This window comes from Anguilla rostrata, chromosome 9, assembly GCF_018555375.3.
Source record: "Anguilla rostrata isolate EN2019 chromosome 9, ASM1855537v3, whole genome shotgun sequence".
NCBI classification, from domain to species: Eukaryota; Metazoa; Chordata; class Actinopteri; order Anguilliformes; family Anguillidae; genus Anguilla; species Anguilla rostrata.
In genome coordinates this window covers 27,432,215-27,483,229 of record NC_057941.1, presented here as the reverse complement: position 1 = coordinate 27,483,229, position 51,015 = coordinate 27,432,215, and the positions used below count along the sequence as shown (strand labels likewise).

The 51,015-nt window shown below is 46.0% G+C and overlaps 2 protein-coding genes and 1 long non-coding RNA gene across 3 annotated transcripts; 2 read left to right on the top strand and 1 right to left on the bottom strand.

The window, feature by feature from the left end:
• The first annotated feature begins 240 nt into the window (after positions 1 to 240).
• Positions 241 to 15,439, top strand: LOC135263452 (ubiquitin carboxyl-terminal hydrolase 2-like). Its single transcript, XM_064351478.1, has 12 exons — positions 241 to 881; positions 8,325 to 8,375; positions 8,735 to 8,858; positions 9,914 to 10,025; positions 10,433 to 10,543; positions 11,022 to 11,086; positions 11,209 to 11,312; positions 11,496 to 11,576; positions 11,903 to 11,981; positions 12,138 to 12,245; positions 12,797 to 12,917; positions 14,320 to 15,439. The coding sequence occupies exons 1-12, from the start codon at positions 723 to 725 to the stop codon at positions 14,402 to 14,404; spliced, it is 1,200 nt and encodes a 399-aa protein (XP_064207548.1). The 5' UTR covers positions 241 to 722; the 3' UTR covers positions 14,405 to 15,439.
• Positions 15,440 to 22,334: 6,895 nt separating this feature from the next.
• On the bottom strand, positions 22,335 to 26,471 carry LOC135263451 (uncharacterized). The gene is made up of 4 exons (XR_010332465.1): positions 25,618 to 26,471; positions 25,018 to 25,077; positions 24,387 to 24,662; positions 22,335 to 23,165 (listed from the first exon to the last, which is right to left on the bottom strand). It is a non-coding gene; the product is annotated as an uncharacterized LOC135263451 (long non-coding RNA).
• A 1,530-nt stretch (positions 26,472 to 28,001) lies between these two features.
• Positions 28,002 to 48,551, top strand: LOC135263450 (ceramide synthase-like). The gene is made up of 5 exons (XM_064351476.1): positions 28,002 to 28,754; positions 33,051 to 33,134; positions 37,517 to 37,736; positions 38,938 to 39,033; positions 41,212 to 48,551. Exons 1-5 carry the CDS (start codon positions 28,633 to 28,635, stop codon positions 41,509 to 41,511), a joined length of 822 nt encoding a protein of 273 aa, XP_064207546.1. The 5' UTR covers positions 28,002 to 28,632; the 3' UTR covers positions 41,512 to 48,551.
• Positions 48,552 to 51,015: the final 2,464 nt, after the last annotated feature.

The following is a 51,015-nucleotide window of genomic DNA, read 5'->3' as shown; positions in this document are numbered from 1 at the left end:
ATGTCTAAAGTGCAAGCGTGAATTGCGAAGAGCTAAGAACCGCTGAGCATAAATTGAAAATTACATATTTCCCCTAAAGCGACAGAAAACGTCTTCACCCCTAAGTCACCTCCAGATCCGATGTGAGTGTAGGTCTTCTGCCGTTTGACGTCTGAGAAGCATGAGACATCGAATGACGTCTGTACTAAAATGAAGGGGGCGTGTACACAGCCTATAGTAAAAAGAAAAAGAACACCCGTTTCTCGCTTATTTCAAGGCAGAGCACTGAGCGGATTATTGGTGTAACTTGCGTTTACGCGCGTAATGGTTTACTTCAGATAACTTATATAACCACTGCGAGGGGAATTAACGATTCAGTACATTTTTTAAATAATAATTTCCTACTTAAAAATATATTTATTTTATTTAATTATTTATGTTAAAGTAACTCAGGAATCACTACTGGAGGAGTGCACAATTTGTTATTTTTTCACGAATAGCCGTCAATTCACATTATTTATTCGTCTCAAATGGACTAAGTAACGTTCCTTTTAGGACTCGCGGCAAGAACGAAGGACACAAAATAAGCCTACAGGTCCTCTAAAGAGACTGTACTATAGCTTGCGTTTTAAGGAGGCACGGTGGCGGCATTCGGAGATCTACAAGGAGCCTGACAAGCGCCCGAGTCACTGTTGGAATCGCGAAATAATTTTATTAGTTTCCAAAAAACGCCTACCGCCATCATGCCCAGCATGCGACATTCGTACACCGTAACTGTTCCCGAAGACCCCCCAGCCGCAGCCTTTCCGTTCTTGAAGCCAGACCTGCGGCGGAAGACCTCTGCAGTGTCCGGTTCGGTGCTGGTGTCCACGTTTGTGGGACTCCTCATTAACCAAGCCAAGGTAAGACAGGCTTATAGATAGGCTATGTGTAAAGGCACAGTGCCATTTAGCAGGCTGCCGGCCGAAAGGCCTTGCTCGGACTATTCTATAACTTGGCTAACTACGCAGGATTTCTCGGGGAAATCTATTTATGTTAAAAGAAGCGGAAGGGTTCGCCCATAGTGGTGGGTCTGGCATTATTATCCCATGATGTTCCTTGGTTAAGTTACGCGTTAATACTTGGCACAAATTAGCTAAAAATGATTCTAAACCGAGAAAGTAAGATAGTATTGAGTAGAAGAACGTGTTACATCACGTATAGGGACGGGACCGTTCTTTCGTCCTCATTCATTAATGTTAGCCTTTGCCTTTTGAAAATGGCATGATTTCTAAGCAATTTGATATAGGCATACGATAACATTAAGGGTGCCATTCCAGTACAATCCAGTATGTTGATGACGGTTAAACAGCTTACCTACCCTTGGTACATGTTTCAGATAAAAGTACCGTTAGCCAGCATAGCACGTTCTTATTTTCTTTGTTTTTGTGTTATTACCAGTCGATGCGAATCAGAAGGCTGTCTGCACCGTTATTTTTGCATCTTGAGCATAATATAACAAAACAGCCTGGCTGAGTAAGCGAGCAGTTTCTGTGGAGCGCCATGCGGAGGCGGAGTAGCTTTGGCTTGTGGTGAGGGCGCTCTGCTTGTTCGTGTGCAGCTGACTGGTTATGCAACAGACAGCAGTCGCTTTTTAGTCCACACTCCTCTAGAGACGCTGGCGGCGCGCCACGCCACGCCACGCCACTCTGCGCCCTCCTTTCGGACCTCCAGAAGTCTTTTAGCCCTGAACGCAATGTGCGGGCAAATGCCCTATAGTAGACTGATTGTTGCATACTTACTATAGCGAGGCTGGACCTTTTGGCTCCAGCCCCCAATATTTGCTATTTACCAATGAGAGAATTTAATTTACGAGATAATTAAATTTTGATTTAATCATTGCACAACTTATTTTTCAGAATTTTCCACTTTGGAATGTGGGACCAAATGTTAAACTGTTAAGAACTGAATGAACCTGTGAGAGCTGAATTAACATGGGACATTTTATTGTGTGAACCAGATATTGACACGAATACTCTTCACAGACCGTTAGCATTCTAGAGAAAAACATGTGCACATTAAAATGTCCTGTGTTAACTCAACTCTTGCAGCTGAGTACACATGTGTGCAGTAGGGAACATATGTACTCTGTAAGAGTGTATTTAACACTGAACGAGCACTGGGGGTGGGGTGATGACTGCTGATGCATTTTGGAAGCCTTTTTTATAAGCTACTGGAAGGAGCTTTGGAGCTATATATATTTACTGTATGTGTGGTCCAGGCCCAGTTACTCTCTTATGGCAAATTAATTATCATGTTCATAGTGGTAAAGTAGACAGTAGTGATGGATTTGTTGCATTTTCTCTAGTTTTATACTGATATACCACTTGGAAAGAACTCTCAGCAAAGTCACTGCAAAACAGCCGTTGTGTTGTTCCACACTGATGTGGCGTAATTAGTGTCTATCTATGGAGCGCTGCAGTTTTCCAAGAAAGCTTGTGCAGTTTAAACGCATTTCTTTTCCCCTAGGGTAACGCTCCTCTCCACTTTCGTTTTGAGTCGCTCTGCATAAGAGCATATGCTGAGTGACTGCAAGCATTCTAATGCAAAGATGTGGCCATTACCCGTGAAGCCTGTTTACCATTTAGCTGGGCTATTTTTCATATTGGGAGGTGTCAGCATCAAATGGAGAACCTGATTTGTTTTAGGTTCTCAGAACTATGTAGTTGCATAACACCTCAAGCTTTATTGCCTCTAGCCACCAGTACTATGATGGTACAGAGTTATATAATAGAGAGCGGAGTGTGAAACCCTATTAAGGGTTTTTTTGTTGGTAATCTCAAGTATTTCTTATCACTGTAGCATGTGACGGCTCCAGTCTTAAGATATGATGCCCTCAAGGTCTGAAGGTACAGTTGTCTCATTAGAAGCACGCAGCAGTTTAGTGTGCCGTAAAGCTGCCAAGACATCATAGAGTTCTTGTTGTTTTAAAAAGCCTCAGGGATTTCTGACTGACTGAAAAGCATCCGTTTGAGGTCTGAGGGATTTGGTATGAAAGGCCAGGCCAACCCTCTCTCAATCAAGCCTTTTTAACATTTTTCATCATTGAGAGGTGACATGTGGGATTGACACCTGGGTTGGCTTGGTCGAGTCTGTTTCCATTCAGTCAAGTTCGGGAAATTAAACTAAAATTCCGTTGCTGAATTGAGCATATACGCCTATACTGTAATGCCATATGGGATTTTTTATTTGTTTTATTTTTGCAATTGGTGAATTTAAGTTCATTACCCAAATTATGACTGAATCGAAATCAGGTTGACCTAGCCCTAAATGATGCACACAACCCTAAACAGACTCATCCTGAGACCTTTCAGCCCTCTAATACTGCCGTGATGCTTTTCCTGCATGTGATCCACCCCTGTTCTTTCTCAAGGGCCATCTTTAATGGCCAGCTTTCCCCCTCTGCCAGTCTTCTCCTGCTGCTGCTTTTGGTTCACCAGCAGGTAGCATGTGATGTCAGTGGCTCTCACCCCCCCGCCCCCCCCCCTTTTTTTTCTTCTCCCACGGGTTCTTTTGTGAACTGCTGGCACGCTACCATCAGGACACAGTGTTCTCCACCTCTCCCTGGCAAGGCCTGTGCCGGCTAAATTCCTGGACGGAATTCCATGGAGAGTAATTTGGCGAACGCATTTCATCCCGTACAGATACCCCCGCCCTCCTCTGAACAGAAAGCCCCACCCACAGCTGTGGGATAATTAACAGCGCATGTGTGCCTCTTGATTGCTGATTGATTTTGGCTCTGGGCCATTTGTTTCAGGCCAATCACTGGATGATTACGATGACACGAGACCTTATCACTATGGTGTGAGGTCATAAACTGGGCCTAGAACATGGTATTTGCCAGGCAAGGTGAGATTAGATGACAACAGTGATAAGTTGGACATTGACCCTGCAAGGTATCTACTCATTTATGGGTATAATTCTGCAGGGAAGGCCAGTTTGTTGCTCAGCAACTCAATTTCTTGCAGTGGAATGGACTATTCCAGTTCCTGTTCCTGAACTACTCCACTTCATTTAGTGTAGATGTTTTCAAACTTGTTACAGCCAGTCTTTTGATTAATTTACAGAGTTCAAAATCATTTGTTTCCTAATTTGATGTAAACTCTACTTTCTATCTGAATCGTTTGACATAAAGGCACAGTTAATTTTTTGTAGCTACTGACTAAAGGTAATTTATTCTTCATGGCATACAGTAATTTCTGACATAATGTGGCCATAAGTGGGTAAATCATCTTGTAGAATATTAGAAGTTCTAATATTCTAATTAAGAATAATGAGCGGTGTGTTTCAATGCAGAGGTTGTGATAGTGGCAGTGAAAACCAATGTACAGAGGGTATTGGTTAAAAGCCTCATCTTTCGCAGGTTTATGATGGTCCAGTCGTGTGTGATTGGTCCAGGCCTGGTCTGTGCTATGTCACTGCTCTGTGAATTGAGGGCATTGAATAAGGGCAAGCTGAGGTTGTGTAGAAGTTATGTATATTGTGGGCTGGGCTTGATTTCAGTCACCGTGCTGCCATCGCTACTCTGATGACTGGGGCCAGGGCAACTGCCTCCTGCTCACAGGGAGGTTATAAAACCAGGATTAGTGCCTCTCTGCCACGCTGTATCAGAGTGCCTGGTACACTGTGACCTACTTTCACCTCTCCGGTCAGAGAGAGAGAGAGTGTGTGTGTGTGTGTGTGTGTGTGTGTGTGCGTGAGAGAGAGAGAGCGAGAGAGAGCAATAAGGGATTACGAGCTAGCGTGTGTATGATTAAATCCCACTTTCACTCACACACACACGTGTACACACACATACTCATATGTCATTCGCACACCCGCACGCATCTGCACACCGCACACGCATCGCACGCGCTCTCGCACGCCTGTCCATTCAGCCGTACACACAAATGCACGTCGCGCTGAAGCCGCAAACGTATAACGAACCCGATGCACTCTGCACACACAACTTTTTCAGACGAGCCGCAGTAACTGTCTAGGAAAAAAAGTTGTCGGAAGCTCATTGTATTCTGAGGACAGCCAGCGCCCGTCGAAGTGTCGTCTCCTCAGAGCCGCCTCCTGCACGCCAGCGTTTCTGAGGCGGAGAGCACGCCCCCGCCGGTGGGAGTCGAGTCCAGAGCTGTGACATTACTCATTCCGGCGGGGGGGGGGGGACGGCGCTAACGGCTAACGGAGGCGGGGACGTTTGACGTCTTCGCCGCGTCACCAGCCGCGGCCCCCGTCCAGACGGATTTATCGCAGGTGCCTGACCAGATTAGTTTGGTATCAGGCAGATGGGTCAAAAACGGCCCGATCGAGGACGACCGCGCTCGGATCGGTGTGATTCCGGTCACAGGTCCGTTTGTGTGTGTGTGTGTGTGTGTGATTGCATCTGTGCGTGCTTGTATGGTTGTGTACACATGTATTTTTATGGTTTTGTGCGTGCGTGTCAGTTTACATTTGAGTGACAACTGCGATAAATGAACTTTAAAAAGTTCAAATGCATTTATGATTTTTGTTTTGTATATTAAATTCAGTTTTCGCCACCAACAGTATTCACTACCGGCATCTTCATGGCTAACACGCAGTCACGTTTCGTAACCTGGCTCTTGATTGGGCCGTGACAGGGACCTTGCTCTCTTTTATCCTTTCCTCAGCTGCACTGTGGAGCTGTTCCTGTGAGTCTCCGCTGTAACCCTCTGCACTGAGCAGAACAGACAGCAAATCAGTCAGGTGGGGGGGGAACAGCCCTGGCGTGACTCAGTGAAGAGATACAGTCTGCTCAGGGCAAGCGTGGCGCTGAACCCGCTTTATCAACAGAGCAAACACATTCCCTCTTGTGCCTTTGTGTGACCGCGGCGCACGGCGCTGCCAAATGGCTGTTCTCCCAGAACAATTGCGGCGGAGAAAGAGAAGCCAGTAGAGGTCAACGGTCCTGATACCAGACCTGGGCCTTCGCTGCTGAGAGGGAGACAGAGCAACGCGCGTTCCGTCACTGAACACGAGATCCGCGCGGGCTGTACGCCGTGTTCTGTTTTCTCAGGACAGGCCTGTTGGCCTCGCTCGCGGTCGGCCGCTCGTGTCCTCCGGAGGCGGGGCTTGCGGTTCCGCAGGTGAGGGAGCGGCTGTGTGAGGCTGAGCCCGATGCGGGTTCGGACCCGCCTGACCCGGACTTCCTGTCTCAGACAGACATCTGGGTTACCGCGAGGCCTCCGGCAAGTATCTGTAAAAATAGCCACGCGTGGAGAGAGAGAGGGGGGAGAGAGGGGGAGAAGGTTGAAACTGGGAGAGAGAGAGAGCGAGAGGGAGGATAGGAGAGAAGGAGAGCGAGGCTGAGATGGGGAGGAGAGATAGAGAGGGAGTGTGAAAATGAGGGAGGGGCAGAGGGAGGGTGAGAGAGGGAAAAAGTGAAGTTGAGACTGGGGAGCAGAGAGAGGGGGTGTGAGAGAGAGGGGGTGTGAGAGAGAGGGTGTGTCAGAAAGAGGGAGGGTGAGAGAGGGAGAGAGCACGGGTACGTGAGAGAAATTTCTGTCAGAAACCGAGAAAGGTGCCGGGGCGGTGGCGCAGACGCCGTTTTTGGCAAGGCTGACGTCAGCGGGGTCGCGCAATGGCAAGAGGGCCGGGTGTAATGCGCTTCTATTTCGGGAAGCCGCTTTATTAGGAATCAGCGTGCCGCAACCTCTGGTCCGGAACGCATCCAAGAAGAGATCTGCACAAGCGCCTGTCGCAGAACTGCGGCTGCACTGCAGTGTGCTATCGTCTGAGTTCTTTTTCCGGCTTAACAGTCACACCTGCATTCAAGATGACACGCTTGACACACGTCATCGAGTATTTCAGGGTGAGAAAGCAGATCCAGTACCTACACACCAATTAAAAAGTCAATTCCTTTAAACAGCTGCACAGACCATAGACTGCTGCCCTGACTGTGGTCATCCCAGAGATATGGGGCAGCAGCACTGTGCTCTGGATAATTACATCCAGGTGTTTGTGTAACCGCCTTTCTCTCATTATTTCACCGGGGGAATTTGAAGAGCTCAGGATTTCAGATGGGCCGTAATCCACGGTTAATGAATCTTTTGTTTCGGACAGATGGCGGGAATTTATATAATAATCAAACGTCACAGTTTTTCCAAGCCCCATCCACAGAAGTAGTCTAAAAAAAATCTCTGTCAGACATTTTTACACTGCCTATTTTAGAATAAAATGCAGTCAGCTTCAATGGTATGTTCCAGAACATTAATTTGGTCTAATAAAGGGCCCTCACAATGTAGGGAGTATGACAAAGCAATTATCAGTCCCCTGAGAAATCTGTAAATGCAATGGTGTGTATGACACAGACATCACGATTAAAAATCAGGGTTTTGAGAAACAACGGCGGCAATGACAAGATGTTAATATGTCAAATAGAAGACGGAACCAGATGGAAATGAACATGGACCACATTTTAGATTTGTTCCAAATAAGTTAATAACTGGATGACGCCGGTCACCGGCCCTGGGGTCACCGATAGGCAGTCAACGGCCTCTCTTTTTATGAGGGTCGGTCAGGCCTAGCGAGTATGTCACTGCACGACTTTACTTTACTGCACAACAGTACAAAATACCTCCCACATAAATCTATAATCTATAAACGGCAGTCAAAATGGCAGATAGGTGGCTTTGTTGGTGGTACAGAGCTATAAATCCCAGAAAAAAGAGGCCAGAAATCCATATTACGAAAGAAATACCATTGTGCTAATGCACGTATTTCAATGCATGTATTTGAAATACAAGCTGGGGTTTCTTTTCCGCTGTCCAGAGTGGATGCCTGAAGAAACACAGCATGAGCTCAGGCGTGATCTTTCTGTGGGAACTTGGTGTGCCGCCAAATGCTGACTTTTAGCTGGGACAGGGTACATAGGGTCTCTGCTGGACTCATAAACTCTGATAAGAGTCAGTTTAACACCGAGAATCCTGCTTTGTGCGCCTTTTTACGCCCCTCCCGTGAGCCTGCGACCCGTCGTGCTCGTAACGTGCCGCCGCTCAGCGCTGTGACTGTAAACCTCACCTCAGCGTGAGCCTCCTGTCGGACTCCGTTTGACTGGCTCTCTCCGTATCTCAAACACGCGCTGCGATTTCTCCCGTCGCTATCGGAGTCCTCCTCTCCGCCTTCAGCGGCCCGTCGCCGTTATCCTTCAACCATAATTATCACTCGTTCCCGCCGAATAACTCTGCTTTTTAATAACAGTCCTCTACTGTTTTTAACTGTAGAATTGTCGCTACACTGTGTCATGCTGCCAGTTTTATTTTGTCGTTGAGAGTTTTTCTCCCTTATTGCTTTTCGAACAGAATTCCAAGAACGCTCATGGCCTGGTGGGACTGCGGAACCTGGGGAACACTGTGAGTATGCGGCCGGAACCGAGTGTCAATCATGCTGTCAATCATCTTAAATAACACTCACTTGCCCAACAAGGCAAGGCCACCAGAATCAGTCAGGATAAAATCCAAATCTTTTGTTTCTTTGTTCTCCTGTTCAAACACAATTATGTATCTTCCAAGCTGACATACATCTTGAATGCCAGGTGCCAAATTAAACATATTGGATCGACATGTCTTCCATCACACAGGCAGTCCATAAATCCCAGACAGGATGTGTTCCTGCACAATGTGCACATATGTACAGTTTAACCCTTCACCTGTGCTGAACTTTGACCCTCGGTCTTCCGTTCTCAAAAGTGTGTGCGTTCGTTCTTCCGCAGTGCTTCATGAACTCCATCCTGCAGTGTCTGAGCAACACGCAGGAACTGCGGGACTACTGCCTCCACAACTCGCACCAGCAAGACCTCAACAACAACAGGCGCGCCAGCACCGCACTCATGGAAGGTGGGTCGGGCAGACGCGCCCATTCTCCGCCCCCACACGCCAGCTCCCAGTTGACCGCAGATCCTGCAGAAACCTGCAGAAACCTGCAACCGTTTCAGTTCAAATTTCCTTCTTTTCAAAGCGGTTAGCAGACACATTTAGCCAGAGGCACTTGGAGAAGGTGCGACATGGCACGTAAGCCACCAATAAAGGAGTAGACCATAGCCCTTTTCGCACAAGCATCCTCTCCTGGCACTTTGGAAGAACTTTTCCATGTATGAGGTCATTCACTGTCACATGTCCATGTCCCACAGAAGTGATAAAGAACTTTCTAGAGTTCCCGTTGGTGTATGTGCACATTAAAATGTGGCGTGGTGTTAGCTGTTGTGATTCACTTTTTCTTCATTGGCATGCTACTTAGAAAACAGGGATAGCTTCCCCTGCTAGTAAACCAAAAGTAACAAAATCACATCTTGTTGTGACTGTATACATCACGGTTATATTCTTGACTTGCAACCCATCTCATCGTTAGCTCTTTTTAAGTATTTAACAACTGCTTGTTCAGACAGCAATTAAAGGCGCTGTCATGCATGAATGCAGTCAGCCCAGTAAACTAGCAGATAGTCCTTGGCAGGGTGAACAAGAGAAGCCACTAGTGTCAGATAAAGTTAATGCAGCGTGCTTCCGTGTTCCTTGTGTGAAAGCGGTTAAGTAAAGGAACAGCAGCAGTTCAGTAAAAATGCCATAAAAGAAAAGACATGGCCTCAATACGTCTAGCGCTCATTAATTCCATAGAGCCTGATTTGTCAGATATTCTGTTACAGGGATTCTCGTGAACTGTGCTATGCCTGTAGCTCCAGAATGTGTTTTGCACAATGCTGGTTGTACTAGACCTGTATCATTCTTTGTCTAAGCTGAACTGTATGGTTTTGTTTTTGTGTGTTTGCGTGTGTATGTGATGTCTAACAAATGTTAAAACCCAATAACCATACTGTTTAAAATTAAAAAAATAAAAAAAGTCTAGTGCTCTGTTGCTGCAGTGGCTTGACGTGCCCCTGTCCTCTGGTCTCTTCCAGAGTTTGCTAAGCTCACCCAGACCCTGTGGAGGTCGACCAGCAGCGACGCGGTCAGCCCGTCTGAGTTCAAGACCCAGATTCAGAAGTACGCCCCCAGATTCGTGGGCTACAAGTAAGTACCGCCAAGTACACAGGGCCGCCCTGTCATTGCTGTCCAGGACAGAGGGTTGGGACAGTAAAATTTTCAGTGTGAAACTCTGCTAGAAAGCACTTTCCTCTCACAGCATACCATTCCTCTTGAAGTCATATAAATTAACACTGAATATTTCACAGTAGAGTGACACATTCAACACTGCACGACAGTATTAACAATTTATCATTCTTTCTCTGAAATTCAAATTGAAGTGTTCTTATAGACCACTCATCGAGTATTGCCAAAGCAATTATTTACATAAAAATGTAAATCAACAGTTAGAGCAGTATCAACATTAAACTCGTGTTTACTTATTATTAGAATTTTTAAAGATTACTAATCATTTAAAAAATGATGGTAATAATTAGAATCTCATTCTGATGCAGCCAACAGGACGCCCAGGAGTTCCTGCGCTTCCTGCTCGACGGCCTGCACAACGACGTGAACCGCGTGGGGGTGCGGCCGCGACTGCGCGTGGAGGACGGCGACCGCTTGTCGTAAGTAGCGCGCGCGACACGACCTCGCCGTGCCTGAGAGCCGCGTCCTGCAGCGCGGCGGCCAGAGCGCTTCACGTCACTGCTGTGAACGAGCGGAAGAAGAATCGCGGGACTCTCAAAAGACGTGTTAAATGAGCACCGCAATCGAACGAGTTGAAAGGCAGCGATGTTTTATGCCCTTTGTTTGGGCTCCAACAAAGCTGTGAGGCACAATTAGACCTTTTTTTGTCATTTTCCATTATTTCCCCACATAAGTAAAGATAGGCAGTTTCAGCCAGCATCTGAGCCGATTCGGTGGTCTATGCGAATAGCTGAGAATCTTGCTGTAGGGTTCCTAATGGGCTCCTGTGTTATCATGAATACTACATTTACACTTAAAGTCACTGATTGGTGGAGCCGTGATGCCAGGTGTGGCACAGGCGTGTGTGGGTGGTGCTGTCCTTTATTTACAGTCCTCTTTGTGTGCTGTTCTCCACAGAGACAACGAGAAAGGCAGAATGATGTGGAACAAGTACCTGCAGAGAGAGGACAGCAAAATAGTGGGTGAGTGGGCTGCTGTGTTCCCTGCTCTTTCTGCGGAGCGTGTGTGTGTGTGTGAGTGCGTGTGTGCTCTTTGTGCGTGTGTTGGTATGTGTGTGTCTGACTGTGTGTGCCTGTCTGTGCAGATCTGTTCGTGGGACAGCTGAAGAGCTCTTTGACCTGCAGTGACTGCGGCTACTGCTCTACTGTCTTTGATCCATTCTGGGACCTGTCACTCCCCATCGCCAAGGTGTGTATTCCTCATCTATACACGCACTCACACACACACACACGTACACATACACATACATGTGTAAAGCATCAGTACATAACAACATAAGCAAACAGGCCATGTAGGCTGGGCTGGGTCTGAGCTGTCAATCATGACGTGTCCTGTGTGTGACCCTTGCCCTGCGTGTCTGTCCCTCTGCAGAAAGGCTCAGGGGAAGTGAGTCTGATGGACTGCATGAGACTCTTCACAAAAGAGGACGTGCTGGACGGCGACGAGAAGCCGGTGAGCGCTTGTCTGTCTCCTCTGTTTCTCCCTCCCCTTTCCCCTTTACCTGCTTCGCCCACACAGTAAAACGTTCAGTGTTAAATCAGCTCTTACAGTGTACATGCGGTCCCTGTTGGACTCATGAACGCTGTTTGTGTTGAATTAGCACTGGACATTTTACTGTGCAGCCAGTATTCGCTTGTTGCATTCGATGATTCTTCATGTTGCTCGATGCTTTTTTTTTGGCCCAGGCTACAATGCAAGTCATAGACACTGTACTTTGTATTGTAGCCTTGCTTCTGCTCAGTTAAATATTGTGTGTGTCTCCTTTTTGTCTCTTACAGACATGCTACAGGTGTAAATCCAGGAGGAAATGTATGAAGAAGTTCACCATCCAGAAATTCCCCAAGATCTTGGTGCTTCGTATCCTTCCACAAGAAAACCACAAAAGTTACAGATAATTATTATTATGATCTGTTGTTACTGCTGTGATTATTATTGTGCGTGTGGAAGTGCGGGCTGCAGTGATGTGCGTATTGCTTTTAAAAGTGTGCTTCTTGACTGCGGGCCTCGCCTCAGATCTGAAACGCTTCTCCGAAGCTCGGGTCAGAACCAGCAAGCTCACCACGTTCGTCAACTTCCCCCTGCGGGACCTGGACCTGAGGGAGCTGGCGTCAGAGAGCAGCGGTGAGCCCCCCCGCACGGCGGCTCAGCCGTACCCTTCTGCCGCCATTTACGCCGCCTTCGCTGTGACTCACCTGTGGGAGTTTAGGTGCAGTCATAGTAACGACATTAACAACCGTACAACCATCCTCTGTTTCTCCCTCTCTCCCCCTTTCTCTCTCTTTCTCCCTCTCCCCTTGTCCCCTCCCCACTCCCACTCTCACTCCATCCCTCTTTCTCATTTCCTCCCTCTCTCTCTTTCTCGTTCTCTCCCTCTCCCCTCCTTCTCACTCCATCTCTCTTTTACACTTCCTCCCTCTCTCTCTCTCTCCCTTTCTCCTTATCTCCCCCTTCCCCACTCCCCCCTTCCTACTTTCATTCTATTCCTCTTTTTCACTCCCCCTTCTCTTTCTATTTTTAATTCAAATATACTTTATTTGCATGACAAGTAATTTAAATACACTAACAACCCCCTACCCAGGACGTAATATTGAAAGGTAAACAAATGGAGAATAACTGTATAATGGGTAGTGCATTAAATATCTCTCTCTCTCTCTCTCTCTCTCTCTCTCCAGCGGATGCAGTATATAACCTGTACGCAGTGTCCAATCACTCAGGCACCACGCTGGGCGGTCACTACACGGCCTACTGCCGCAACCCCACCCTGGGAGAGTGGTACAACTTCAACGACTCTAGGTACGCCCCCCCTCCCCCACGGGTCCCGCCTCCACACACATGCCCACTGGAGCGGCTTCCCACACTGAACAGTAATGGAGGGGTATTTATAAAAAGATAGCATTAAAATGTGGGATCTGATTGGTGGATGAGTCTCCTTGAGTCTCGCACGCCCACGCATGCCTATGCACGTACACACAGTCACGCTTGCTTATGCGCACGTACACACAGTCACGCTTGCTTATGCGCACGTACACACAGTCACGCTCTCTCATGCTCTCACGCTAATGTACACCGGGTCGTAACCCCAGGCATGCACATGCACGCAGATGCATACACAATTTCACTTGTGTACACAAACACATATGCGCACACTCACACAAGCACACACACACACATACGCACACACACACCCAGACACACACACACACACATACACATGCACACACACGTACACACACACACACACACACACACATACACACACTCACCCACACACGCACGCACGCACACACACACACATACACGCACACACACACACATACACATGCACACACACACACACACATACATACACACACACACTCACCCACACGCACATGCACACACACACACACACACACACACACACGCACAGTGAAGGTCGTCTCTCCCTGAGTTCAGTGTCAGTGATTATGCTGAAAGGAAATAGAGGCTTTATTCTGCTCACTGGCAGAATTCCTCTGCTCTCCTTCCTCTCCTCCCTCCCTCTTTCACCCTCTCTCTCTCTCTCTCTCTCTCTCTCTCTCTTCACCTCTCCCCCACGCACTCTCCCACATCTCTGTCAGCGTTATTCTCCAAATATATCCGCCCCCCCCCCTCCCCCCGCTTCTCAACCCCCTCCTTTGATTCACCGCAAGCGTTCTTTTCTTTTCCTTTTCAAAGCCTCGGCTCTCCTCCTCTGCTTATCTGTCCATCTCTGCCCCGCATGTTTCCCTCTGACTCAGCCTACGCGAGCCCACTGCCCACCTCAGCCCTGCGCTTCTGCCTGTTTGTCTGACTGACTGACACTCAGCCTCCTGCCCTCATGGAATAAAGTACTGCAGTAAAATATACGATGAGGATACAGAAACAGAAGATACAGATACTGAATAATATATGAGCAAAAACGGCCACTCCTCCAATAACCGTTCATTTCCCCCGCTACCGAAAGGGAATATACTGTTAAATATCCAAATGAAATATATACAATACAGTCAACACTTCACTCTGTATGGGCAAATAAAACTATTATCGCCTCTTTCACATATTGCAATATATTATTGTAAAAATATTTACTTTTGTGGAACATATTTTCAGAAAAGAGGTGGTGAGAATGGGTTGGTCTATGTAACTCACGCACACCCCGCCCCTCTCTCTCTCTGCCCCTCCCTCTCTTCCGCAGGGTCACGCCCATGTCTTCCAGCCAGGTGCGCAGCAGCGACGCATACGTGCTGTTCTACGAGCTCGTCACCTCCTCGCGGGTGTGAGGCAGCCGCGGGCGCGGCTCGAGGACAATTGTGGCCCCCATCGGGCTGATGTCACGGCAACAGGGGCGGCCCGCCTCCGTTTGACGTCAGCCACAGACAGCAGGACTAGTCCCACGGGCTGGGGGGTGCGTGTGTGTGTGGGGTAGGGCTGCTAAATCTGTCCGTGGACTTCTGAGAGAGAGCCGGAGGAACTCGCTGTAATCCTGCCCCCACATCCTGCCAAGGCCCCCCCCCCCCCCATCAAATATCCTCTCTCTCCCTGCCCCCCCGCTGTGTGGTTCCTCAGGGGGAGGGGCCCCTATGCGTGTGGCTGCGTTTCCAGGCAATAACCCAGACGGCTGTGCCTCCCTCTCCATGCGCCGTGACAGGACTGCGTCTCCCACTGCGTCGTCCCTTTCCTTTGCATTTGTTTTTGTTTTTTGTTTTTTTAGCATCGCGCTAACCTGAAAGACTCACTCCACGTTTTTCGTTTTCGTCCCGAACTCTCTTGGCGGGGAGCGTACTGGGAGACAAACGGTGGACGGGGACGTCTCTTTCCCCGCCGAGCGCCCCCCTTTTCCCCGCCGGCGCCTCAGCGTCCGTCTCCGTCTTACTTTCCCCGCGGCCTTCCGCTCCGTCTCTCCCTCCTTCCGTCTCTGGAAACGGACGCCGGCCCTGCAGCGCTGGAGCCGCAGTGCGATCTCAGGGGACGCTCGCAGCCCTCCCCCCTCCTCACCGTCACTTACGGTTTCAGTTTTGTGAAGGAAATCTCACCTGTGAACTGACACAGGGTGGCCGGACACTTTTGAGAACATGATCCTTGTGTATTTTTGTATTATGATGCAATATGGAAAATGTACTATACAGTGGTGCTGCAAGTGGCCATGACAATTTTTTTTTTGGTTAATTTAATGGGCTAGAGGCAAGACTTTTATTTTATGCTGACTGGTGACAATGATGTGATGAATTCACTGTTTTTAAACTAGCAGGAGAAAAACATATATATTTAAAAGGCATATATATTTATATATACCTGAATAAATATGAAAAAACAGACCTCTGTACTTGTGTTTTATTGTGGTGCTGTTTGATGGGCGCTTAGGCACATATGAACGTCCTTTTGTCTCACGTGAACTGATGAAAAACATACTCCAGCACTTACCTGAGCATGGACTGCCTGGGCCAGTTCCTGTGGTACCAGGTTGAGTTTAAACCGGATGAGGTAGGCCAATCGTTCGCTACCATGCAGCACAAAGGAGGATGTACGCTCTGTCCACAATGTGAACTGTTCTTCTGAATAGGGTATTGGGTAATGTCTGAATCCTTGGCACTCTGAGTTCATCGCTGATTCTACAGTGAAAACAGAAACCAGCAGACACTGTGGTTCTTCAGAAACAGAACTAAGGACTTGGCTAAATAGTTCACACACCTCGTTTCCGAAACTAAAATAAGTTCCAGGTTGAAACCATGAAAGAATTGAAGTCACAGCCACAGCCCTGTTAAGACTGGACTTTGAGATTCCGGCAGTGCTCTCTGTGCACGTGCTCACTCTGAGCTCCGCTTGTTTGAAGATGAAGGAGCCACTGTGTGGAGCAGTCCACAGTCTGGCTGGAGTCACTTCAGGTTGCTGAGAGCAGGGGGAGTTACTGCCTGGCAGATCCAGTCCTGTGGGAAACTTCAATGAATTATTTAAGCAGACCATTTAGAATTAAGTCCATTTTGACTCGTCAATTGCAGATGTCTAAAAGAGTCATTTAAAAAGTACCGCACATAAAAAAGTTTTAAAAATTTATTTTGAATCATTTATATTCCAATTTCCTGTTGGAATTTGATAGATTACCCAGTAACTACTCATGAAACACATGCAAGGTACTTAATGTGTCATATAATATTAACTTTCAGAACCAGTTGTACTGTAAATGGGGTCATTGCACCTGTATCTGTCACTCACCTGATTTATATGAACAGTATTGCCAAACCTAGGAAACTGAATTCCAAGACCAGCGGGCATATATGGAACATCACTACTACTACTGCCATTCAGTATATGCATGTATCCAGAGTGACTTACAATACGAGCACAGGTGCAAAGGTCAGGCAGTAAAGCACAGTAAATCCCCAGAAGGAAAACGTATAGTCCCAAGAGAGACAACAACTGCAATGACTGCAGACTCAAATGACGTCCTGTCAGCAAACCAACTGAGCCTTCAACAAAGTTCACATTCATATCAACTAGTCTTCTTAAACAGGATTTGAAGACAGAAACAGATATTGCACCTCATGGGTTGTTAGGGCTGGTAAAGCACTATAGAGAGGGTTGGGGGAGGTGGTGGGGGGGGGGGGGGGTGGGGGTGTCGAGGTGCAGCTTAAAGAGAAGGCTCTTCAGTCCGCACTGGAAGATCACCAGCATCTCCGCTGTTAGGACTTCCTTGGTAACCTTATTCAACCACAAAGTTTACTGCCAGCTTTACAATGGCTGGTATGGAGCAATTAGGGGGTTTGTGGTTCAAAGCGGGAAAAAAAACACTTAATGTAACTCCCAGTGCAGCTTGTATAGGGATGTTATGCCAGAGGCTATACATACAAGTAGGTTAGTCTAACAGCATATATTCACAATTATACACATTAAAATCAGTTACACGCAATTATGCACATAAAAATGCCAGTCCTTCTTTCCTTCTCAGTTCAAAGCTTCTTACGTTGAGAGCAGCGATCTCGGGCTGCCTGCGTCATCAGAAGTAATTCCAACCGGAAAAAAAAGATTAAGCATAATTTTAAAAACATAATCTGATAATATGCATATGTGCAACCTCCGGGGGAATAATGTCAGTGTGCACGGTGCTTTGGAGTGGCATGAATAATGAATATTTTCCTTTAAACCGAGCTGCCGTGATTGCCCCCATACCAGTCATCCTAAAGCAGACATGCTATTTGAAACTTCAATCCAAAAATATTAGCATGAACAAAAACTGTCCATGGCAATTGGAAATGCAATAACAAATAAATAATATATAAAACGAAGTCCAGGAAGGGAGGCATCCCTTTAATGTAATCAAATGTCTCCACTCTCCAGATGGGTGGGTCTCCTAACAGGGTAAGTGGGGTGTCTTCTTCAGGAAAACAAGGAAGGACTAATGCATAGCAATCTATGCAAACCAAGAATGAAAATACAAATCTTGAATAAAGATGACATCTATAACAAGCCCATAGAAGAAAACATTTTTTTTAAATACCATAACCCGTAGTCGTAAAGACACGAGAGGTTGAATTAATAAAAAACAGTGAGTGCTAGGGTTTGGGGATAGGAGGGGAACCAGGATGCAGTCTGATGAACTGCTTGGAGAACTGTGGGAAGTGTGTTCCATCACTGGGGGCCCAGTACTGACAGGCATGGTGACTGGGAGACGTGACGACAGGAGATGGAGAGGATAGCCAGTAGCTATGAGGTGGTGGACACACGAAACAGCAAACAAAGCATTTTACACAGATATATAATAGTTAAATGAAGTTCAACAAAAATAGACAGAGCAATTGGGTCATATATGCAAATAGTATGTAATCATATAGGTTTGCGCATATTCTTGAGAATCATCGGGTTTAAATTTTGTGTGCGTCCACTAGAGGTCAGTGTGTCCACACCTTTATCCGGTCTATGGTCCACGCAGTGTGCTGAACAGCGGCCCTCGCGTGAGCTGAGTAAGATTTGTAGCTGTATGTTCTGTGCCCTTGCAGCTCATATATTGAAATCCTCTTTGTTGCTGTTCAGATGAAACAGTGAATGGCTGTTGGTATAGGTTTGCGCATATTCTTGAGAATCATTGGGTTAAAATTTGGCCGTGTAGTTTTAATATGTGTCCACTAGAGGCCAGTGTGTCCACACAGTGTGCGGCACGGAGGCCCTCGCGTGAGCTGAGTAAGATTTGTAGCTGTACGTTCTGTGCCCTTGAAGGTCATATATTGAAATCCTCTTTGTTGCTGTTCGGATGAAACCGTGAATGGCTGTTGGTCTGTATGTAGGAGGGCCACTGGGAGGCTGCAGGTCGCTGCTAGGCAAGGCCCTCGCTGCCTTGCTGTCAGCAAACACCATTTGGTTTGCTTTGCAGTGACCTTTGAATAAAGACAGAATTATCCGTAAGCTGGGTGCCACTGAGCTCATTATCGGGGTGGTTAAGCGTGTGTGGAGGAGGAGGAGCAGAAGGAGGAGGAGGAGATGGCGTCATCGAAAGTGAAGGTTACTCCTTGAATGTCAAATAAAATTGAGTTAGTGTTTGGTGAGCAGTGGCCTGTATTGAGTAATTTATGCATGCATATGCGTGTGTGTGTGCATTTATGCATGTGTGTGTATATGTGTGTGTACGTGTGTTGCTGTCAGCTCACGTTCGTGTGTGCGTGCTCGTGTGTGCATTTGTGTGTGTGTGTGTGTGTGTGTGTGTGTGTGTGTGGTTGGAGGGGGTGGGGGGGGGGGGCGGGGGGTGGGTATGCTCTTCATGACTGTGCGGATTACGTTTCCAGGCTAAGACAGGTGATCTGCTTGAGAAGAGCCAGGAAGTGAAGAGAGGGGGATAGAATTATCCGACTGTGGTGTCCAAAGAAACATGACTCCGATGAGACAGGTCACCACGCCACCAACAGCCAATGCATACACTCGTCATCCCTCGTTGCCACCGCCACCATTACAGCTCATAACTCCACAGAGGAGGACTTTCTAGTGCATTTACTCTGGTAAACCCCCACACACCTCAGTGCACAGATAACAGATAATGGTTCATGCCTGTCAATCACAGGTATCATAGCCTGCAGGAGACTGTTCATTATTCACACCTTACCTAATCATGCAACTCAGGTATGAACTAAAACGTAATAAGCAACATATTTCAAAGAAAAACGTTCCTGGCATTTGTATACAAGGTTATGTACAATATCCCAAGCACTGAAATATAAGATTGCCTGACATCGCTAACAGTTATGATGAAATTAGTTTGAATGCCCATTTAAAATTAAAATTTTCTGACTACAATAACAAAATTGAACTGAGAACAAACTTGAAATATTATTATTTTTATTTTTATAAAAGCACACATTGCGTTTTCTTAAGGGAGCCCAGACGGAGGCTATAACAGGAAGTGATGTTCTGCGTGTTTCCATGCACTGCTGAATATTACACAGCGGGCAGGTGCGACCCCCTTGGGGAGCGCTATGCCAACTAGCGGCGCTCCTCTGTGCTGGGCTCAAGACAAACGCCTTCGAGTTCTGCACGTTGCCGTGGCGTTGTGCGGATTCAACGCCGTAACCTGGTTAGCTGCGTTATCGCGTATTGGGTTGTGTTGGTGTCAAGTTTTCCGAGACTGCAGATAGCCCCGGGGTTAACTACAGCAAAACTGCGGTGCATCGGCCCGAAACTACTCAGCCCGTGGACTACGTAGGCACCCCTGAGTACAGTGGGAAGACAGGGGTCGGGAGGAACACGTGATGCACAATGTATTTTCGTTGTTTTTCTTCGTTTGTTCGTACCAGAATAAATACAGAAGAAATGCGAACATATGACGTCATCTTCTTCAATGTCTACTTTTGTTTTACAAATGATTTGTTACATATGGCAAATAAAAACTGTACAGAAAAATGTCCCCTACTTATCCTTAATAACAGCTTCATTTTATCGTCTTTTTAAGCTCGGATGTTTATATTTATTATGTATTATTATTTTCTATAATAAATATGTCAAGTAATTTAACATTTTAAATATATCCATAGATTTGTCTTGAGGGCATACTTTTTATTCAATGCATGGTTTTTGACATTATTCAATTGAAACTAAAACTGCAAATATAATAAATGTATCCATTAAATGTTCTTATGTGTATCTTGCACATGATATTTTGAGAATTTAATTATATGCCAAGAAGCACTGGTTATTTTGGTTCATTAGAGTACTGTTTATGTTTATGAAACATAAAAAGTTGAGATTGAGGATTAGTTTGAAGGAGCGATTTGTGGCTAAATTATTTTGTGCTCATGAGCCACCACTGGTTTCAGCAGATCTAAGATCTCCCTGTCACCCTCTGTTTAGTGGGAGAGAGCTGTAGCCTGGTCATCAGCACAGAGCAGAATCTCTCTCTCTCTCTCTCTCTCTCTCTCTCTCTCTCTCTCTCTCTCTTACTCTCTTACTCTCTTGCTCTCTCTCTCTTACTCTCTGTCTCTCTCTCTGTCTGTGGATGCTGGAGCTTAGTGGGGTAGATAAACAGGTTGCTGTGTTGGATTAAATTTGTATCCTGTTTAGAAAGCAGCTGTTCAGCAGGGATAAATATTTGATGCAGTGAGCAGAGCAGAAGCAGAGTGGGGTGAGACGTGCAGCCAGGCCACACTGCTCTTCCTCTGCTTCTGAACCATCGTATTCCTCATGAGCACACTCTGTACTTTTACACACACACACACACACACACACACATGCACACACACACGCACACACACACACACACACATGCACACACACACACACACACACACACACACACACACACATGCACACACAGATATAAATAATATTTGTGCAGCCAGGCCACACTGCTCTTCCTCTGCTTCTGAACCATCGTATTCCTCATGAGCACACTCTGTACTTTTACACACACACACACACACACACACACACACACACACACACACACACACACACACATGCACACACACACACACACACACACACACACACATGCACACACACACACACACACACACACATGCACACACAGATATAAATAATATTTGTGCAGCCAGGCCACACTGCTCTTCCTCTGCTTCTGAACCATCATATTCCTCATGAGCACACTCTGTACTTTTACACGCACACACACACACACACACACACACACTGACTAGAATAACACATGCACACACATACATTGACTAGAATAACACACACACTGACTAGAATAGCACACACTCACATAAACACACACGCATACACACACACTCAGACAAGAATAGCGCGCACACACACACACATACTAATATTCTGTTCATATGTACAAATTTTCAAATACTTCCCTAAATACTATTTCAATACCCCAAAATATATTTCTGATATCTTCAAATACTTGGCCCTACAAGGACACACGATTAAAGCATAAGACATTACTCTTATAGTACATATTTTCTACTAGGATACACCAGAGTGAAAATAGGCCTAGGAATGTTGCATTAATGTTTATTCCAAACAAGGTCACTGTTTTAAAACTATCAAATACATCCAAAAAAATCTAAATATGTCTTTTAAAATACTAGTTTTTAAATATCTACATGAAAAAAAGAATTCAAACGAAGTATCCGAACATCCATACACACACACACACACATACACACACCGCACACAAGCATGGTACAGAAAATCTGAAACTGCTGTGATCAATTCTCATGAAGTGCAAAGGTGCAAAGCCATACATGGCTTAACTCCATGGTTAATATATTACATGTTCTTTTCTTTGGAGGAATTCCCTGATATCTCCCTGACCTTTATTAAAAGGACATGCATTCATGACTGTGTTTTTACAAACATTATCATTTCATTTATTTTCTTATTGAGACATTCTTCGGCACATTTTCACAACGGCTTTCATACCCCAGCATCTGAGGGAAGGCATTTTGCTCAAAGGAACCACAGCGTTTTCCCAACTAGGATTCAAACATGCAACCCGCAGAATCAAGAGCGCGGTTCCTTCCATTACCACAGAAGAAAATGATCACATCCTAGACAGAAATATAGAGGAAACATTTTCAATAAATATTTCAAAAGAGGTGCTTCGTAAATGTAATGGCATATCAAAGCGTGCAGGAATATGAATGTGGTCTTTCAATGATGAGACAATCCCCAATGTATATTTTCAAACTTTGGTCATTTACTCTTTAGACTTATGCTGTCATTCATGTATAAAATATTTCATACAACATGAGTCCTTGAAATTATTTTTATTACAAATTTATCACTGGCACATATGATATTATTCATGGAAAGGACTAAACAAATACATTCTTGAAAATCAGTAACGATAGCAGTATCAGCAGTAAAAAAAAAAGTCAACTTTTCTATCTCTGTTTAATTACGCAATAGTCTCTGGGATACTAGTATCAGTTACTACTGCTTACTAACTCCAATAAGGTCATGAGATAAGATTTAAAAGGCTTATGTGAGTAACGGCTTATCAACAGATACAATCATTACATCGTACTATGGACTACTGAATTATTTATTCTCAGTCCCCTTGGAAAGGGCTCTTCTAATATAATGCTCATTTCGTCCAATGAAAATGGGGGAATCTGGAGTGAAAGATTCCTGCAACCTTTTTAATGATCTGCTTTAAGAGTTCCATTTGGTTAGATACGCATTATGGCAAAACAACTCTACGTGAATGAGAAAGAACACTGTGTCCTGTGACCCAGAAACTGTTCCACTGCAATCTTCTCCATAGGATACAGGGAAGACAACATCCCTTGTCACGTGCACTTTGGTTCAAAAAAAGTAATATCAGTAATTAGATACAAGGAATAATATAAATGGGGGGGGGGAATCTGAATTTATTAGTTCATAAATTTCTCTTCACTTGAACAAAGGACATTCTACTTTGAGTCCCAATACAGAGGGAGACACTGAGATCCTGGCTTCGTACACCCTGGTGGTGGGGCTGGCAGAACCTGGCTGTGAGGCTGGGTGCCCCCCTCCCCTCCCCTGCTGGTCCTTGGCATTAGCCCCCCAGTCTCCCACTGAACTTCAAAGCAGCAAAGATCCCTCCACCTGTGCAGGAAGTGCAGAGATGAAACTGTAAAGCACAAACTGAAAGGCCTGAGCGATTTGACTGGTGGTGCATAGAAAAGGATCACCCCGACTTACAGTTACACATGCACATGCACATACTCATACTCTCTCTCTCTCTCTCTCTCTCATATACACACGCATTTTTACTTCACAAACATTCGCACCAGAACTGCATCAAACATATGAGCAATTAAGTATTTCTATTTGAAAATGCCATTTTCTGTGTGTTTATAAGTATATAATAAATATAGGGGGTTTCCTTCAAAAAATAGTTTAATTTATTTAACAATACTGGTGCAGTACTAATACATTAGACAGGCGTTAAATTGAAAATGAGATACAGGCATGAATTAGGTCAGTTGTTCACAGTCAGGTAAATACCGCGTACAAAGCTTGGAAGCCCACCCCTAACAAATAAAGTGTTGAAGATAATATATGCTACTGAAGCACTTCTGCTTTCCCACGAGGAACTATTCCTGCAATTAACCTTTCAGACTACCTGTGTGCTTGTGTGTGTGTGTGTGTGTGTGTGTGTATGTGTGTCCGTGTGCGCGCGTGTGTGCACATGCGCAGTCATTACATTGCACAGAGAGGAGAGAACCAGGGTTAGCGAATGTGTGAGAGAGACTGTGATCGTATGCATGAGTAAGAAAGAATGCGTTTCGTACTTTGAGAAGAAGATTCATAAAATAGATTAGCATATTTCAGAAAATTTCTAAATATACAAATTTCCTGTCCTAACTAATAAAAAAATAGACAGACATTTAAGGGGGAGAGCCAACAGCACCACTTTGAACACTTTGAACACGATATATAGCTCACTTTTATATGAAAGTGGTAATTTGCATATTTGCCCATACATTGTTGCAATATTCTTATGCTAGATTTTATTTCAATGTAATTTCACTATATTTAATTTCCATAAGGGAAAATATTGCAATACATATGATTGAAATATAATAATCATTTCAATAAATCTTTTTTTAGAACGTTGCCAATGAAGAAAATTTTGATTAGAATCTGAATTTGTATGAGAAAAAAGAGAGAGTGGGTGAGAGAGGTAGAGGGAGCGATGTTGTTGCAATAATTACTGTATCCAAGCGCATACATACATTTTGACTTTTTAAAAAATGCTTCAGAGTGAGGGTGTGCCACACAGAGTGGGCACATTAATGCATGGCTCGGTCCGCACCGCCTCACCCGCTGCTGCTACTCCAGCGATGGTGCCGATGGCCACCCCCGCAGCCTCCCCAGGGGACAGCCCCTGCTGGCCCCGTTCGGCGGTCTGGTTGGAGGTGGTGGGCGGCAGGCTGGATGTGTCGAGCTGACCGGGGGAGAACGAGTCAGCAGAAGAGGCCTCTGAAGTGGTTGGGGTCTGGGAGGTCGACCCCTCTGCCGCCGGTGATTGGACTCCGGCATTCCATTCTGCGGTGCTTCCTGTGCTGCCTTGCATTCCTAGAGATGCGAATATTATTGCTGGAAACACAAAATGGCAGATTCACTGCAATAATAATAATAATAATAATAATATATTGTCAGCATTGTGAAAATGTATCTACAATAATGGATATGTTTCATGATATGACTAAAACTGGTTTATTATCATAGCATTTACATATAAAATGTTTTATATTTTACGGTGTTTCAAATACACTATCAGTCACAGATCCAGTTGTGTACATTGACAGTATGCAACTGACGAAGCAAGCTTTCCATTTTTTTTATTGAAAAAGACAAAATGGAGATGTATGGTTTTTCAAACGAATTACAATACCCTGCCACATTACCTTGTTTTTAGTCGTTAGCTGAGCATGTGGACAGCAAGCCTCACCTGAACTGAGCAGCGCCCAGGTCAATGAGAGATGTCCTCCAGTCATACTGATGTGCGTTCCTTACTTTCCAAGCACAAAGGGAAACAGCGTCAGGTTGGAGCTCATAAAAACCAGTTTAATCTAAGCATTCCACTGTTCTTTCAGCCTTCTCACATGCACACTTCTAAGTCACTCTGGGAAGGAGCACCTAAATGCCTAACTGTAAATGTAAATGTGCTGTCACGTAGGCTACTTAAATCTAAAACATCAAAACACCAGTCTGTCCATGACAATTTCAAGAGATGATTGTGTGCACATAGATATACTCCTAGGATGCTTTTATCTGACTGTGCATTAAGATGCAACACAACTAAATTGAATAAGGGCAGATGCATTTAAAAACGTGCATTTACAAATACAGAGGTTTGAAACCGATTAAGAACATACAATTAAATGCTTAGGTCCACAGAATAGTAATATATTACAATGTCCCAAAATAGCAATATTTTCCAATATATAATGAATCATTGCAATGTGTAAATTAGGTATTTCTCCTGATAGATTTTCACATATATTCCTCTTCAGTTTGGGGAGAAGTCTCGCAAAGCTTCGGTACTGACCGCTCAGTTGATGTCTTCCTCTGTCACGGTGTGCGTTAGATGGTCCTTGGCTGCGATTGCTCTGCCACTGTCTCTGCCTCTCTGAGTAGCTTTTACCACAGACTTTTTATACCTTGTCATATTTTCATCATTGTGGCAACCAGCTTTTCTACCATAAGGGGACGTGTTTTATAGCCAAAGAACCATAAAAGCTCTGTTTTTATGATAGCGGACTGTTTGCATGTGCCTGTGTTGGCTGTGAGGGAAAGGCAAGAGGCATTGATGATTGGTTGTGCATGAAGTGAAGAATGCACATAAACAACCCCACATTCAGTGTAAATAATCACACTATATTTTCACCCCAGGTAACCCGTTTTCAGAATGGCTCACTGACAAAGTGTGTAACAGGAAAAAAATGAAATGACTGTAAATGACCAACAAAGAAGACATACTCAGAGTTTCATTATGGTGAGGAGTCAGGTGAGGGTCAATTCACTGTGCACTTGTGTGTGATCCTGTGTATGTGTGAGTATGTGTGTGTGTGTGTGTGTGTGTGTAGGGGGGGGGGGGTACTTATCAACTTATCATGGACTGTGTTAGGAACTCTAATGTGTCAAAGACCTAGTCCAGAGACAGAGACCTAGTGGGAGCCAGGGAGTTAGTGGTAGGGGGTGGGCTCAAGCAAGGATTATGATTCTTACTGACCAGCCAGTGGAGCAAACAAGGAACAAAGGGAATCCTGTGTGGAAAGACCTGGGGGCACTAAGCCCTCACACCACGAGCTTTCCACCACTCACAGAGTTGCCCAGATGCAGCGCCATACCGCGTTTTTTTTCGCCTCGCGCTTCCGTCCTCCTTCTTCATTTCGAGGGCGATATAGTAGGGAGGACAATCGAAAAATTTATTTCCGGAAATTAACATAAGTATTGTGATTAAAATACCAGTTCAGCCTTAAATTAACGTATTGTGAACAGCGATCGTACATATATGGAATATTAATGTGATATATTGGCTGTTTTGTGGCCTTTTAGCTCGCACTTTCCCAAAATTCCATCAATGATAAGATCGGGACTCCGACGGCACCGAAAACCGATAGATTTCACTGAACATTCGACTGTTTACATTTATGGGGTTCTGAACCAGTGACATCATAATAACTCTTACTGGTTGATTTTACGCGGTCATTTATGGCAGTTGGTTCTCTTAGAATTCTGACTGATAGCCAGGTCAGTATTTTCACTGGACACTTGATACATCCCGACTTATAACTTCAAAGTCCCAAGTCATTTGTGAATGGTTTAAATGGATTTTGAAAGTAGACACTTCATGCTACAAGCATGCTAAGGGATTTGAGTGTGCTGTGAAGTTTAGGTAGCAAACAACAAGGCTGAATCCTTCTGACGTAATTTACATAGCGACTATATGCTCAGATCGCCTAGTTTCACTCACTACGGCCAAGCGGAATCGATAAGGTTTCAGAAAATATATAACTTTTAAAGATTTAATTCATTCTTCTACTGGGACTTTTGCCGTTTATAGAGGGTGTGACAGAAAATTTCGGTGCCGCTGACTATAATCGAATGTTTTTCACATTTACCGTTCGATTGACCAAGTACCATTCAAAGTACATTTTTATGGGTTAGTACTGTCAGATTGTGCTAGCTACTTCACATTAACCCTGTACAGCGATCAATAAAAGCTAACAGCACAGTACCACTTAATTCTAGTAACTTCTATCACCACTGTAATTAACTAAAAAAAGGTAGCAAACGACCTTTTCTGTGAGAAATGTATTGTCAAGCTCACGCGCATACACTGCTGGCGACATTCTAAAGCTTCGTTTTGCCCTCCCTAGATATAGTTTATTAGCATTTTCACATTCTCACACAAGAATGCACACACAGCTCCCTCAAATATCTTCCAAATCTACTACTTGTCCTGAAAGAGAAACAAGAGATTGATTTGTGTTATATTGCTTGAGCCATATAAGTCAATTTAGGGTGTGTGCGCTCTAGTCCCAAGATTAATTACGGACAGGCACGGGATTAATATGCGCGCAGGTTTGTGAATATGTATACGATTATATTTATATGTAAAAAAAAAAACAAAAAAAAACAGAACTGCCAATGTTGACATGAAGTACTAAATTATGCAGAGCACAAATACTAAGTCACAAGTACAATTTTCAAAGTAGCACTGACTGCAGCCATATTGCGTATAATTACGTATAATTACCTAGATCAAACATTTATTATATGAGTATTTACTTCCTGACCATCGTACTAGACATTAGGCGAGATAATTCCAATGTGGAAATCAAAAGATGTGTGTGGTCCGCTTGTCCCTAGAGGGAGCTCTCCAGAAAATACGACGGACTCTCTTGTTAAGTTAAAAATGTTATTTTGTTTGCATCTCTTATCTTATCAGTCCGGAGCAGGAGTTACGAACGCTAGAGGAGCAGTCTATGTTGTCGAGTTGCTGATGAGCGCATCTAAAGCGGAAGGCTTTTTCTAGCGTACATCGTCCCCGGACAGTCATAGCGGATGGCATCGCACCACTAGCAGTATGCTAACGATAGCTTTCCAGCTGGTCTAACTAGTTTGCAGATTGATGGTCACTACAATAGGCATGCATACGTTTTCCTAAGTCTGGTGGGGGCGGTTGAGCCGATTTGTTTTTGGTTTTAGCAAAATGATGTGGAGTTAGCCATTTAGCTAGCAAGCTGGCTAGCTACCTGCATTACGCCAGGAGAGAAGAGTAATCAATCGCCGGATACCTTCACCGCCGGTTTTGTACACGCAGAGGGCTGCTGCTGAGGCAGGGAAAACGTAACATAGCGGTTGCCGGTACATGGACCAGCAAGCGGAGCACTAATGCTGCCTACAACTTAAACTGAAAATCCCAGCCACCGGTAGTAGCAAAAGCGCGGTGTATGAAGTTTTTTTTTGCCGGCCTCCACCTCAGTCCGTATTCTAGGTATTAACTACCAACCGAATACCTAACGTTAGCAAATTAAAGAACGAACACAACGCAGGGATGTTGCATGTCTTGTCTTGCGGCGTTGTGCTTTTTCCCGGACTATTTTTCGTCTTCAGGAAACTACTACCGTCCATTTTCAAACAGTGGACTGATGCCGACGTGGTTCTGGTCAGCGAGAGGTAATTCTGTTTATTTATTTAATTTAGGTAACCTTATGAATATACTTGCTAGCTTTTCAACCAAGACGCGCACAAGCTTTGGTGAGTAGTTACCATTGCTAATAAGATATAGCTAGTTTCAAACAGTAGCTATGTGTACGTCCTGCGAACTTATCTAATAATATTTAAATTAATTTGTATGTTGGTTAACTACAAGTATAGTAAAAGTATTACAGCTAGTATAGTAGCGAGGTAAGTATTTTATCTATGGCTTTGGAAGCTTCTCAAAACAGTTAATGACTGTCTTTTGTTTTACTGTGCAAGAAAATGATGCTAGTTTTGTGGCACGGAATTTTTATTCCGTAGGTGGCTAGCAAGCTAGCCTTTAGTTTGCTCTAGTGTAGTTAGCTGACTAGCAAGCTACCGAGCCTTAAGCAGATATCGGCAATTGCACATGTGTGGATGCTGCGCTCAGTATCGTCCTTGTGTATAATCTTCCTAAGTCCGAGCAGTGCTCTTATGCAATGCAAAGTGCTGAAGTTCACAAAGCTGGAAAGCTTGGCCTTAATCGCACTCTTACGTTTATGAAAGCAGTAGCGCTGATAACGGTAAACCAGAGTCCTGACTCATTTGCTGGGGTGACAATGTCGACTAATGTCACCTCGCGAGTGGCTAATAACTATCAATTTGTTTGCAATATACTCGAACCATCGTCCCTTGCATAGAAGTGGTTCCTGGCCCATATCCTAGCCGGGGTAGCTAGAGGTGATGGTAGGTTACAATCGATATCGATTCTTTAAATACCGAATTACACGTGTTTCTGTAATGCTGATCATATACATTGTGCTTTTAAATCAATCGGTATTCTTTCTATTTGAAGGAGCTGCTAGCTTCTCTTCCCGACGGAAGTTGCGCGTGAGCAGCAATAATAAGGAATTGTGTTAAGGGTCGGCAGATTAGCTACGCCGTATGAACTCAAGACCGAGTTCATGATTGTTGCAATACTGCATCGCTCCATTCCAGTAATAAGAAGTTTGAACATTCTGGCTTCTAAAGTCAAATCTGAATAGCCTACTCTCAGTATGAACATGATGTTCTGTTTTGTTAACCCATGAGTGCAAGGACATGCGAATGAGCTCTTTTCAGAATATCACTGAGTGGTGTTATTTTCTGTTGGGCACTGTCATACGTCATGAATATTTGGTGAAAGCCACGGGGTGTGCTGGTTTTCGTTGTTATACGGCACATAAATGATCAATTACTGCAGCTGGTTTCAGTTAACTCGTCTCTCCTGGTCTTTTTGTTATGCATTGGCGGCAGGTTTTACCCTGTAGCTCTCCATGTCATTGATTAAGGAGCCCTTTCCATAGAATAAAACATGATTTTCTCTCTTTGTTCATTACAAATTATTTCCGTTCTTAATTTTTTTTTTTTGCAATTTGACTAGTGAACATCATGTTTGAACATTTTACCAATTGGTGAGGAATGTGTTGGTGTTATCACAATCCCTTACCCATAATCACCTACTTTGGTCGCATATTAATAGGTTTAACTGGGATAGGCCACTAACAGGACACCAATCGAGGATGATAAGGAGTTCATGATATCCTCCAGCACTCCCATCTACTGCCTGTCCTTTTTTAAATATCTTATTCCCTGAACTTTGTGTTACATTTGACACATTTACTGTTTCAGTCCTCTCGTGTAAGGTTAGCCGCTCTGCCTAAAGAAACACAGTTGTGAACATACTGTGTTCTCAGGTGCAAAGATTGCAGGTGACACACTGGGAAGATTTGGATTAGCAGCCAGCTGACCTTCAGCCAATCACTGTGTTTCTGCTGTGGAGAGCAAAATCATTTGGTGTGTCCAAACTAGCCAGTGATTGACAGCTCGTCATAGTTATGCCCCTTAATGGCGATAGGGAACCCTCACTCCTCGTCATTAGTTGGCAGGCCAGTGCTGTATTCTGCAGTATTGGAAAAAATTGTCTCATAAGGCGGGGGGTGGGAGCGAGGTTCTCCTCTCGCCAAACCAAATCGGTCTGCTTGAAGGGTGCCACCATTTTAACCCTCGCTCTCCCAAGTTATCTTTTTGATTGGCATTTCATTCCCCTCCCCCATTTGTCGCCACTCACTCCCGTTTGACATTCCCTGTGCAACCCTCAGCACCAGGTTACTATAGGCGAATTACACAGCCCATTAACCAACGGCGGAAAACACGCATGGGAGATAAGTGAATTAAATGCGCTTCAGCTGTAATTAAATAGGATGAAACAGAAGTAGGTGTACTTGAGGCAAGCGGTGGAAAAAAAACCCAAGGTTATTCTAAAATACGGAAAGGGCTAAAAGAAAAACAAAAGTGCACCAAAAGCAACCCCCCCCCCCCCCCCCCCGTTTCCCCTCTTTTTTTCCCTCATCCAAAAGAGCAGTAGCAAAAACAAAGAGTGGATTGTGCAGATCTGGGTCTTGTGACAGGGTTAGGCCCAGGAAGGCAGTGGCCCATGTGGATGTTTGTGCAACGTGTGTGTGTGTGTGTGTGTGTGTGTGGCGAGCGGTGCTGGTTTGTGTGTTCCTGAATGGTTCTTTGTGTGTGTGCGTGCGTGAATTTGTTTGTATATTTGTGTATATGAATGCATACATGTGTTTTGTGTGTGCTGTGTGAGTGTTTTGTGTGTGCTGTGTATATGTGTGTGCTTTGAGAGTGTGTGTGTGTGTGGTGTGTATGTGTTTTGCATGTGTATATGGGGGGGGGGGGTAGTGTAATCCATGGCTTGGCTCAGGCCTGAACTCTGCGATAGGTTTGTGTGTCACATGACCACTCCTGCCCTGCAGTATGAACGTCTCTGTCCCCTCTTGCCTGGACTGAATATCCCTGTACACACACGCACACAATCTCTTCATACGAGTGATTTGCTATGTAGGCCTACTGTTTCTCTGCTCCATTTAGTACACTAAAATTCTATTCATGATAAATAGATGGGGAAGTTTTAAGGACAAAATAAAGGGCACCTCTAATTTATTCTAGGAATTTTGTGCTTGGGAAAGTGAGGGTATTGATGACTTGTTGTTTCTGGCATTTACAAACAGTATTGTTTGGGTAATTCGTGAACTCTCGTGCAGTTTTGTGAATTTGAGGTTAAGTTGTTTTTTGTGAATTTTGGACCCAAACTGACAGCTAGGAGATTGAAGAGGTCAGCTAGGACTCCATTTCCCTCCATTTGTACCTCATTCTTGTATCCATCTGTTGAGTGCAATGTCATGCAGGTGAATCCCTTTAGGACTGGATCATACAGAGCTCTGACCGAGAGATCATCAGATATTTGAATTCCACTTGCTCCATAAGAACATCTGTTGAAAAACAGCCATTTTTTTCCCTGAGGTCCGTGGTACCTTTTAGACTAACTGTCATCTGTCCTATTTGTGTAACTTGGATATCTGTAATGATTTAAGGCCAAATCTTTAAAAAAAATTATTTTGCACTTTCATACAAGCGCAAGCATTGTTTTGTCTCGTCACCTTTTTTTATAATTAACTTATTATTCATAAGCAGTGTATGTTGCTTCATTCTACTAATTTTTTATATTATGTTTTAGTTCATCTTTATTTAACCAGGTAAAATCCCATTGAGATCGAAATCTCTTTTGCAAGGGGGACCTGATGTGCATACATGTGCTACAAATTCCCATTTTTAGGCTATGCCTAGATATTATTACCCATTTTGTATTTGCATGTTTGCATAGATGCTATCTTTAAAGTTGACATATTTGCAGAAGCCCATGACTACTTAACAGATTTTTTAACATAACAAATTTATAGAATCACAAAAAGACCTCTTATGGGACAATGTTGCGGCTGTCTAAATAAAACTGGTAGTTTAATCCTGTAAATGTATAGTTAGGGAGTCTGTAATTTGCAGGGTATTTAATTGTGGTCTGTATCCTGTGGGGAAAACATACGAGTGTCTCTCAAGAAGCATGTTGTTAGCAAGTGGCCATGCATTCTTAAAAACCTGCTTCTCACCAAAGGTGTTGGAACATCGAGTTTATTCCCGTTCATTCACAGGCAGTTGTAAACAAGAATGGGTTGGGTATCTTTCCACAGCCTCACAATTGGTAGCGTCAGCTAGAAAAACTGTTTGCGGGCTAATTATTCAGAAAATTCATGCACCTTTGTGTCTAACATGTCGTCCGATGTCGGTTAATATGCAATGTTTTCAGCTCTGGCGGTCCTGCTCACCCACTCCCCTTCTCACCTGTTGTTGGTCTCCTGTTCTGTCCCCCTCTCTCCCTCCTTCTCTCTCTCCCTCCCTCACACGCAGGTTGGTGTCATTCATCCATGCTGTCATGGCCACCACGGCCGGGTTCATCGTGGTGTCCTCCTGCGACAACGTGATAACCGACAGGTAGGCGGCCGTCTCCCATGATGCTCTTTGCCCCCCCCCCCCCCTCCGTCACCAGGAGGCCTCTTGGGGGTGATCTGCACTTCAGGCAGCTTTCCTCCGCACGCCTCCCCTTTAAGAAAATCCCCTGGGATGTCTGCTGACGCCTCTCAGGGACTCTGGCTTAGAGGGGAAATGTGAAGCAGAGGCCCAGCCAGCCAGCTGCAGTCTCCTCTCTCTCTTCTCCTCCTCACCTGTTTTTCTTCTGTTCTTTTTATTTATGTATTTATTTGTTCTCTTAAAAAGAACAATAGTCCCTCTCTTTTTTGTGCCCCCGAGTAATTTATTACGGGAAAATGACACCGGTTAGACTCCGTCCGTCAGTGTGTTTCTGTAATAAACGACTTGGCAGCGTAACGGCGTGTGCGGCTGTCTTTCTCTTTTCATGACTGCTCCCCGTCAGCCGGCGCATCGCTGTGTTTTCGGCGGTGCGTCCTCCTCCTCTATCACTTTGTGTTCTTTTCCCATGATGCTCTGCTCTCATCCAGCCCCGGGGAAACAGCTGTGCCCCTCCGTCTCCAGATCACAGGCTGGGGGGTTTATTACCACCTGTGCCCTGGGGTCTGGAGGGCGTCACATGTCCTAATTGCGTAACCCGTCATAGTAATTTTCCAGATCCGGTTCCTGCTCAGTGCTCCTCGTTGCCCATGAGGGATTTTACGATGCTGGACTCATGGGGGGAGGGGGGGGGTAGAAGGGAGGGCAAGGGCAAAATACATAGAAACAGAGTTCTTATTAAACCACACCTCCTTCAGAGATGCCCTTATTAGAAAACAAAATTAAGCAAAATTAACCACTAATCTAGCACAGTGGACTTCCTGCTAGCTAACTAGGCAAGTAATGTCTTGAAAGCTGGTCAGTCAGTGTTTCATCATATGGCTCTAGCCAGCTAGTAACAGTTCCACAGCAGTATCTAAATTTAAAAAAGAGAAGTGCAGTCTTTATCTTCAAATGCAGAGAAGAGGCCCACATGGGTGGAGATTTAAGGGGGGCGGGGGGGCTTGCCCCCTCAACGGCTGAAAGATGTCACAAAGAGAATCCTAGAATACCTGCACAAATGAAACTATCGCACTATATATTACTATATACACCACTAATGCAAATCTCCAGGCCACTAACTGATAACTGACTATCAGTAGAAATAAATGTACTGTTGTTACTACGGAATGCAACCATCTGGTGTACACACCCCATGACAAGCTCACACACAGTTGTGTTTTCTTTATTTTGAAAACTCTACCGCTCTGTCATCGGGAGCCGATCAAAAATGGATATCCGCCTCTTTTTAAAGAAAAACTAAAATGCACTGCTCCGGTAAACTAATCTAATGGACATGCAGTGAGTAGGCCCGTAGCTTTCTTTTTGTGTTGTCTTGGAAATGTGTGGAGTGGTTTTGAATAGTGCAAGCCTGAACTTTGGATGTGTTCGGGTGTGGTGCGCGTTTTTAAACGACGACTTGTGGTGTATGGTTTAATGGCATGAGGTGTTTTAGTGTGGGTAGGGTAGGGTAGTGCTATGGTTGCGAGTTGGTAGGCGTAGCATACTCTCATCCTTCCTTGGTCTGCAAAGTAGCTTCACCTATAGTGCTGTTGCAAGCCAGCTAAAGATAGCTGGCATCACAGTTGTAGTGTAACTAGCTACAGTCACTCACGGAGACATCAGTTTATCTCCTCAGACCACGTGTCAATCACACCCCGATCCCCGTTAATTCTCCTCCTTGCCTGGTCCCGGTCCCTCAGACGTCCACCGGACTCAAAGTTTGTACGGTTTTGGTAACTGTCCCATTATAGGGACTCCCTTATGCTATGCCACTTCCTGTTCTTTCATCTTCATCAAGGTTTTGAGGTGGGCGTGGCTAATGACATTACAAACACCAGTTGTTTGTGGTGTCAGATCTTCAAAGCACATGAAATAGGCTATTATTGTTACATCCTTTTCCTACACATTATTTCTCTAGGGGTGCTAACCTAGAAATAGCATTTTAAAATGTGAGACCGCAGTATAGCATAGTAGTTAGTGATCTGGGCTTCAAACACGCAAAGGTTGTTGTAGGTTTGATTACCAGCTGGGGTTCTTAACTGGAAGCCTTCAGTAAGCTGTCCAGATGTACATGTAAGTAAATACATTATAAATAGACTATATGTAAAAATGTCACCTGACAAGAGCGTCTGTTGCATGCCTAAATGTAAATGTCTGGCAAGCGTTCGGGCCGTAGATGATCTGGTCCTCTTGATTCATTTATTTTGATTATTGCGAGTCTCTCAGTTGTTGTGTTTTAGAAATGAACTGGAGGAGGACCTAGTGGGCAGGAACAGCTGAGGGCATAGAACCTGGACCGGCACATTGTGCGCGGAAAGGTGCCTGGGCGCGCGCTGTGTGTTTAACCGACAGTAACCACAGACAAATGGCGCTGATATTTTTATTCCTTTGTGAATAGAGGTGACCGTCAGGAGTGGGAACCAGCGTGCCATCTGGCCTCATTTTTAATATTGATATTATCTGTTAAGTTGTGTTCCAGACAGGCTTTTAGTGACTCTTACACAATGCTGTGTGTAATAGTCCCGAAACCTGATTTTGGGTGCTCGCTGTATGCGTCGACTTTATCAGACGGCTCAACATTCATTCTGAATGTGCTATTTGGTCGGTTTGTGCTTATTATTATTTTTAATATCTGCCCCTTATACAAGTTCTGCAGAGCCATGTCAGGCTCAGTTAGTTGTTGAATTAGTTTCTTTGCAGGCCGTTGAACGTCTGATCACTCAATGAAGTTGGATAGGTGCCTGCATTACAAATGTGTTTGTGGCTCACATCACATTAATAGGTTACTGTGTCCTGCTAGTGTAACAAACACAAACTCCATAGCCTATTTGTAACGCAGGGGCTCTCCAGTGCATTCCTGTAATGTGGCAAATGACACACTTATGTAGAGGTTACATCTGTGATTGATTGATTAATTTATAGGCAGACCAGGTTAACTCAGTGGGGTCTTAATTCTTGACAATGTGGATACCTTGTTACCACCACTAAAGTGTTTGTAGGAAATAGAGAGTTGAGACGGCCAAATGAGACGACCCAGCTTGGTGTTAACAGCTTTAATGGAAGAAGTTTGAAAAGGCTCCTGTTTTCAGTGGCCTCAATTGAGCAAGCGGTCAGTTATCACAGGAAACCACATACTTTGGAGTGAGTTTGAGGACCCCTACTCTACTGGAAAAGGCCGAAGGGCCAGTAAGGGTAAGGAGATGTGGAGGTCAGTGCAGTGCTCCGTTAACGACTCAGTCCAGCCTAATTAACTGAGCGATCTGCTAGAATGAGCAGGGGAGGACCCGCTGGATGCCAGGACTGGATTGGAGAAACAGCGGTATCCTGTAAGTCACGCCCAGCTTGCGGTTGGCTGTCATACAGGAAAGGCCCCGGCCGAGCCCCCTCCGTCGCCCGCCGGCCAGGCCGCCCGCCGCCGCCCGCCGGCCAGGCCCTGCCCCACCCCACCCCGCCCCGCCCTCATCAGTCAGAGCAGCCGCCCTAACGCAGAGGTGTGAAGGGAGCGGCCGGCTGGCGCTAGGCTAACGAGGGAGACCGTGCCGCAGCGCTGCCATTCTTCACATACTTGTTGAACTAACTCCTGGAAGCAGCCTGCTTTTTATTAGCGCACCTGGCTGTTACCTCTCACAGGCTTAATTGCTCTTGGAGGGCAGTTGTCACGAGGGCCCTAGTTTAGGACGTAGCCGCCTGTGTAAATGCAGAAATGGTCACACAGGAGCGTTCCACGTGAATTCAGATGCAAAACTCCCTTGATGTCTCCGGTCTTCCTGAAATTTTCTATGAAGGAAGGACATTCGACTACCAATCTAGTGAAACGATTAAAAAGGCCGTTTTGGGATATTTTTGGGAGCTCATTGACATTTTGAGCCTTGTATGAAATGCAAGCAATTTAAATGTTTCATTTTATGTTTTCTTGTTAAGCAAGCCAGCTGAGGCCTTCTCCATAGCTTCTTTACACAAATGGTATATCCTTCTATACTGTGTGCCAAATGTGGTCTTGCGGTATCACTAAGATGTCTTCAATATGAGAAGGAGCGCGGTGGTGAAGATGGATGGAGGAAGCTCACTTTCACTTAAAGCCTCCATTTCCTGTTTTCTCTGTCGAATGAATCCCCGTCTGTACTCTGGTGCTGGCCTGTCTGGATCAACAGAAGCAGTTACTTTCATTTGTGCATGTGTGTCTAGCGTTGCCTTTTAGTAGTCTCAAAGTCTAAGACCCCCAACGTAAAATAATTGCCACTCTTTGTTGTCTGTTTAACTGTGGTCTCAAATAAAGAATGAATATAATTATTTCTCCTTTGTTACAGGCACTGGCTGGCCACCTACTTTGTGGTGTGGTTCGGGGTCCCCTACATGACGTACGACATTTATGCCATGTATCTGAGCCATTATTACCGCTTCCGGGTCAAGGGTCACGAGGAGTACAAGAAGCACTCCCTCCAAACGGTGAATTCGTTTGTGCGCCGGGAGTCCCTGCTGGTCCTTCACCACATCGCCCTGCTGACCATCCTTCTGCCAATCACGCTGGTGAGAGCGCGGGGGACACACCCACCCGTTCAGGCCCCTTCACCTGTCCACACTCCACATTCTCTACCAGCTGACAAATCTACCTGCTGTTCAGAACAGAGCCAGCAAGATAACCATCAGCTTTACTGGCCTAGCTGAAAAGACGTGTGCACGCGTGCGCACACGTACACACATATACTCTCACATACGCTAACGCACAAACGCCCTCTCACACGCATGCACACACACACACACACACACACACACACACACTCTCTCACACACACACCAACACGCAAATATTCTCTCACACAGGGACAAACGGATACATGCACATTTCACTCACACACGAATGCACGCATATACTCTCACATACACAAACACAAAAACGCCCTCCCACACGCATGCACACACGTATACATGCACTAGTGCACACACACACTCTCGCGCACAGACCGATCCGTTAAATGTCCCCCCGCAGAAGGCAGGTGTATTGGAAACCCGGCCTGTTGTTTTGTGTAGCTGTTGACAGTGATATGATATCCCCTTACAAACCCATTCATTATTTAGCTCCAGCTGCAGGACTGATACTCCACCCTGCCGTCCCCACCCCCTCTCCCTTTCCCGCACACACCTTTGTGTTGGTAGCAGTCGTGGGGGGGGAGTGTCTGTTACACGATGGCCTGCAGCTTAAGCTTCATGGCCTCCTTTTGTCTTATTTTTTAATCATGATGCAAAGCTATTATTTTTTTTTTTTTTGTGTCATTTGTATTTGCAATCAATTTAGTTAATGCCAGAAGAGATAAACTCCTACACGGTCTTAGTGTTTGTGAATTGCGCATTCAGTATTGCTAATAGGCAGTTTTGGCTAACCTTTAATTTTAGAGACAAAAATTCAAGGGCTTTATTCGCATTGTTTGTTTTGTCTTGCCTGTGATGCGGCTGCCTAAGATCGGTTCAGCTGTTTGTTCATCCTTGCTCTGGGGAATATAATCCAGTGAAACCTTTTTTTAAAATGTGAGGTTTGTAAGCACTAGCAGTGCGCTGGAGGGAGTTTATCTTTATGACTCTGAAAGGTGATCCTGTCTTCCATTTCTACATTTAAAATCGCGTACCACAGAGCACACAGAGAACACAGGTGTTATGATTCCGTGACCTCTATCCTCCTGCTCCAGGTTGTGTTGCAGGCTCCCAATCTAAAGTGCGTGTCTGTGTGTCTCAGTTTTTCAGGAAGGACCAGGGCGACTACTTCATCGGCTGCCTGTTCCTGACAGAGCTCAGCACTCCGTTCGTCTCTTTGGGGAAAATCCTCATCCAGGTAAGCCCCGCCCCCCCCCCCAGCCTGCGGATCCAGGTTTTCCCTCCCCCCTCCCCTCCCCTCCCAGAGAGTCATTTCAGATGGAGGGGAGGCGGGGCTCTGTCAAGCTGCACGGACTTATTCTTAACCGCTTAAGTTGCTGCGGCTGCTTTTTAATGTACTGACGAAATGCAGCTCTGCTCCAAAACTGCCTGTGGCTTTTCCAAGCTTCCATGCCTCTTTCCTACCACTGGCTCAACTTTCAGTGGTACGCTACTCTCTCTCTCTCTCTCTCTCTCTGTTTCTTGCCCTCTCACTCTCCCCCCCCCCTTCCCTCCTGCATTACCTTTGGGTTTGATAACTGAATGGTTATCGAACACCCATATCACTCATGTTAAAAGGTAATTTCATGAAATAATTAGAAAGTGTTTTGTGTCTACTCAGTTTCCCTTTGTCTAATATTACATTTTGTGTAAAGATCTGAAACCATTCGGTGTGGCAAATATGCAATAACAGAGGAAATCAGCAAGGGAGAAAATGACCTGTATGTGTTTTTGTATAGATTTTCTTGCACATTCCTTTAGGTTGACATGGTTTATTAAAAGATGTCAGAAGTCTCCATCTCCTCTCTCTGAATCTGTCTCTCTCACTCAGGCAATTTCTCTCATTCACCGCTTCACTCACTTGCACTCCTTTCATTTGCTCTCTCTCTTTTAGTCTCTCAGTCTCTCACCCTCTCTCTCAAGCTTTGTGGGGAACCCGGGCATTCATGGCATTGCCAGTGAGGAGCTGAATTGGCCGTAGAGACAGAAACAGAAATAGAAGCATGAGCAGTCAGTGGGCCTGCGCATAGTAGCGTGCCTGTGCTGCCCAGCAGGAGGAAATAAAGAGGCCGGCCTCATTGTCTGCTCCACTGTGGGGAGCCGAAATGGCCGACACAAGCAGTTCCATTGTCAATGTGCTGTGGAGATCTGTCTTTGGCCCGACTCTGTGCCAGATTCCCTACTCTCTCAATGTCAAACGAGAGAGAAGGGAAAAAATGCACCCTCATTTAGCGGCCTGTAAGCCTGCTGCAGCCCCAGTCCCTGGGCTTACCCACAGCTTGGCTGCCCTCTGCTGGTTGATTGAAGAAATGCTAGTACACTGCCTCTGTCCTCTCTTCCAAAGTGTATGTGCTTATACTGTATGTCTGTGTCTCTTATTCCTATTTTCAATTCAATATGCATAATTGAAATGAAATTGAGAAAGTAACTATTACCAAACGAGTACTGGAAATATTAATGAATATTTTGTAATTATTATAATAGCAGTGCTTGAAAGGAACAGTGATGATTTAATGATGAACTTAAATCAGGTCATTGATTGTCCCTCTGGCAGTGACAGGATGTCACGTAACTTGCAGTTTATTTTACGTGTCTGTGTCTCCCTCTCTCATTTTTCTCCCCTCTGTGTCTGCCTCTCTCTCTCTTTTTCCTTTCAATTTGAATGAGTTTGCTGAGTCAGCCTTTTGAGCCACGGGGCACACCGTGTTCTGCTTCATTGTGCTGTGTTAGGAGTCAGAGTGGGGGAGGACATATGGAAAGATGTTCATTGCTTGATCAATGATGGAAAGTTGGTTTTGCTGGAGAAAGTCAATGAGAGAGTTATGAGGGGGGCCTTGCACTGTTGGGGCCTATGACCTCAGTCAGCCATGAAAGGGTTCTGTGGACACGTGCATTTCCATGTTTCAGAGCTCACAAACGCTGATTATGAGATTTATATTTCTCTCGTCTTCTGGGGGGATGGGTGGGGCTATGGGCTTCATCCAATCCAGATGCTCTAATCGTTTATTATATTCCGCACTATGGATTTCACAGTCCACACGCACACGAATCATTTATTAGATCCTGCGCTCTGGATTTTACGATCCGCACGAGGTAATCATTTATTAAATGACCCTTGTTAGCTTGGCGGGCTGCCAATGGCGTGAATAGGCTTTTGCTTAATTTGGAGTTTGCTTTATCTGATGTTGTGAAGGGTCTCGGCGATGAGGCTTGAAACGCAGGAATCTGCACAGCCGCGGAACTCTGTCATGCCTGGAAATTGTGAGAAAAGGGGGAGGGGGGAAATTGGAGCATGAAAGTAGCTAAAAATATTTTTCAGCTGCTGAAGTGTGCTTGGTGAGTAACCCCCCCTCCCTCTTTCTCCCCCCCCCCCCAGCTGGGGCTGCAGGACTGCTGGCTCCACAAGGCGAACGGCATGATGGTGCTGCTGAGCTTCTTCGCGTGCCGCATCGCGCTCTTCCCCTACATGTACTTGGCGTACGGGCGGCACTACGGCATCCCCCTCTACAGCGTGCCCTTCCACCTGTCGCTGGCCTGTAACCTGGGCAACCTCTGCATCCTGGCCCCGCAGGTGTACTGGTTCGTGCTGCTGTGCCGGAAGGGCTACCGGCTGTACCAGCGGCAGGGCAAGGCGCCCGACTCTCCCTGCGTCACGGACAACGACAAGCGAGACTAGAGGACCCCGCCCCCAACACCGTCACCGCCACCGCCGCCACCACCGCCACCACCAATACTGCTGTCACTACTACTACTGCTGCTGTTACTACTGCTACCGTTACTACCTGCAGCTGCTACTGCTACCACGTCTACTACTCGAGCCCCTTACCGCTGATGCTCCTACTACCGATAGTTCCACTTCAGCCTCTTTCCACCTGCCCCCCTACCCACACCCACACCCACACCCACACCCACCCGTTTTAGGTCCTCCCTTCTGCTGCTCGAAGGTCGGGGGGGCCTGGAAGAGAGGCCAGCCGTGAAGGAAGCTGAAGCCGCGAGCTCTGAAGCAACGCACAAAGGAACGGCCACCGTCCGCTCGGCAGGCCAGCGCGCCCAGGCTTTCAGCTCAGCTGGAGGAGCTGGTGTTAATGGCATGTTATCGCTTGCAGTATTTGTTTTTTTATTATTGTTATTATTATTATTATTATTATTGTTTTTGGTTTCAGTTGAACTGGTTTTATTTTGATCTGTTCCTGTTCCGGTCCTTGTCTGTGCGGAGTTTGGAGAACCCGCTGTTGCCCGAACTTCATTCCGACGTCCCCTGGAGTGGACACGCTCGCCTCGCCCAGCCCGGCTCCATGTTCAGACACCGCGGGGGGAAAAGCCACCGCTGGCAGGACCGGCACATTTCAACCTGATGGAGAGCCATTTTTGCCTGGGTTTTTTTTTTAATTTTTTTTTTTTAAACAAGTCACCAGCATCGCTACGCAAACTTGCAAATGTGAGCGAACCTCCCCAACCATCGCCCCCTCCCCCTCCCCTCCCCCTCCGAGCACGCTCAGACTGGCCCCCGCGCTCTTCCTTATTTTAAGTCACGAAAGAGACCTGTGGGGTGAACCCTGCCCCCGTCACCTTCGCCACGCGGGACCCAGGAGCAAGCGTGGCCCCTGGCCCCTAACTTTCACAAGCACAGGACTCCTCTAGAGCGGCCCGGGGCCGGGCGCAGGGTTTCTACGGCGACGCTTGCGTGCGGCTCATGGGGGTGGGGGGGGCGGGGGCGGGGTGGGCTCTGTCAAAGCAATAAGATGTGCAGCGCCGAGTTTGACTTGTGGTCAGAAGCACCAAGCAGCAGGCAGGGTGACATTATGGCACAGTCCGACCCCCATGGAAGAGTTATCACAGGGCATTACTGTGGGGTGTGGGTGGGAGGAACAAAAAAAAGCAAAGAAAAAAAAACAAAAAAAACCCTTTTCAGCATGAAGCTGCAGGAGAACTACCAAACGGGCGCATGCAATTCTGCTTCAAAACGCACACACTGACACATATTTATATCATACTTCTAAAGAACAACATGTATATGTATTCAGAAATCTCCTTTTTTCCTCCTTTAGGGTTTTCCCCGTGGCGGGTGCGTGTAGTTTATGTCCCGCAGGAGGGTCGGGAGGACGGCGAGGCTCCCTGACCGGAGACGCACGGCCTCACCGTTATCCTTCAGAGCTCGTGGCTAGAGCCTCCTCTCACTTTTATTTTCTGACTTTAGCTGTGTGAATCTGTCTTCAGTTAGGTTCACAGCGCAAGACAAAAACGTGAGCGTTTTAAATGAACGGGTACTGTATATATGCGATGCAGTGTGTCTGGGCAGTTACCCAATTGGTGTTTTGACTCTGTACTCCACCTCACTGGATTTGAAATGAAATGATGAATATGAAGTTGAAGTGCAGATGAATATGAAGGTAGTCCGCTTTACTTTCAGAGCATTTACATCCATATCGGGTGATCTGTGTAGGAATTGCAGCCTTTTGAAGCAGTCCTCCTCATTTTAGGGGATCGTAAGTAATTGGAAAAATGTACGCAATCTGAAATAAAATCATCATATTCATTACTTTGTTGCAAGTTCTTTGCGGTCGATGACTGCCTGAAGTCTGCAACCCATAGACATCGCCCGATGCTGGGTATCTTCCCTGGTGATGCTCTACCGGGCCTGTGCTGCAGCCATCTTCAGTTCCTGTTTGTTTCTGTGGTTTTTTTTTTTGCCTTGAATTTGAAGTGAAACGCATGTTTACTTAGATTCAGGTCCGGTGATTGACTTAGCCAGTCAAGAACATTACACTTTTTGGCCCTGAGAAACTCCTTGGTTCCTTTACCAGTATGTTTGGGGCCATAGTCATCCACCACCGTGGTCTACTGGGTCGTTTGCTGTCACTGAGTCCTTGCTTGTCCAATTACTTTTGGTTTCCCTATACCCTTGGGTATAAAAAGGCCTGTAATTCCTACATGGACTGCCCCAATGCAGATGACCTCAAATTAAAGCTGACAGTCTAAACTTTAACCTCATTCCTCATTTTGTTTGAATTCCAATGTGCTGAAATACGGAGCCAAAACAACAGAATTTGTGTCACTGTCCCAACACTTCCAGACTGCGCTGAAGTTATTTTAGGAAGATGTTACTTGACGGAGTGGAAGCTCTTGAGCAGCTTCCCACAGCAGGCTCTCCCTGCTTTTAATGTGCACAGATGTAGCGGGGAAAGATGTAGGAGATATCAATACTTGATGCTGCGCATACCTATTACAAACACACACAACCCCCCTGTATGTTTCTTCTGCTTTTATCAATGAGTGGACCTGAAAGCATTGTGCCATTTTGCACACCAGCCCCGATTCTCTTACCTGTGTGTGTGTGTCTGTGTGCGCACGCACGTGTGTGTATGTGTGTTCCCAATCAATAGGCTGTGAAGGGGTGGAATTACCTTACTGGGTAGTAAGAACTGAGACAAACAGGAAGGGGGTAGCTTCTCAGATTTCTGTTATTGAGTTCTGTTTACTCTTAAGTATTTAACTGATTTTTTTTGTTTTGTTTAAATCTTTCATGTACAGATCAATCCTTGTTAGGGTTTGGGGGGTTTAAACATGAATACTGTCAGTAGTTTGTATAACAGTGGATCGGAGTCGTTTGGAACTACCAACACAATGATCGGAAACACTCTTGGCAGCAGGGGGAGCCGGCATCATGCTTCGTCACTTCCTGTTTTTCTATAAAACATTTTTCTCATGGACGCTCAGTGCTGCGTAGTGGACTTTCTCCTGAGGAACTGGGAAAAGATTACCTTGCGATCGGCCCCTGGATGATGAGGGCAAGACCACAGCTCCCTGGCCTTTCCCCAGCCACCCTCCTCCCAACCCTTCCCAGCATGCACTGTGCAGTAGAGCTCCCCTTGCCTAATTATTCACAGAGAGGTCAGCTATGCACTAATCTTGTCTTCTCGATGGATTGGGGGGGAGAATGATGTTAGAGTGAAACAGCACTAGTTGGGACTTTTCCTTTTTTTCTTTTCCTTTTTCTTGTTTTTGCATTTTGAACTGTAGCTCCATATCAATCTTTTCTTTGTTTTACAAGAAAGGTTTGCTGTTTTATTTGTCGATTAGTAGTGGCTCCTCGTCATGATCCTCCTCGTTGATCACACACGATGACTCGGGCTGCTGCCCTCGGTGGCTGCTGCCCTCGGCGGCTGCTGCCCTCGGAGGCTGCTGCCCTTGGTGGCTGCTGCCCTCGGCGGCTGCTGCCCTCGGAGGCTGCTGATCTCGGTGGCTGCTGCCCTCGGTGGCTGCTGATCTTGGTGGCTGCTGCCCTCGGAGGCTGCTGATCTCGGTGGCTGCTGCCCTTGGTGGCTGCTGCCCTCGGCGGCTGCTGCCCTCGGAGGCTGCTGATCTCGGTGGCTGCTGATCTTGGTGGCTGCTGATCTCGGCGGCTGCTGCCCTCGGAGGCTGCTGATCTCGGCGGCTGCTGCCCTCGGTGGCTGCTGCCCTCGGAGGCTGCTGATCTCGGTGGCTGCTGCCCTCGGAGGCTGCTGATCTCGGTGGCTGCTGCTCTCGGAGGCTGCTGCCCTCGGTGGCTGCTGCCCTCGGAGGCTGCTGATCTCGGTGGCTGCTGATCTCGGTGGCTGCTGATCGCTTTGCCGAGGCTCCGGCTCTCCAGAGCCCAGCTGAAGTGGCCGCAGTCGGGGAGAGAGTGATGACGGGGCTTCCAGCTGGCGGACTGGTGTCATTCGGTCAGTGCTGGAAACGGCTGATTGTTCGGTCTCTTTGTGTGTTTTTCTTTTTCTGGCCTGCTCACGCTCAGCACAGCCCAGCCCTCTCTGGGGCCGTCTGTCCTTTGTGTGCTATCAGCCGGGGGGGGGCTGTGCCTCGATGACGCCGGGCTTCCGGAAGCATCTGTAAGCGGCCGTCGTGATGGTAGAGCCCCCGCCGCTGAAACCGTTCCCTTAATTGCACGGCGCCCGCTTCTGGGGGTTGAGCGTTCCCGTTCCAGGGCTCTTCATTTGGCTGATTGGGCAGCGCTGGCATTAGAGAGGACAACCCACCAGCTTACAGAATCCACAACGGCCAGCTTTCCCTCATTTTCCTTTTATGCTTGCAGCCAGTGGGTAGCAGACCACTCAGAATAGTGGCGGTGTCTGGGATGTAGTGAAATACCAGTGGTGTTCATGTTTTTTGGCTGGACTGCAACCCAGCCCTACAAATGCGAATGTCTGTGACTGACTGACTTACTGACTGACTGACCGAGTGATGAAGTTACACCATTGGTCGGCCGAGTTATGAAGTTACACCATTGGTCGGCCGAGTTATGAAGTTACACCATTGGTCGGCTGAGTTATGAAGTTACACCATTGGTCGGCCGGATCACGTGCGTTAGGTCCAGCCATGTACCAGGTCTTGTTTTCTTATTCTTTTTGAAGTTTGCACTGATGTCTGAGTTGGTTTTTGTCAGGAGCAGCGAGGAAAGTGCAGGTGTCTGAACGCGCAGCTGCTGTCCCGTCGAGCTCAAGTCTTAAGGGCGGCCGTTCCGGCAGGAGTTTTATTCGCGGCTTCCTGACGCCTCTCGACGGGCCTCCCCCGCGCTCGTATTTATTTCGGCCGCGGCGTTGGCCGAAGCGTGAGCTCGATTCTTCCTCCCCCCGCCTCCTTCCTGACGCTCCTGATCCGCGGGTCGCGGGGGCAGGAAACGAGCGCTCCCGGCGTTTCGAGCGCGCGTGCGCGGTGCAGGAAGGAAGCCCGGGCCCGTCGCGCGCGCCTCTCTCTGCGGGTCGTGTGACTCTAGCCCCTCTGGGTCGCGACGCTGAGGCCAGAGCACAGCCCCCCTATCGCCTGTTCTGCGTTCCTCCTTTCCTGCATCGGGGGATCAGAACGCGACAGCATATCTCGATAATCAGCTTTTTAAAAAATTATTATTGCTATAATTTTTGTACATTAATATCTAAAGTCTTATGTTTCGATGTCTTTAAGAGGCATTCTTTTGTAGCTCAGGGTTTGGTAAAGATGTTGACATTTTATCTTTGATCTTAGTTTTATTTTAAAACGTACTGTGAGGTAATGAAAATATATCTGAAAAGCAGAAAATATCTGGAATAACACTTTGATCTGCTGCTGTTTGTTAGAAGGAGCTCATTCAGTTAAAACATGAAAACAAAAATAGAACTGGCATGGCTTACGATGGCAACCTGGCAGGTTGTTAGACCAAAGACTGCTCGGCACTTTAGTCAACAACATCAGAAACGCGAACCAGGATTCTCACATTTCGCACACCTCCCAACCCTGCCCCCCCCCCCCCACACACACTCCCGACCGCTCATGCTCACAGCCCTTGCCGTTCCCACCAACCTCCTTCCCTGCTAGCCTTAAGAAAAGCAGCACTTCCCTTTAAAGACCTGGAATTGTGGAACTGTTGGCTAGGTTGTGGCGTGCATGCCTTAGCGCACTGACTTTCTGTTCTGTTATCAGTCACTCCTCAGCCAGTCTGATGACTGCGGTGAGGAGGCATGTGCAGCATGTTTGCGGTTGCCGTGTAGTTGAAGGCCAGTGACGGGGGCGTGAGGGTGGTTTGAGGTGAGGTAGCCGGCGCATGGAGGCCAAAGGGTGTGCTTGTGGTGTGGGGGGAGGAGAGGGCAAACGAGTCTCAGAGTGTGTGTGTGTGAATGAGGGGGTTTAGCTCCAAGTACATGACCTAGGCTTCAGCTCGTAACCGTTGGTAACCCACTCTACTTTTGCCCCCCTTTGTTAATATGCATATCTTTTCATCAGGGCAAAATCCCCACCCCCTCCCAATCTGTACCCCCCATAGTAATGATCTGGGCATTTCTTAGAGAAGGAAAGCTGAGCAGAGGAGTGCAGTTTTGGATTGGGGGGGGGGGGGGGAGTCATAAGAAAAATGCAAACACTGTGTTGTCCAGATTGTATATGAACTCTGCATAATGAACCAAATTCATATACAGTGCCTTTTAAAATCGGTTTCCAATGGCGACGGCTTTGAGCGAATAAGACGTGGCAGGCGGTGTGGACGGGTTGTGGCTGTACTTACAGGTGGATAGGCCATACGGCGACACACAGGTCATGTGGGCATTTACAGCAGGACGCGCCAGTCCAACGGTGTGCTGTTGTCCTGCTGTCAGCGTGCATATTGCACACTTCAAATCTGTCATTGTGAAGGTGGATTCTTCCCTGGGGGGATGCGCGGGGGGGTTGGAGGGTTAAACATGTAAATATGCTCATGGAGCTCATCTTGTCGTCTCTTCTGTTCTCATACCACGTTCATTTATTTCTCTTGCTCTCGTTTCAAATTTGTGTGATGTGTGTTTTTGTTTTTGCTTCCCCCCTCCGTACGGCTGCACACCTCTGTTCTTTGTCCTGATGTCCATTGCTCTCCGTTCAGTCCTTCAGTCCCATCGCGTCTGTTACAAAATGTCCCCAGGACACAGAATTTTCTCTTAATTTAGAGAGCTATGCAGTGGACTCACTCGCAACCTTTAACACTTCCTGCCACTTATTATTTTTGATAACATTATGATTTTTTCATATATTATATATTTATATATCTACTTTGATATATACATATATATAGTTTTTTTGTTTGTAGTGTTCCCTTTTTGAAGAATTTCTTGCTAGATAAAGTGAATGAGTTCTTAATGTGACTAAAAAAATAACATGATTGAGAGGAATTTATTTTGTTGCAATTTGTGAATTCAGACACCCCTAAAAATAAAGTTGATTTGATGAATACTTTTAAAATGAGCGCTCAGGTTTTTTTGCTTACTTTGATTTGCTTACTCAACAGCTAACACACACCTGGCTGTTTACTGAGGAATTTCACACAGTGATTTCACGTGCTGCCTATGCACACACACACTCGCACACCCATTCACAATCATACATGCGCACACACACTTGTACTCACACTCCCACACACACGCTCACACTCACATATGCGCACGTACACGTACACACACTTGCACATGGACACACACTCACAGACTCATACTCTCACACACACTGTCCAGTCTGGTGTGTTCTTCACCTCGAAGTTAGGAAGAGCCTCTAGATCAGAAACTAGGAGCAAGTTATTTGCGTCCACCCACCCTTCTCTGTTGTGTCCATGGATATGCATTACATTACATTACATTATAGGCATTTAGCAGACGTCTATCCAGAGGGCTTACACAAATTTACAAGCACTTACATTGTATCCATTTATACAGCTGGATATATACTGAAGCAATGCAGGTTAAGTACCTTGCTCAAGGGTACAACGGCAGTGTCCTTACCCGGGATTCGAACCTGCGACCTTTCGGTTACAAGCGCAGTTCCTTACCCACTGTGCCACACTCCGTCCTCCACATATGCACAGTGCGCCCTCTGGTGGCTATCCATAGCGGCCGGTAGCTGCTATCCAGGAAAAGCAAGAGGGAAGCAGTACCTAAGGTAGCCTTGCATGCCAGGCAAATAAGCCTAAGGAAAGAAGTGCAGTTAATACAATAAACCCTCTCAGTTTTTGGGAGATGACCAGTATTTCCTACTAATCACATCAGCTCAATGCAAGGCTAGTCTACGGTGAAAGTGGTAATCCGAATTAAAATCTGAAACAATAGCAACAATAGTGTTTGAATAGCAAGAGGAGGCGTGTTTCAAATGCTTTTCTACGAACTTACCCCTGAAAGTCTGGCTGATCTAAACTCGCACATAACTGGCTAATCGCTGCTAATGATACAGTATTTGTGATCTGTTTGTAACAACATGCGCTCTGTTCTGCCAAAACATAACCTACGTAAGTACGGAGAACACGGACGGTTTGAGCTACACAAAGTTAATTTCATCGTTACGTTCTAAAATGTGTCACCTGCAATTTCTAACGCAAGCGCGAGCTGCAGTGTCAAGCATCACCGAAAGGGGCACTATAGTAGCCAACAACAGGATGAAGCCGTCTTCTTCTTAGGCCCGAAAAATACCCTACATAACAGGGGTGGCCAACCCAGGTCCTGGAGAGCCGCTGGCTTTTGTTTTTACTCGGCACTTAATTGATCAATTAAAGCAGTTGATTACATAGTTAACTCACCTCACCTGGTTTATTTTGTGTAAGTGGTTGTTGTATTTAAGGTCAAAACAAAAACCCGCAGACTCTGCGGCTCCCCAGGACCGGAGTTGTCCACCCCTGCTACATAAGTTCGCGAACACAAATGCTAATGACGGTCTGACGCACTGCAAACTCACGGCCCGGTTTGTACATACTCAACGTGCGTTTTTATGTCTCTGTGGAGGTAATGAACCCAAGTACTCAAGGGCCCATCCAGGACAGCTGTAAAAGACTGAATGGAATAAGATATTTGAGTTTTGGGACACATCCTACGGTAAGTGTTGAAAAGAAGCGGACATGTTTTTAAGACCGCAAGCTGCATTGATATGTGTTGACCATTAGGTGGCATCACTGACCCAGAGAACGTCCCAGATTCCGTGCTTTAATGTGCTGTGCATGGGCAGTAGAAGTAGAGGCCGCTATGGAACATGTAGTTTAATGCGAAGTTGTGCTCTAAGAGGCAGAGTACCATGCTGCACCCACCCGCCCACCCTGGCATGCCCCAGGGCGCCAGTGGTCCTGCCAGCCTCTCTCACGTGCCATTGTGTGTGAGAGGCAGGCACACAAACACACAGCTATGCGTTAGTGTTCCTCTAGTGCTGGAGCACACACACAGTGTGCTCGCTCTCTCTCTCTCTTTTCCTCTCGCTCGCTCTAAAACTAAAATTCAAAATCTTTCTACTCTGGCTTTTTATCCTGTTTTCCTTTCCTGTCTCTCTTTTGTTTCCCTATCTCTCCTCCACCCTAGGAAGTTACCAAGCCAAGCAATATATACTATGCCTGTCGTCACCATGGGGATGGCACTTTCACCCTGGCTACCTAGCATTTACATTAAAGCATTTTAAACAGACAAAGCAAAGCGAAACAGGTGAAAGGGATAGGTGGCTTTCTAAAAATGATTTCAGAATGCCTGAAAATCCTTGTTTCAGGGAAAAAAAACTTTTTTAGAAAAAAAATGACATCACAAGCAACCTTTACTGAAAGGAAAATATTGGAATCCTGCTAAGAAGGAATAGTCCATTTCACAGACAAAAAAAAAAGAGTATACGAACAAGGGTTTTTATTTTAAGTTTCCGAGTATTGACTTTTGGAGCAACGCGATTTACGGTACTTTACGGTGTATCC

Coding starts and splice junctions, on each gene's coding strand:
- LOC135263450 (XM_064351476.1), top strand. CDS start 28,633: ATGTTGCATGTCTTGTCTTGCGGCGTTGTGCTTTTTCCCGGACTATTT. Junction 28,755..33,050: donor GTGGTTCTGGTCAGCGAGAG/GTAATTCTGTTT, acceptor CCTCACACGCAG/GTTGGTGTCATTCATCCATG. Junction 37,737..38,937: donor TCCTTCTGCCAATCACGCTG/GTGAGAGCGCGG, acceptor TGTGTGTCTCAG/TTTTTCAGGAAGGACCAGGG.
- LOC135263452 (XM_064351478.1), top strand. CDS start 723: ATGCCCAGCATGCGACATTCGTACACCGTAACTGTTCCCGAAGACCCC. Junction 8,376..8,734: donor TGCGGAACCTGGGGAACACT/GTGAGTATGCGG, acceptor GTTCTTCCGCAG/TGCTTCATGAACTCCATCCT. Junction 11,313..11,495: donor TGTCACTCCCCATCGCCAAG/GTGTGTATTCCT, acceptor GTCCCTCTGCAG/AAAGGCTCAGGGGAAGTGAG.